Here is a 71808-nt window from a genome sequence, read left to right on the forward strand (position 1 = left end):
ATGTTAAAAAATCTACATATGTAATAACACATCAAAAGTTTATCAACACTAAACACATCAAGTATATACGTACATCATGATATCTATTGTGCTAATTAACCCAAAATTATACAACTCAAAAGTACTCTTCTTACCGCCCCCCAACACCCCCCCCCCCCCCTCCCAAAAAAAAAAGAAGTACTCTTGAAACCATATCAGGCTACTCGTCTCCCATATCAGTATCTTCTTTGTCTTTTTTTTTTTTAATAGGTAGAAGGTGAGCCCATCAGTCCGCAGCTCAATAAGTAAACGTACAACAATTTGAAATAGTGTGTGATGTGAACCATTTTTTCTAATAAAGTTTTTTGTTTTTTTTTTTTTAATTGGGAAGACCAAATAACTTTCTAATTTCACAAAATGGCATTCTAAAGGAAAATAGATGGTGTTTTGTTATTGTTATGACTTATGATAGGGGGTGAACTGGCCACCCTACTTATGATAGGGGAGTGGCGGCTACTCCTTGTTTCTTTTTCTTTTTAAGCACCTCATGACATGATGACATTTTTTTTAATTGATATTTTTAAATGAGGATAATTAGGGAAGCATAAATGCATGTAATGTACGTGCTAGTCACGTGTGATGTTTTCTATCCAAAACTAACGACCAAATCTGACACAAGAGTAAACTTGAAAATTTTTGGTAATTTGTAAGCTTAAGTTGCATGAATCGTAGTTTAGAGGTTATTGTGTAATCTACCCTAAATATTAGTTACTTTTCAAAAGCAAATACCATATCAAAAGCAATGGTTCTAGGGCTTACAATTTCAATCAAAATCTTATACGTGCAATTATTACTGTTTAAGGTAGTAGTTAAGTGATCTCAAGAAAAATCTCTAAAGTTGTATGGTATATGCTAGGTTATGGGCTACTTGATTAATATAAATCACAACGGATCTCATTGATGTTTAAATGTGATTGTGTCAAGTTATGATTCAATTGGGTTTAAAAAAATATAATTCTCAAGTTGTAGCTCAATTGTGTTATGTTTTCTTTTAAGGCGGAATATAAAATATACATTTGATTTTAGAAACATAGCATACGAAAATAAGGAGGGTCTCTTGATTAAGAGAGGAAAGTGAGAAGATAGTAGAAATTAGTGGAATAGAAAGTTTTAGAGGGACAAAAAAAAAAAAAAAAAAAAAAAAAGTGAAAAGAAGAAAAATAAGAGTAGAAAATCATTAGGAAAAAAAAAAAAAAAACTGATTTCCCACATCGATGTATGGGCCCACGTTTAGCATTTAGGCACTACGCATGCACGCATGGATGCGATTGAGCCCACGAGTGCCAAGGGGACAAGGCCACATGATTTCATGTGCAGCCTACAATAAAAAGCACACCACTATCCCACGTATACAACTCAACTCCATTTTCTATAAAATAAATCAATTGAATGCTCGCTCATTTTTGCTCTTACCCTCCCAGAAATAGAAATCACAAGGGAGTGTATAAAAATGTTCAATTTTTTTTTTTTTTTTTTTTTTTTTTTTACCTGTATAGGTAAATTTTCAATTTTCTTAAAAAGAACAAACATTTGAGATAACCCATATGGGCCGAGGTAATTTTGGGTCCAAAATCTAATACTAACTTTTAGTTCCATGTTATGAAGTGTGCATTTGAGAGTGTGAAAGTGTGACTGTGTGTAATATTTTTCTTTGCATTGATGCGGCAACTTGAGATAATGACGGTGAAGCTGAGTGGTGGGTCAATTGTGTTAGGCTATGCGGATCACGATTTTGTATCCGACCCGATTCGATGTTATAAGCCTTACGTTGATTTTTTTTTTTGGCTTGTTTTGGTGTTTTGACTTAGTTGGGGTCATATTTATAGTCACTTCTGACTAAAATTTCGTACAAATGTAGTAAAATTTTGTTGCAACTCTGTAGACGTAACTCTCAAGGGTGAACTCTCTGTTTTGGTGTAATTGTTGTATTTGCGTTATTCTTAATTCGCATTTCACTAGTTTTGAGAAATAGAAGAAATTGCGTAATAAAACTGGACCAGGCTGCAGCCTGTAGTCGCCTGAGCATATAACAAGCCCAAATAAGGGCCTAAATCTGCAGCCCAGGCAAACGATCTAAACCCTGAATAGTCAATAGTTTGAGAATAGAATTGGGCTCATCTACATGAAATGAAATCTGAATACCATAGCATGGCCCAAAATAGAGGAACCTGAATACCCCAAGCATGGCCCAAGCTCAGTACACCAACTGACAATGATTGCTGATCCAACTGCTCTTGCTTAAACATGAAAAATGAAGGCTTCATTTGCCTAACGGTTTTCTAAATTATTAACAAATAATTCAATACACAATATATATATTTTAAATTCACACCTTTTAAGGATATTTGGAGTAACCAAGTATTAACTTTTCAGGTGGATGAGCAACTTATTATTTAAAAGAATTTTAGGTAAAGTCTACTTGACCTTTTTAAACTATCACTCCAATGACAATTTATTTTTCAAACTATTAATTTTGACAATTTACCTCACAAACTACCAAAACAATGACAATGTATCACAAATATAAAAAAATGACAAAATTACCCTTACTAAAATAAAAACAAAAATACTAAATTTTTTTTTTTTTCAAAATTTTAAGGATATTTTTGTCTTATTAAAAATTTTATAGAGGTAATTTTGTCATTTTACTAGCATTGAGGGGGTACATTGTCATTGTTTTGATAGTTTTGGAGATAAATTGTCGTAATTGATTGTTTATGGGGTATATTGTTATTATGATGATAGTTTAAGAGAGTTAAGTAGACTTTACCCAAAAATTTTAAAAATAGATGGGAAAAGAGTAGTAGCCACCTCTAGCATTGGGACCTGGGGTTGGCTTGTGGTACCACTACCAACAAAGTGGTGGCTCACACCTCGGGTCAAAAGTGTGGTCTATATGCCATTCTCCAATAAAATAGGTGTTTGTGCGAGTTACTCCAATAGTCACCTCCTTGCTAGGGTGGAGGAGCTACCCCTCTTTTTTTTTTTTTTTTTATTTATTTATTATTATTTTTTACTTATTAATAAAATAAAATTTTATTTACATTTGTTTGTATTTTCTCAAAATAAAATAGTAATTTTTTAAAAAAAAACTGCAGCCAAACAATTTTCTTAAGTGAATTCCACAAGAAAAAAATTCTCCAAAGCATTTTTAAAAAATAATGTTAAATAGAACACTTTCATTTTACATTTTACTAGGTTTATGTGTCGGTTTTTATGATAGTTTAATAAAAGAGGATTACTCTATTTTCAAATCAAAACTAAAACATAAATTTGGAAAAGGTTCATCAATATAGAATACTTGTTTAACTTGCTTGAGTAATAGTACCCGCTTCTTTTTGTTATTTATTGATTATTAATTAGGAAAATTGTAATCACTCATTATGGAATACTAAGCGAACAGCACATTCCATTGTCTGTTGCAGAGATGCCAAACTTCATCAACAAGTGGTTGCAAAATCTCAACTCTTTCTTCTCCACTAACACCAAACGGGTTATCTTCCAAGAACCAAGAAGAAAACCAAGAAGCTAGCAAAGAACAGGGACCCCCATGAAGGAGGACTGCAAGTTATGGATTCCTCTGACCACCTTCTTGTTCATAATAACGATGGTGGTCACTGAAAAGCGCATACCCACCACTCTAGAAGGCCCATTTGAGCCTGTGACTCGTCGCTTCGATCCGTCTTTGCGTAGAGGCAGTGACGACTTGCCAATGGATGATCCCAGGCTCAAGAAAAACGTCACCTCAAACTTCCCAGAACAGATAGCTCTTGCCGTTTCTTCGCCAACTTCAATGTGGGTTTCTTGGGTTACTGGTACTTGACTCTGCAATTCTCAGTGTTTTCTTGTTGTTCTTGTTTGGTTTGTTGGAGTTGGTGAATTGGGTTTGGTTGTGTTGGTTTAGGGGATGCTCAGGTTGGTTCGAATGCGACCGAGCTTGATCCTTCGTCGGTTGCGAGCGAGGTGTGGTATGGGAAAGAAAGTGGCAAGTATACGAAAGTAGCGAAAGGGGCGTCCACGGTTTACAGTCAATTGTACCCGTTTGAAGGCCTCCTCAATTACACGTCTGGGATCATTCACCATGTGAGGCTTAAAGGTATAAATTCCATTTTTGCTCTTAAGAGAACTTGTTTTAGTTTATCATACTTAGTTTGACAATGCGGCATAGAATGATTGTCGGTAGCCTTTTACAATAGAAACCAATGTTCATGAGAAATTTTTTAAATATTTGAAGATGACTAAAGAGATTATGATTGGCAGGTGGAACGTACTATCTTCTTTTTTTAGTGTTTGTCTTCTCATGATTGATGTATACTGTATGTCTTCCAATTTAGCATAGTTTCTCCATACAAGTAATAATCTTCACATGTTAGGGAAATGAAGTGAGATTCGTTCAGGGGAAGGAAACTTTTATGTGGCTAGTCAAGTACTTTAGCACCAATATTTATTATCAACCACTAGCCTAGATTATATTTTGCTTCCCCCATTAACGTATTTTGAAACCTGAAGTTATTCCTTCCCATTTTCCAATTTGAGGAGTGCTTTTACCCAATTTATGCCGCCTGTAGTAGTTTGCTACTCTGTACTCCACTGAATTGCAAAAGTTATCTACCCCATAGTCTTCATTGATTACCAATCTGCTAGTTATCTGCTACTCAGATCTTTAATCATGAGAATTCAATCATCTAAAGTTAAAGAGACTTTTCATTTAAAAGCAATTACAAACTAGACTGGTTAGCAATATTATGCTTTAAATTTCCATCGTCAAAGTGTTCTTTGTCAATTCAATATCACATGTTCATGAAACAAGTAGTGGGAAAAGCTAAAACTTAATGTGTGGGTGGTCATCTCATTGAAAAATTAAACGCATGAAAGAGACAAAATGAGAGAAGGAGAATGCACCAGGTTCTATTAAATTAGAAACTTTCTATTTTCTTCCAGGTCTCAAACCTAAAACAAAATATTATTACAAGTGTGGGGATAGCTCTATTCCGGCTATGAGTGAAGAGCATGTCTTTGAAACTTCTCCAATGCGTAGCCCAAACAGTTATCCCCGTCGGATTGCAGTTATTGGAGATTTGGGACTCACGAGCAATTCTACCACAACCATTGATCATTTGATTCAGAATGATCCTTCAATGATTTTAATGGTTGGAGACCTGAGTTATGCCAATCAGTACCGTACAACTGGTGGAAAAGGAGCTGCATGCTTCTCATGTGCATTCCCTGATGCGCCTATCAGAGAAAGTTATCAACCTCGCTGGGATGGGTGGGGAAGGTAACCTTCATGCGATTTTCAAATTATGCCTGTGTTAGGATTTGATCCTTGTTAAAAGTTTATCTTTATTTAGGCTTGGAATTGTTCAGTTTGTATAGGTTTGTTATATTTGTTGTTTATCTTGAATTCTATTTCTCATATGATGTCCTGGACCTATTTTTGCCGGTGGGGTCAGGACACTTATGCAATTGAGAAGCATGTTAGTGTTGGGGGGCACATCTGAAAATTTGTTTGGAGAAGTAATATTTGACAAGAGTTTTCAGCATTTGAGAAGCAATAATGTTATAGCTTTGATGTTTTACATATCAAAATTTTGTCATCTCTTCTTATTGTATGTCTATTCCCATAAGTATTTAGTCCATGAAACCAAAATACTAGTTTCATACCCAAAGTCAACATCAAGCGATATTGATAGAAATAATAGGATCTGTTAAAGTAATGAGCCTAATGGCTAAGTGATTAAATTTACCTCTTCCTACCAGTTTAAGTTTTTGGGATAACTGGTAATTTAATATGGTATCAAAGCCAAAGGTCCTGGGATCGAACCTTGACTCCGTCAATTTACCTCCCATTTAATTAAATATTCAAAATGTTGGGCATCACCTCTTAAAAGAGAGTTTGAGCCCACACGTGAGAGGGAGTGTTAAAGTAATGGTTAAGTGATTAAATTTACCTCTTCTTACCAGCTTAAGCTTTTGGGATAACTGGTAATTTAACAGGATCAAGATCAAGTACAATGCTAGTAACCTTGCAATCTGTTTCTTATCAGTCTTTGGAAATAGCTTGTAGACTGATTTGTTGCATTTGCTTTGATATGACGGCTAGCATAGGTTCATCTACTTCTAACTTTGTCTCTCTTTTTATTACTCATAACTCTATTCTTTTTGCATGCTTCATTGGTTTTTAATGGATGCACTTAATATTGAAGTTACTTTTTGACATTAGAGGTACTTTGGAGAAAAAGATGAATGTTGTCCACAAGTGTCACTTGAATTAATTGTAATATAGTATGGATTATTTTTAACACACTTTTTGAAATTAGTTCAGGTACATGGAGACATTAACCTCAAGACTTCCTATGATGGTCATCGAAGGCAACCATGAGATTGAGCCTCAAGTTGCTGGGATCACGTTCAAATCTTATTTGACAAGATTTGCAGTTCCCTCAGCAGAAAGTGGCTCTAAGAGTAATTTATACTACTCGTTTGATGCTGGAGGAGTACATTTTATCATGTTGGGAGCATATGTTGACTATAACAGTACTGGTAACTGATACAGCAACTTATATTGATATACTCGGCCTAAATACCCCATGTTTTAAAAGATTTTTTTAAGATTCTGTTGCAATTCCAGGAGTTTTCATTCAATCTTTGTTCCAGGTGCTCAATTTTCTTGGCTAAAGAAAGATCTTCTTAGAGTAGACCGCACTGTGACCCCTTGGCTCGTGGCAGCATGGCATCCACCTTGGTATAACAGCTATTCTTCACACTATCAGGAATTTGAATGCATGAGGCAGGAAATGGAATCAATTCTGTATCAATATGGTGTTGATATTGTTTTTTCTGGTCATGTAAGTTGAAATATATTCTATCTTGATCCGATTGATTAGGGAACATGTGATTTTAGTGATCAAGGAGGTTATTATTTAACTGATATAATGATTGTGGCACTGAAAATTTGTTATTTTGTGGCCTTGAAGATACAGCTTAATTCAGTTGGGTTTTGTTTTATATAGTGATCTATTAACCAACTGCCTGGGCACCTTTTCTGACCAATTATACATACGTGGATTGATAAGTGGACTTCAACCGAAGTTAAAATTTAGTATTTCATAGATAATGTCCTCTTTCATTTGACCTTGACTTACATGTTTTCCTTGCAAAAGAACACTATATATCATGCGTGTTGACAATAAAACACTTTGAAAGACTGATACCTGCTGCATGTGTCATATTTTTTAATTACTCTTGGGTAGATATGAATTTTTCTCTCCAATCTCTCTCGTGGAGTCAAAGGACCAGATAACATTGAAACATTGATGTTCTTACTCAGCAATTTTTTTAATGGAGTTACTTCCCATGTCTTTTTGGGCCCAATAATAATTGCTCACTGTAATTCAGTTTGTTTTGAAAACAAGTTGGGGATATAGCATGGTTGGAAATAATCCATAGATACAAATCTGATGAGCTAGATATAATCTTACATTTTAAACAAAGATTTCTTCTTTGAATGCAGCGTGATAAATTCTCTGCTTTGCAGGTGCATGCCTATGAGCGCATGAACAGAGTATATAACTACACATTAGATCCATGTGGGCCTGTGTACATAACAGTTGGAGATGGTGGAAATATTGAGAAAGTTGATGTTGATTTCGCAGATGACCCTGGAAAGTGTCCTTCAGCTGGAGACAACACACCGGAATTTGGAGGGCTATGTCATTTGAATTTTTCTTCTGGTCCTGCTAAAGGCCAGTTTTGTTGGAACAAACAACCAGAGTGGAGCGCATATAGAGAAAGCAGCTTTGGGCATGGAATACTAGAGGTATGGTCTTAGTCTGTGAAATCATGCACTCCTTTGGAATTTCTATCCTAGCATGCATATAGATTACTTACCCAGAACTTATATTTGTATTTTTAATGCAGGTTGTGAATTCTACATATGCGTTATGGACTTGGCACAGGAATCAGGACATATATAAGGAGGAAAGTCATGGCGATCAAATATACATCGTGCGGCAGCCTGAATTGTGTTCTACAGTTTCAAAAGTGAGTTCTTAATCACCAACCTTTAACCTTTTGAAGTATCTCCTTCTCTTTTCATAGAGGCAAATGTATATAACTTGTTTACAAACATATTTATAAGTCACTGGAAAACAGAAGTTATTTACCAACCAAAAAAGACATGAAGGATAATGCTTTGTGGATAATGGCATTGTGGTCAACAAATGTATAGAGGTGGCCTCATGCTCTGTCTCACACTCTGCAGCCCTCTCTTCTGCACTCTCCACCTTCCCTCCTTCCTTCTTTATCACTCTCTGCCGCATGTTGCCACCACCACTCTCAATTGGTAATCTCTCTCTCTCTCTCTCTCTCTCTAGCCCTGGTTATGGTAAAAATGTTCTAAATTTCAAATTTTACTCTTATCAGATGTTCTCTTTCTTCTCACCAGTCATAGGGGTTCTTTGTCTCTTTGTCACTCTCAGGCAATCTCTCTGTCCCTTTCTCTGTATGTAATCCCAGCTTGCTTCCTCTTCTTCCTTTTCCTTTTTCTTGAATTTCAGTTTGCTAATTGTTTTATGGTTTTTTTTTTTTTTTCTTCAAGCTTAATGAGGAATTAGGTGCTCTCTCTGCCCCAACTACCAGCTCTGCTTAGTATAATTGTTTGGTTAATTGATGCAGGATCATGATCATCCCGGAATTGCTTGGATTTTATTTATATATTTTTTTAAAATAAAAAAATTTGGGCATTTGTAAATAGAATGTTGGTTTTTATAGTTTTTTGGCAATCTGATTTCTTGGACTTGCTGCGTTGCGTTGTAATGAAATTAGTGAGAGATGCTAATAATATCTGTTGAGATCATCGATTCTGATATAAATATAAAATTTGAAGGATAAGAATTTAATTCTGTTTTGTTATACCTAATTTAATTCTGTCAGACTTCACGTATTAATACCAATCTTAAATTCAGTTAATTGAATTTCATCTCTACTTTCCTTTCATAGGACTTGCAATTTTAAATAATTCAACGCTGAACCTCTTTTAGTGGGGAACTTCCTGTATTAACAAAAATGATAAGTTCTGATTTGACTTTCATGATTCCATCTTTAGCCTCCTCTTCTTGGGAAGCTAATAAAGTCAATACTTCCTTTGTGCTCATTATGCGGCATGTTAGGTCGCAACTAGATTTTTTCTGGCCGTATTCTTATTGCCCTTCGTTCCATTGTCGGTGAGAAGGACCCTCTTCTCTCCGTTTCGATTAGTCTTTAATTAGCTTTGTCTTTATTTTCTTGTAGCTTCTTTCTTTCTGTTAGGATTCTACAAATACTTATATTAAAAGAAATGATAGGTTGGTTTTTAGCTATAGTAAGATGATTCACTATCCACTTTAAATGGGTAAGACAATTATTGAGTTTTATTTTTTATTTTTTATTTTATTTTTTTTCTAAAAAGCTTATGTTGCAAGTAGGTTTGACAATATTTAGCATGAACCACGAATCCGACACAAACATAATATAAAATTAAGGGCTGAGATTTAATGTAATAAGATTTGAGTTAAATTAGATTGACCCGAAAAAACACAATAAATAAACCAATAAAATGTGACTCAACCGTGTCACCCGCATGGGATTCTTATTTAACATAGAAGCCAAGTCAAGCCAAGCTAGCAAAAAAAGTCGGTTAAAAAGCTTCTAAAAATCAGGGGCGTAAAAGCTTAGTCAAAAGGTAAAAAAAGAAAAGAAAAGGGAAATGCTACGTGAACTCTTCTAGTGTTTTTTTGGTGTCCTCTTAATTGTGATGTGACTTTTAAAATCACAAATAGATTAAAAGTTAATAATGATAATCTCAAATTCAACGATAATTTTAAAAGTCATATCACAGTTGGGAGAATACCAAGAGAACATTAAAAGAACACATAGTATTTCTCTAAAAAAAAAAAAGAATGCATAGTATTTCTCTAAAAAAAAAAAAAAAAAAAAAAAATTGTGATAGGAATTCAAGCCACGTCAATGTAACTTTGGTGTTGAATTAAGGTCACGAAGAAGCCAACCAAAAGAAAAGAAAAGAAAAGAAGAGAAAAGAAAAGAAGCTGTTAAAGAAGATGATGCTTTTTAATGATGAAACGTGGGAATGAAAATATCAAAAAACAGATAAAGGCACATGCAAGATTCTGACGATCACGTACAACTCCACCAGCCGCCACATGATGAATCCAGCTGTATCAATCTGGCCTCTAACCTTAAGTGTGTGACAAATTAATCCCTGGATGCCATTTGACCAACTTCAAACTTGGCATTAACTAATTTTAACAAACAATCTCCATCTTCTTTCTTTTGCTCTTTTTTATTTTTTTTATTTTTTTTTAAAAAGGGTACAATTGGTTGAAAGTATTATATATTCCGGAATAATATTTCTTCTCTTTTTAAAAAATCACTTCAAAATCTATAAACGAGGAGGGGTAACTACAATAAAGGGGAAATGAATACTTTAAAAGGCAGAGTTGTTAGGGACTACAAGGCTAATCAGTAGGTTGGTCTAAGCAGATGGAGTCCAAGCTGGTAACCCAAACCACTCGTTGGTCTATCAGAACATTTCCAGCACCAATATCAACTTTAGTTACTCAAAAAGCTTTATTTTTTTATTTTATTTACTCATTTTTTAACATAAACTCTAACATTTTAACTATTCAACTCTTTACTTTTTTTAAATATTATTTTTCTACGTTTTTTTTTTTAACCCAACCGTTTTCTCCGCCTTTCTCATGGCTCTCTCTTCTCTGCCTCTTCGAGTAATGCTAAACACCACACTAGTGTGAGTAAACAACACTGGCATTGGGTGGTGTGGCACTTAGGAATTAGGATTTTAAAAAATGTATTGTTTTTAAACTTTGTTTATTTATTTTTTAAAATCCTGGGTAACACACCACTCGTATGAGTACTGTTTACTAATATCGGTGTAGTATGTAGCACTACTTGAAATTGAAATATATATTTTCTATAAATTTTTTTTTAATTTTTTTGTGCATTGTATTTTTTTTTTTTACTAGTTTAGAAAAAAGCAAAAAATTATAAAGCTTTTTTTTTTTTTTTTTTTTTTTTGGTGTGGGAAACTTGAGGGTTGAATAGTCAGCACAGCATCCCACGTGTCCCATCAGTCACATTCATTCGAAATATCCGATTCTCCTTCATTCCACAACGTTCGCTACTCGCTCCAGTTGCCCTCCCCCAAGCCAAGAGACAACATTATAGACTTTATAGTCATTTCGCTTATTTCCCATTTCCCACCACCGCTCCTTTGGAACTCAGTCAGCACACACCCGCACCCTCCTCCCTCTTCTCTCTCGCTTTCTCCGCACGAAAAACCAGACAACGCGAAATGCAGTACAATAACCTGGGGCGGTCGGGCCTGAAGGTGAGCCAGCTGTCCTATGGGGCGTGGGTGAGCTTCGGGAACCAGCTGGACGTGAAGGAGGCCAAGTCGTTGTTGCAGTGCTGCCGAGATCACGGCGTCAACTTCTTCGACAACGCCGAGGTCTACGCCAATGGCCGGGCAGAGGAGATCATGGGCCAGGCCATTCGGGAGCTGGGATGGAAGCGCTCCGACATTGTCATCTCCACCAAGATCTTCTGGGGCGGGCCGGGTCCCAACGACAAGGGCCTCTCCAGGAAGCACATCGTGGAGGGCACCAAGGCCTCGCTCAAGCGCCTTGACACGGACTACGTCGATGTCATCTACTGCCACCGCCCGGACTCGTCCACGCCGATCGAGGAGACGGTGAGGGCCATGAACTACGTGATCGACAAGGGCTGGGCCTTCTACTGGGGCACCAGCGAGTGGTCCGCTCAGCAGATCACCGAGGCTTGGGGCGTCGCCGATCGTTTAGACTTGGTCGGCCCCATCGTCGAGCAGCCTGAGTATAATATGCTAACCAGGCAAAAGGTAAAGATTTTTATGTGTTTATGTGAAGTGGATTGGCTTGTGGAATTTGGGGTCCTGGGTAATAGGCGAAATGGTTAGATATCAAAGCCTTTTGTTTTATTTCTACTTTTATTTGGTGAATTTTTGAGCTTTTAGTATGAGATATGTGAACTGAACCCAGATGGGATGTTTTTGTCTGACCCGGTGTCTTGTGTTTTATGGATTCTTTTTGGAGTCGGTTCGTTTGACTTTTAATAGCTCTGGAGCCACAAATTTTAGCAGGAGATGAGCAGTTTTATTCTTTCAATTTAGTTTATCTGAATCATGTGCCCGTTAGGAGTTGTGCAGCGCATCATGTAGTGGCTGCTTAGGGACCCAAATCTGTTTAGGCGGTGAAGAAAATAAAGTCCTATTGCAATGAACTGAGAGTTTCTTAGTTAGGACACACCTCGGCCTTACAGGGGGATTTCAAATTCAACCCTTTATCTTGACGTTCCTATCATTATTTATGGTCCATTCTCAGACGAGAAGAGGATGGCCTGCATTCAAATGCTAAGATCTTTACCGTCTATTCCTTTGTATTTTATTTTTCCATATCTGGCCTTAAATCACTCCATCCGTCTCTCTCAATTATCACATCTCAATTCTTCGCATCCTTACTGATGTAGCACTAAAGCCTAGGATACCCAGTTTGACATGGGAGAACAGCACACAGATGTTTCTAGGTTTATTTGATTGCAAACTTTTAGGCAAAAAATGGGGCTTTGAAGCTCTAAAGCATGTGAAAAGATTGAATTCCCAAAACTTGTGGGTGCAGGATTTTTTCTGGCAGCAGGAATTTAAGGGGAAATTAAGGTTGTTTTGTTATGGAAAAGGCTTTAAAGATATTTGGGACAATTAGGGTAAGGAAATGGTTTCGGTTTGAAAGCAAAGCAAAAGGGGAAACTCATTGCTGTTATGGAGTACAAATAGTAATCCGAGCTCTCTTGGGGAAATGGTATGACATTTTGTCATGGAAAGGGAGGCCCTGTGGAGATCATTGGTGGAAGTGAAATATGACAACATGTGAAGAGGGTGGTGTTCCAAAGAGGTTTTTTGGTCCTTCGGGGTTTGGGTATGGAAAAACATTAGGAGGGGGTGGGAGGCTTCTCTAGATTTGTCAGATACAAGGTGAGATATGGGTCCAATATCAGGTTTTGGCATGATATGTAGAGTGGGGACTAGATTTTGAAGGCAGTTTTTTTGAAGTTGTTTAGTATTGCTCACTGTAAGGAGGCTTCAGTGGCGGATTATGTGTAGTTTTCTGAATATTTCTTTTACCAAGCCAGTGCATAAGTAGGAGGTGGAGTCAGTCACTTTGTTCTCTAGTCTTTTGTACTTTCAAGGGTTGAGACGAGGATAAAATTTGTTGGACCCATTCCAAAAGGTAGACTTTGGAGGTCAGATATTTTTATCATGTGCTTTGGCCCCCCTGCTGGCACTCCATTTACTTGGAAGAGCATGTGGAGAAATATGGCTCCTTTGAAAGTGGCATTATTTGTGTGGACAGTGGCGTTAAGGAAGATTACGTCATAATGATGGATTAGTACTGCATGTGCAAGAAGAGTGATGAAACCATCAATCTTCTTCTGCTCTATTGTGAAATGACGAGAGTTTGAGGGTATTGATTTACCGTCTTTTTGGATTAGAATGGATAATGCCCCAAATAGTTGTGGAGTTGTTGACTAACTGGAGAGGGTAGTTGGAAGTTGCTGCAATTTAGAAGCCTGTAGGTTGGCTCCTTGTTTTGGACAGAGCCTAATGCTTGGAACTTCCAAGATTGTGAGAGATCAATGTTTGAGTTAAAAGCCCTTATGTTCAAATCTCTTTATGGTTGGGTGACGACTTACAACAATTCTTGTTTTTCTAGTTTCTTAGAACTTAAAGATTCATAGTCTTTTACTTCTCTTTAATTGGGGGTCTCTTTTGTATACTTCCTATATAGTTGTGCCCTTTTGCTCTTCTAATAAGATGAATTACTTATATAAAAAAAAATGTAATCTGAGAATGATATTTTGGTATTGTATGGCTACTATTTGATGGATTTTAGGGTTTTTGTTTCATGATCTTAGGATTTGAAGGTGAAACAGAAAATTGCTGGAAATCCTATAAATATAAAACTAAAAATTGCTGGAACTCAGAGAAAAAGAAGAAGATAATCTAGGGGACTTTGTTGGCATCACACCTCGGAGAAGGATTGCATCATATAGCCTAACCCTAGTAAACCTTGGACTCTAAAAAGACTTGGACTTCTAATAAGACATGGCCTTTTGACTCTTAAGTCCAAACTAGATAAATAATAGAACCAAAAGAAAACCCCAAAAAGCATAATAAAACTCAAAATATTACTTAATAGACCAAAAGTAAAATCCATGTCCAAAAATATAAAATCATAAACATATCTTTACTCTTAAAACTAAACAAAACTAAATTAAAATAAAACCTGCTTCTTGCTGCCTGCATCACTTAGTCAAACACAATCAATGAGTCATTTGTTGATAGTGTCTTCTTGTTTGTTTTGAACATGTATAATCAATGATAGAGCAAATAATTTTTACTTGGGGGGCCTGAATATTGTTTCAATGGAAAGGAAGGAGGAGATTTAAAAGGTGACTTGGAATTTTTAGGGAAAAGAGAAAGCATAGGAGAGAGAGGGAGGAGTTGAGGGGAGGATGGAGGAGAGTCACACATCTTGAGTTTTAGAAAAAGATATCTTTTGGTTTTTAGAAACTTTTTAAGGGTTAAATTTTTGGATTTTAGAAAAAGCTCAAATATTTCTTCATATTTTTTAAGAGAAAACATTGGCTGTTTGGTAGAGTTTTGTTGTGGATTTTTTGTTTGAATAGTAATAAAAAGTGATTGATGTGAAATAAAGTAAAAATGAGTTTTGAATTTTTTGTGAGAGAAAAGTGAAGAAAGTTGTTTGGTAATAGTTTTGAAAGGAGTTTGACCTTCTTTTTTTTTGGGAGAAATGAAAATAAGGGGGAGTTGTTTGCCAATAACAGAATCTTGGATTGTGGGGCAGGGGGAACTAATATATTTTTTCTCAAAGGGTGGTGAGTTTTTTTTTACCTTTTACCTCCTTTTTTTTTTTTTTTTAAGAAGCTTGACGGGATTATTTAAATTTTTAGGGAGGACATAAGGGGGTTCTTAAATTTTTGTCCCAAATGAGCTGTATTGCTTTTTCTTTAGAGCACTCACATCCGGCTCGACAAATATTTAGCTAAAAAACATATTTTTCTATTTTAGCCATCCACTTTTTCAAAGCACCTATTTCTGGCTCAACATTTTAGCCATCCACTTTTACTTTTACATTTAAAATGTTCTTTCTTTATCTACTTTCTCTATTCCCAAGGAAGAGAGAGAACAAGATTTTTTTTTTAATTAATTTAACTAAGGGTTTGTTGAGTTACGGTGCATAGCAAATCTTTAGCCATTTTGTTGAGTTGGATGTGGACCATTTTTTGCTACAACGCTAGTCATAATAGCTTTTTAGCTATTTTGTTGAGCCCAATGTGAGTGCTTGCTGTTGTAGGTCATGAGTAATGGAACAGTTGTAGTGATGCGTTTTCCAACACACACACATATATATACCTGCCTGTGTGTGGGTGTGTGTGAACATATACTTTTGATATGTAAATTTTGGCTTTGTGCATGATATCGCTATGAATGAATGCAGGTTGAGTCTGAGTACCTTCCTCTGTACAGCAACCATGGCCTGGGTCTTACCACATGGAGCCCACTTGCATCTGGAGTGCTTACTGGAAAATACAACAAGAAAGTTATACCTGCTGATAGTCGGTTTGCATTGGAAAATTACAAAGTAAGCCTTTTTTTGGATTGTATTGCTCTGTTCTCTGTATTGAGCTAATATTCTATGTGCTCATCAACATTTATTGTTGACTTATATAAACTATCTCTGTTGCCATTGTACATTTATGTTATTTTCTACTCACATAAGCGAATGTTGATTTGACTTCGTGAATAAGTTTCTGGCTATTTCTTGTTGGCTAAACTTCTGCCAAGAATATGTCATCATCTATAAATTAAAGGCTAATACTCCTGCATGAAAGTTTTGTACGCTTAGCAAATGTAATAAATTGGGGGTATTGTTCCGTCATCATTGGTGCTCCCCCCTTCATACAATCTGTATCCATTTAGCATATGTGATCATTAATTCTTCGGTTAGTACTTATATGATGTTTATGATGTTTATTTGAGAACATGATTGATTCTGCCATCAAAATGTAAAATATGGAGTTTACATGACTTAACTTTTTTTTTTTTTTTGGGGGGGGGGGGGTGGGGGGGGACTGGATTAGTTCATTTAACTGTGTGAAGTAACTCATTTTAGCTCCTATACTATACAACACCTACAAGTTCAGTAAGAACCTCTTTTTTTTTTTTTTTTTTGGACAAAAAAATTAAAGAGGGTAGAATCTTAAACCGTTATTTCTGCCTTGTAGAATCTTGCTAATCGGTCGTTGGTTGATGACGTGCTTAAAAAAGTTGAAGGACTGAAGCCAATCGCAGATGAACTTGGTGTGCCATTATCTCAACTTGCAATTGCATGGTGTGCTGCAAATCCTAATGTTTCTTCTGTTATTACTGGAGCAACGAAGGAATCTCAGGTTAGTTCTAAAAATATAATATCCTCGTAACATATTTGCTGTTGCTTGACATGCTGCATTTGTTTTGATATGGTTTGTGTTTGCTTATAATTCAACTTTATTAAAGGAGACTGATAATACATAATTTTTTTTTTTATTTGTAACATGGAATCTAACCATTGTGCTTCTTTGTGTCCAAGCTGCATTCATGCCTGACACATGTTGCCACAGCTCCTCTGTTGGGGCATGTCTTTGCATCATATTTCCCTGTGAATGCATTTTAAAAATGGTTTTGTGATTTTAATTCTTCCACTAAGGAGAGGGGTGGTTCGCAATTACCTCTGTCTTGTTGGAGTGATAGTGCGGCCACCTTTATCTAGTTGGGGTGGTTGTGTGGCGGCCTTTCTCGTCCACCCTTCTCCATTAGGGTTGGTTGTGCTACCACCTCTTTCTATTTTTTTTTTTTTTAAGAAATAATAAGTCAGCCTCCAAACCTAAAAAGATAAGCATATGTTTTCTCAAAATACACCTATAAAAAGGTGTTATAAGTGTTTTGAAAAAAATCTGTGTTTTAAGAAGTAAATCCTTTGTTAATTGTTTTTAAAAAAGTGTGTTTTCTTTTTGAAAACAGAAAACAGTTTTTGAAGAGTTAAACAAACACAGCCATTAATTACTCTCATAATGTATGCCATCTTGTTCTCTCTTTTCATAGCCAATCAAAGAACTCTTTTCCTCTATGTAGATTCAAGAGAACATGAAAGCTGTTGATCTCATCCCTCTACTGACTCCTGCTGTGATGGAAAAGATTGAGGCTGTTGTTCAAAGCAAGCCAAAGCGCCCAGATTCATATAGGTGAAACAATGTATTTAGCTGTCACTGCCTGGTGCTTAGTCATTTCTTGTTTCTCTGAACTACTACTTATGGGATTTCATACGTACCTGCTACTTTTTCTTTCATTATCATTTTTTTCTCCCCTTTTGGGTTTCTTGTTTTTGGGACATGGGGAGAGATTTGTGGATGAAGGTCAATTCTAGTGAAACAAACAAATCTGTTTGATTTGCTTACTTTAAATATGATTTTGTTGAGTATTTGCGTTGGCTTAGATCTCATTCAAGGTTAATTCCCAACAAGGCTATAAAAAATAATCAAGGGAAATATTGATAGAGGAATGGGCCAGAAGGGTGAGGCTGGTTTCATCAATTCTTGAATTTGACTCTAGCCTCTTGAAGCTCTATGGCACTAGGTATTGAATTTGTCTTTTTCAGTCTTTTTATTTTATTGTTCAATACGAGAAGTGATTTCTATTAAACTCCCCATTTGGTGGGGAGTGGAGGTTTAATTAAAGAAGGAAATTGATCATTTCTCTACCCTATAAATTTATGCAACTTCTATCATTTTATGTAGCCTAAGATTGAGGGTAAAGTGAATTATGAATTTTGGTATGTTCTTTACAATTTCTATATTATTGATTTATTATTAAAATAATAATTTAAGATTTAACTATTAAAACATGAAGAAGATGAATTTAAATAGACCAATTTAGACATCCATGTCAAAAACTTCAACACACACCAAAGAAAAAGGAAAAAAGAAAAAGAAGAAACATGTTCCTAGCATGTTTGTGTTCATATATATGGTTCCAAATGATAGAACGCCACAAAAAAAAATGTTAAAAAAAAAAAATTCTAGCAACCCTCTAATTATGAACAAATTGCAAAGAACATTAGTACAAACCCATAAGCAACCTCTAATAAGGTGGTTCCAAAGACAATAACCATTTGAATACAACAAAGATGACTCTAGCTCAGTAGAAAGATTTCCTGAGGAGCCATTTAAGTCATTGAATTTACTAAAACATTATTTCAAAATTATGTAATATGAACTAATTATGGGATCAAAATAACAGGTCCTTGCTACTTTTTGGAAACAATGTAAGAAAGAATAGAAAATATGGTCTGTGTTAAAGCAAGCAGGAGCAAAAAGGCAGCTGCAAGAACCGAAATCAATGCCCAAGGGCTGTTGAAGTAGTTGTGCCTCAATTTTACCTTCCACACATTCAGACGTCTGCGGCAATGCTTGTTCATATCACTGAAAATTTGAGCATAATAGATGTTGGATACCACAACACAGTCCCCAAGCTTGTTAAACAAGGTGGAGACAGATTCATCATCACCCAACAAAGTTTCAATAATTCCACGTCGACGAAGTAATTCAGCATCCTTTGGAGAGTTGATGAGATAATCCATGAAGTTCATATATTCTGTGAAGTATTGGGGATTATTATTTTGACTATATTGCTCATATACAATCAAATTTCGGAAGATAGATTCTGTTTGATCATCTATTTGCAAAAGTGGAATTTCCAGTACCCCATTGTTGAACTTTATGTCAAACAAGTTGACTCCCTCTACCTTCTTGAATTTGACTCCAGCCTCTTCAAGCTCTGTGGCACTAGGTATCGATTTCCACTCTACAACATTCCCACCTGTACCGATTTCTACATATGGTGGAGTGACAGATTTATGTAGCAAAGCAAGTAGATGGCTACTGTTTCGGAGCAATTCATGACTTGATTTAGGGATCCGGCCATCAAATGAAAATAATGAGTTTTGGAATAAAAACATGGTTAGATCAATAAGATTGTCTTGCTGGTTAGGAACCTGTGTCAACTCGATCAATTTAGTGAGAACAAATAATGGAAGTTGGTTTTCGAATAGCAGTACATCACGCACTAAGCTATAGGGTATCCAATCCAATTGGAAGATTGGGTCACATTCATCTCTTAGCTCCTCCTTTTCCCACTTGCGAAACAGCTCAATGATGAAACACCCATCAAGTAGCATCATTTCTACAAACTCATCCCTGGTTAGGTTAATGGGTTTTGCATAGCATCTACGAGCTCTTCCTTCCAATTCTCCCATGGCATTAATGTATCTTTCCACACTACTTTCGTTTCTCCTTTGAAGAAGTTGTTGTAAATACAGCAATTTGTGATCTTCCATCTGCTTCAAGTCATCCTTACCGTGGTGGTAAGGACCGATGGCAAGCAGTTCAGGTTTGTATGCTTTCTCATTTACGTTGCGTAATTGGGTACGCACTCTAAATATACAACACTCTGAATCATTTGGAGTCAAGCCAGCAAGCTTTTCATCAATACGAATGGAGACAAGATCTAGTACTCCATCAACAGCCCTTATGTTCTAAACAAATTGTATTTAAGTCAGATCTGTTCCAAGTACTTTGCACAAAACCAATCACTAACTTTAATGAACTTCAAGCTCACAATTACATATCCATCTACTAATTAATAAAGTCAATGTGTTCCAAGCCCAATTTCACCTATCAGTCTGTTTGGTTTTTTCTTTCCTTATTTCCCTCTCTTGCTTACACAACTAGCTAGACTGCTGAAGATTTCGATCTCATTAATTGGCATTTACATTCACTTAGTTTCCATTTTCAAAGCATTATCTTAGAGCTAGCCACTATTATTTTAATTTATAGCTAATTTTTTTTTTTTTTTTTTTTCGGAGAAATAATTTCTAGCTAATTAGTAATAGGGTTGTAGCAACATATTTATTTCACTTTCACTTTCATGCATATGGTGATGGGACAGGAAGATACATGATCCTATTTTCTTCAAACTTCTTACTTCAATTACATAATTACGTAAGACGACAAGCTGTTTCTATAGTTTAGCAAGGTTGAAAAAAAAAAATAAAAAAAAAGTAAAATGCTAGAAGTGGATGGTGGGTGGTAGGATGCAGCACCAATATGAATATAAATCAAAATTTTCAGTGGAAATGGAGAGTAAAACTCAATATAAAAAGTACTTTAAAGGATATTAAATGTAAGGGAAAAATTCACTTTACCCCCTTGAAGTTTTAGGAGTTTTTCAATTTGAATCCAAAAGTTTAAAAATTAGCAATGTAATCCCCTAATGTTTCAAAAATTTTCAATTTAAACCTTCCGTCACTAATTTCCGGCAAATTGAACGGAAATCTATGAAATTACGTAATTACCCTCAGTTTTTTTTTTTTTTTTTTTTTTTTTTTTTTTTTTTTTTTCGTCCAATTTAACGGAAATTAGTAACGGAAGGTTTAAATTGAAAATTTTTGAAACATTAGAGGGGTACATTGCCAATTTTTAAATTTTAGAGTTCAAATTGAAAAACTCATGAAATTTCAGGGGGTAAAGTGAATTTTCCCCTAAATGTAATAAACAGGAGTTGAGAGTAACATATTGAACAGTTATATTAAACTTTGAGTTAAGATAAAATGAGGCACTACAAAAAATTCAAGTTTGAGGGACATTTTTATTGTAACATCTTAAGCCCAAAAAATGCGCGTCCCTATTGAATTAGGGACGCTCAAAAGGGGATATTTTGAAAATGTCACAACAAAAGTGACTAGAATAAAAATTAGGGACGTTTTTCACTTAGTGTGTCCCCTTTTAAAATAAGGGGACGTGCTACCGTGAAAAACGTACCTAATCTTTAAAAAAATTAAAAATAAATGAATAAATTTTCTCAAAAGATATTTATAATAAAATACATAAAACAAAAAAAATCAAATTAAACCCCTTCTCCCATAATTACTCCAGCGATTTCATATCCAATCTAACCATCGAATATGCATAACAATATATATATATATATATATATATATATATATAAACCTACCATAAATCACGTCTCCAAAAGAATCATCATATTAAACAGCATAATCACTATCAATACAAATACATATGTACATGCATAAATCAACATTGAACCCTAAACCGCCTGTTTGGTTCCCGAGAAAGCATAAATGTAACAAGATTTTCATATTTTAGCCAAACAGAAACCTCCGCTTCAAAACTTAGCCAATCAAATAGCTTAACTATGCAGCTAATTCAACAGCAAATCAAAGAGCAACGTTTTTGTAACATCAAATCTGATAAAATCTCAAAAACTTACAGTGCTGCCAAGTGTTTCCGGCGAGATCTTCAGCCTTCCTAGTGGTTTCTCCGACCATCTTTCCTCACCTCCCCTGCACATTCTGTACAGTATCCACCGTATCTGCCCCAAAAAAATCAATGATCACTAACTTTAATGAATTTCAAGCTCACAATTACATATCCATCTACTAATTAATAAAGTCAATGTGTTGAAGCCTAATTTCACCTACCAGTATTTCGATCTTATTGGAATTTACATTCACTTAGGTTCCATTTTCAAAGCATATATTATCTTAGAGCCACTATTATTTTATTTTATAGCTAATTAGTAATAGGGTTGTAGCCTGTAGCAACATATTTATTTCACTTTTACTTTCACTTTCATGGTGATGGGATAAGAAGATACATGATCCTATTTCCTTCAAACTTCTTACTTCAATTACATAAACATAAAGCGACAAGCTGTTTCTATTGTTTAGCAAGAGGTTGAAAAGGAAAATATAAAATAAATAAAATGCTAGGATGCAGCACCAATATGAATAGAAATCATGATTTTCAGTGGAAATGGAGGGTGAAACTCAATATGAGAACTTACAAATCTTTAAAGGATCTTAAATGTAATAAACAAGAATTGAGAGTAACATATTGAACAGATTAATATGGCCAGTAGATTAAAAAGTAAAAGAATCATATTAGTGAAGATTTAAAAGTCAGTTCCATCTACATTTTGTTTGCGTTTGGAATTATGATTTCGCAAGAATAATCTGCGTTAAAAAGAAATAGCAAAATGTAAAGCGTCCTTGCAATTTAAAAAATGCATAAACTAAAATTGGAAAAAAAAAAAAAAAATCCACGATTTTTATAAGCAGGCTAGGAGTTGCTTATTTGAAAATGCGTGAATTTAAAGCAAAATCACGATTTTACATAACAATTATTTGACGTAATAATTACCAAATTTTCTAGCAGGAATGAAAAAATTTCCAAAACTACCCACCTAAAATATGTTAAAAAATATCTTCTTTATTATATGTTTATTTTAAATCTTTGTCTCAAGAAAAAAAAACAAAACAAAACAAAAAGCATATAGAAACAAGTAATATGGCAAGATACCATTGCTTATGTAGAAAACTCAAAGTTAATGTCAAATTATAAGTCATATTTTTGTTTGCAAAGGTGTTAAAATAGTGGCTTATAGACAATATTAGTTATTTTACTATTATAAATAAATGTCCTTATTGATAATTTGTCCATGAAACCACAATTATATGCTAATGTTATCTATACATTCAATTGATAAAAAAAAAAATAATAATAAAATAAAAAAATAAAAAAATTTAACATGTTTTACCAAACGCATGTGGGATTTTAAAAGTAGCGATTTTAAAAACGAAATTTAAAATATATATATATATATATATATATATATATATATATATAAATCGCATTTAGAAAAACTGAAATCCCAAACACACCATTTAAATTATGCTCCTTTTGTTTTGGATGTAATTAGCATGTCAATGCAACCGATCAATATGCACACTAGATTAAAAGAATGGAAAACTCTACTTTAACTCTCCTAAATTTTCAGCATTTTTATCATCATATTCAAAAACTCTCAATTTAGTGAATACAACTTAAAAAAGTTTGCAATATCACCATCCGTTAGGATTTAAAAGAAGCCAAAATACCCAAACTGCAAAATACCCAAAATGCCCTTGTTTAATTTTTTTTTTAATTAAAAAAAAAAACATTTTGGCTGGCTACCTTGGGTTCCATGTTTTTTTTGTTTTTTTCTAGAATATTTAATTATTTAAATAACTTTTAAATAGAAGGGTATAAGGGACGTTTCACTTGTAACCTGTATGATTTAACCTCAATATGGGTGACATTACAAACTCTTTAAAGTTGAACACATTATATTGAGAGTTTTTAAAGTTTAGGGGATGATTACAAATGCAAAAAGTTCAGAGGGATTATTGAAGTTTTTCCTTAAAAAAAAATCATATTAGTGAAAATTCTACACATACTTCCTCGAGGAAGTCAAGTCCGTCTACATTTTAAATTTAAGTTCAGTTTGTTTCAACATAAAATCCTTTTTGCGAAAATACTTTTCATATTTTCCAATGTTTAGTTGAATAAAAAATAGGAGAAAATATACTTTAGCCTCCCAAACTATCACTAATTTTACAATTATGCTTCCAAATTTTAAAAATTGACATCGAGGCCTCACATACTACCATTGCGTGTCAAATTAGATATTTTCGCATTTTTCTCCCAAAAATAACCTTGAAGTTATTAATAAATAAAATTAAAAAATATGTATAATAATAACCATTTGAAAATAAAAATAAAAATTAAGGGGGCTAATATGAAAAGGGCTACCCTTTTTTGGTGTTTTTTTTTTTTTTTTTTTTTTTTTAATTTTCAAATTTTCGAATATTTTTTTAATAAATTTAAGGGTATTTTTTGAGGAGAAGAATGCAAAAGTGTCTAATTTGACACATGATGATAATATGGAAGGCTCTAATGTCACTTTTTAAAGTTTGGAGGTGTAAGTATAAAATAAGTGATAGTTTATGGGGCTAAAGTGTATTTTCTCCTAAATCATTTTTGTCAAATGAAAATAATTTTAGATTATGATTTTTTTTTTGTTAGGATTTTATTTGATTATTACTTTATTTACGTTCCTTACTATGATTAGATTTACTTTAATTATTCTCTTTCCTTATTAGGATTAGATTTAGTATAGCTACTAGGATTATGTTTACTTTCTGTACAAGTATTTATCTTCTATATATATATATGCTACTTTGTAATCTAAAACATAGACTCAATTGAATAAATATCAAATCAGAAAATTTAATCAAAATGCTAAAGCATAGAATACAAGAGGCATGAAGAGTGAAGACAATATATATATATATATATATATATATATATATATATATATAGTGGCTCTTATAAAAGGAGCTAGCTTTGCTATGAGCATGTCTGAGAGCACGTACGTTTTTGCTTACGCGGTTTTAATTACTCAACAACCAAATATGTCACACACCCTTTTTCCTATTTGTGAACACGTTTAATCAGTAGTTGAATTTATATTCCACAAATTCAATCAATGATAAATTCATTAGATTTATAAAAATAGATAGTTAAAAGATTATGAAAAAATTATGTATAACATGTCTCTAAGAAAAATAGGTATTTTAAGAGCATTCACAATAAGTTCTTCACAATTTTTTTTAAAATTTAAATCTAAAAGTCTACTTTAATTAATTTGACTAACCACTTTTCAAAACCACTAATATTAAACTCTCTAAATATTTCTCTACTTTAACTATTTATTTTATTTTATTGATGGAACTAACTTTTGGACTATTTGCAAAAATAAATGACTTTTACTTTTGGATTCTCATTGAGCTCTTCAAAATTTCTTTAAATTTAACTCTAGCCATTAAACATCAACTATCAATTGAGTGGTAGTTTAAAACTTTGAAAGGCATATATACCTACTAAAAAAAAAAAATAGCTAGCCACCCTCTAAATCTAATTATGAACAAATTGCAATATCAGATTCAATGAGAGAGCTAGATGGAGAGAGTTTCATTTGAAAATCGAAAATAAGGCAACAGTTCCAATATTGATGCCCTGAACATTATTAATTACAAACCCATAAACGACCTCAAATTAAGGTGATTTTCATGACAATAGCTATTCGAATTCAACAGAGATCATGACTAGCTCAGGAGAAAGATTTGCTGAGGAGCCATTTAAGTAATTGAATTACTAAAACATTATTCCAAATTATGTTATTAATGGAACCAACTCAAATCCTCACATGGCAACCAAAGCAACGTCCATATTCTCCACAAGGCAAGTGCGTGACCTGCAAGATCACAATCCTCACAAGGAATCTCAAGCAACGGCTACATCCCAAATAAGGCAAATGAAATCCTACAATCAGCCCAACGGCTAGTGCTCAACAAGAAAGGAAAACCAAGAATTTGTCATTCATTTTGTAAAATACTTTCCTTTGTAAATCTCTCAAACAACGTGTATAAATTTAGCATGCATCAATGAAAAATACAAGGCAAGCAATCACACAGAAATATCAAACTCTTTATGGTATCAGAGCTTTGAACGAGCGACTCACGTCGTCTTTTTTTTTCTTCTCTGAAGCATTTTTTCAAACACCTGCTGCTCTTCTCAAATGGCCTCTGCCTCCACTGAAACCACCTCCACCGAAACCACCCCAACCACTACTCCCATCAATACCCAACAAGCCCTTCCCGTAGCTCCTCTCTCCAATTTTGCCCAATCCATCACCAAGCTCAACAAAACCAATTACATGACCTGGCGTGGCCTTGTGGAGCCATTCCTCCGAGGTCATGATCTCTATGGGTTCATCGACGGCACCAATACCCCCAGCCCGCCCATCTCCACCTCCCCTGACGGCACTTCCACCATCTCCACGAACCCAGACACCCTTCGATGCCTCCGTCAAGATCAATTGGTTCTCAGCATGTTAATGTCCTCCATCTCCGATGAATTGCTGCCTCAGGTCCTTGGCTGCAAAACTGCCCAGGAGCTATGGAAGACACTTGATAAATCCTTCACTTCAGAATCTCAAGCCCGTATATTAACCCTCCGTCTTCAACTCACCACTGCCAAGAAAGGAAATCTGAGTATCTCAGATTATTATCATCAAATCAAGCACACCACTGCCACTCTTGCTGCTGCCGGACACAAAATCAGTGATGAAGAATTCACCTCCTATCTCCTCGGCGGTTTGGGTTCCGAATACGACCCATTTGTAACCTCCGTAACCACTCGTGTGGAGCCCCTCTCCATTGACACGCTGTTTGGGCATCTCATTGCCCACGAATCTCGGCTTGCAAAACATCATCACGAAGACTCCTCTTTTCCGACAGCCAACGTCGCAGCTCGGAGCCCCAACTTCCACCGCAGCCGTGACAATCATCGAGCTTTCCAGCGCTCCTCCGGCCAAGGGCAACGATCACGGGGGCGCCCTCATCAATTTCACGCTTCTGCATCCAGGAGTCAGGGAGGACCTTTAGGTCCTTCTCCCTTTCAATATAGCCCACATCAACAAATAGGCTCCTCACGGTCCAGCCCACATATGGGCTCCTCAAGGTCCAAACCCACATGTCAAGTTTGTGGCAAATTGGGCCATTCAGCCCTCATCTGCTACAACAGATTTAATCAAGCTTACCAAGCCCCTGGCCCAAATTTGACAGCTTATAATGCAATGGCTACATCATCTCGGGATCTCAATTGGTATCCCGACACTGGAGCTTCTCACCACATCACCTCCGATTCAAATCAATTGAATATTCAATCGGAAGAGTACGATGGCCCCGATCAAATTCAAGTGGGCAATGGTACCCGCTTAGCCATCAAAAACATTGGCACTTCTCTATTCTCTCAACCTAATTTTATTTTACGTAATGTTTTGCATGTTCCAAAAATTACAAAAAATTTATTATCTGTGCAAAAATTTACTTTAGATAATAATGCTTTCATGGAATTTCACCCTTCTTGTTTTTTTGTTAAGGATCGCATCTCCGGGAAGATTTTACACAAAGGCCCGAGTAAAAATGGACTTTATCAATGGTCCCCTTCTACATCAGCCGCACCACCTAGTGTTTTTTCTAGTGAACGTGCTTCTCATCACGATTGGCACGCGCGTCTCGGTCATCCTGCGGATCGAATACTTCGTCAAGTTGTGTCTCAATTTCACTTACCCGTCACGTCTAATAAGAAGCTACCACTTTGCCCCGCCTGTCGTCGTGGCAAAAGTCACCAGCTTCCTTTTTCCATATCAGATCACCCATCACATGTTCCTCTAGAATGAATTTTTTCTGATGTTTGGGGACCTTCCCCTGTTTTATCAAATAATGGTGCTCGTTATTATGTTATTTTTGTTGATCACTTTAGCAAATTTTCTTGGTTATATCCCATCCAATGCAAATCTGATGTTTTCACCATATTTCCTAAGTTTCAGGCATATGTCGAAAGGCTTTTTGATCGTAAAATTAAATCCATTCAAACCGATGGCGGTGGCGAATTTCAAAAACTCCGACATCTTTTTACATCACATGGCATCCATCATCGTTTAGCATGCCCTCACACTCACGAACAAAATGGGTCTGTAGAACGCAAGCACAGGCACATAGTCGAAATGGGCCTCACTCTACTAGCCCATTCTTCCACTCCTTTAACCTATTGGGCTGAAGCTTTCCAAACAGCGTCCTATCTCATTAATAGATTGCCCACTCCAGTCCTCAATCACCTCTCCCCCTTTCAAACACTTTTCAACCTTCGCCCAAACTACACATTTTTACGGGTTTTCGGATGCGCGTGTTGGCCACACCTGCGCCCCTATAACCGACACAAATTGGATTATCGATCTGCTGAATGCGTCTTTCTCGGCTATAGTCCCTCCCATCGTGGCTACAAATGTCTTCATCTTCCTTCCGGTCGCATCTATATTTCCCGACATGTCATTTTCAATGAATCTTCTTTCCCCTTTTCTCGCCCCTCCCCTTCCACTTCGAACCCACCCTCTCAACACACTCTCCTCTATTCTCTCCCTCCTTCCCCTAACCCACCCTCCCACACTCCTCAACACCCCCATAACCCACGGAGTCACCCCCCAACTCCACCACCACCTCCCACTTTCGCTGAGGTCACCTCCACCCCTTCATTAGCACCTACTACTACTAACACTAGTTCTCCTTCTTGTCCACAGGTTGCACCTGCAGAAACTGCTCCGCCAGCTCCTCCTCCCCGACAACATGGCATGCAAACTCGCTCCAGGAACAACATTTTCAAGCCAAAGAACCTTCCAGAGGGACTCATCCGGTATCCTCTCCCCAAAGCACTCATTGCCACCACCTGCTCGGATGATGTCGAACCGACCAGCTACTCCTCTGCTGCTCCACATCCTGCCTGGCGAGCTGCCATGAATACTGAATTTGATGCATTACTCACCAATGGCACTTGGACCTTGGTCTCTCCACCCCCCAATACCAACATCGTTGGATGCAAATGGGTTTTTCGTCTGAAACGCAAAGCTGACGGCACCATTGATCGCTACAAAGCCCGACTCGTCGCCAAGGGATTTCACCAACAACCTGGCATTGACTATGGCGAGACCTACAGTCCGGTGGTTAAGCCCACCACCATTCGCTTAGTTCTTTCTCTGGCAATTTCATCCGGATGGTCTATTCGCCAGATTGATGTACAAAATGCCTTCCTTCACGGATGGCTTTCCGAAGATGTCTATATGGATCAACCTCCTGGTTTTATTCATCCCAACTACCCCAATCATGTTTGCAAGCTACACAAGGCACTGTATGGTTTAAAGCAAGCTCCCCGCGCTTGGTTTTCTCGTCTCAGTGATCGACTTCTTGAGCTTGGTTTTGTCGGATCTCGCTCCGACTCCTCCCTATTCACTCGGTGTACACCTCAACATACCACATACATCCTCATCTACGTCGATGACATACTTATCACCAGTTCCACTCCTCACGAGACCACCTCCCTTCTGCAATCCCTCCGAGTTGACTTTGCAATTAAAGACCTTGGCTCCCTTCACTTCTTTCTTGGCATGGAAGCCATTACTACACCTGATGGTCTCATTCTCTCTCAACAACGCTATATCTTGGATCTCCTTCGCAAAAGCAACATGACTGATGCTAAACCCGTCAAGTCACCCATGTCTACTGCACATACCCTATCTCTACTCTCTGGGGATCCACTCAATGACCCATCCTCTTACCGCAGCCTTGTTGGCGGCCTCCAATATCTCTCCTTTACCCGCCCTGACATTTCCTTTGCAGTCAACAAAGTTTCTCAATTCATGCACCGCCCCACCTCTATCCACCTCCAAGCCGTCAAGCGCATCCTTCGCTACCTCAAATTCACCATCACCTATGGACTACTCCTTCGTCGGTCCCCTTCTCGCACCCTACAAGCTTTCTCTGACGCTGACTGGGCCGGCTGCCCCGATGACCGAAAATCCACCGGTGGCTTTTGTGTATTCCTTGGCCCTAACCTCATCTCATGGTCCTCTCGAAAACATCGCACTGTTGCCCGCTCAAGCACTGAATCTGAATATCGCACCCTCGCCATTACCGCTGCCGAACTCATTTGGCTCCAATCCTTGCTTCGTGACCTTGGCATTTTTCTTCCCCATCCCCCTACACTTTGGTGCGACAACATTGGCGCCACCTACTTATCTGCCAACCCCGCTTTCCATGCACGCACAAAACACATTGAAATCGACTTCCACTTTGTCCGCGATAAAGTCGCCTCCAACACCCTTGTCGTGCGTTTCATCTCTAGCAAAGACAACCTCGCTGACATCTTCACTAAACCCACCGCTTTCTCTCCTTTCTCTCTCATGCGAACCAAGCTCAACGTCGTGTGCCACGTGTCTCGCTTGCGGGGGCGTAATGGAACCAACTCAAATCCTCACATGGCAACCAAAGCAACGTCCATATTCTCCACAAGGCAAGTGCGTGACCTGCAAGATCACAATCCTCACAAGGAATCTCAAGCAACGGCTACATCCCAAATAAGGCAAATGAAATCCTACAATCAGCCCAACGGCTAGTGCTCAACAAGAAAGGAAAACCAAGAATTTGTCATTCATTTTGTAAAATACTTTCCTTTGTAAATCTCTCAAACAACGTGTATAAATTTAGCATGCATCAATGAAAAATACAAGGCAAGCAATCACACAGAAATATCAAACTCTTTAGTTATATGAAGTAACTAAGGGAACAAGATAACTAAGGGAACAAGATAATCAAACTACTTGTTATTTTTTGGTAACAATGGAAGGAAGAACGGTAAATATGGTCTGTGTTAAAGCAAGCAGGAGCAAAAAGGCAGCTGCAAAAAACGAAATCAATGCCCAAGGACTATTGAAGTAGTTGTGCCTCAATTTTGCTATCCACACATTCCGACGTCTGTGGCAATGCTTGTTCACATCTCTGAAAATTTCAGCATAACTAAATATAAGTTTGATAAAAAGACATTGTCACGAAGCTTGTTAAACATGGTGGAGACAGCTTCATCATCAGTACTCAACCAATTTTCAATAATTCCTCGTCGACGAAGCAATTCAACATCCTTTGGAGAGTTGATGAGATTATCCATGAAGTTCATATATTCTGTGAAGTATTTGGGATTATTATTTGGACTGTATTGCATGCTCATAAGCAACCAGAGTTCGGAACATAGATTCTGTTTCATTTACTATTTGCAAAAGTGGAATTTCCATTACCCCATTGTTGAACTTTATGCCTAAGAAGCCACCTGTCTCAAGTTTCTTGAATTTGACTCCAGCCTCTTGAAGCTCTGTGGCACTAGGTATCGAATTCCACTTTTTCGGACCTACAACATTCTTACCTGTACCGATTTCTACATATGGTCGAGTGAAAGATATATATAGCAAAGCAAGTAGATATTGGCCAATGTTTTGGAGCGATTCATGACTTGAATCACAGATACGGCGTCCACCTAGTATTGAGGGCTCGATGATTGAGAAAATTTCCAAAACCACTTCCCAAAATGTACAAGCTTTTTCCATAAGGTTGACCTGCTGGGTAGGAGCCTGAGTCATCTCGAACAACTTAGTGAGAACAAAGAATGGAAGTTGGTTTTCGAATAGCAGTAGATCACGCAATAATTTATTCCACATCCAACACAATCGGAAGATTGGGTCACATTCATCTCTTAGATCCATCTTTACGAACCTGCAAAATAGCTCAATGATGAAACACCCATCTAGAAGCAACATTTCTACGAACTCATCAGTGGTAAGGCTAATGGGTTCTGCATAGTATCTTCGAGCTCTTCCTTCCAATTCCTTCATGGCCTTAATGTATCTTTCCACACTGCTTTCATTTCTCCTTTGAAGAAGTTGTTGTAAATAGCCCAATTTGTGCTCTTCCATCTGCCTCAAGCCACCCTTGCCGCGGTGGTAAGGACCGATGGCAAGTAGTTGAGGTTCGTATGCCTTGTCATTTACGTTGCGTAACTCGGTATGCACTCTAAATATACAACACTCCGGAGCATTTGGCCGAGTCAACCCAACAAGCTTTTCATCAATACGATGGAGAAATATCAACTGCATCAACAGGCCTCATGTTCTAAACAAATTGTACAAATCTGATCTGTTCCAAATACATTGCACAAAACCTATATCACTGATGTTAATGAACTTCATGTAAGAAATTCTATTTAAAGTATGTCTGTAGCGCCCCAGAATTTTCAAAGTTATTTAAATAGATTATTTCGATAATGATGTTATTTTAATATCCATTGTAGCAAAGAATTTTAATTCTTAGGAAATTTATGGTGTTACAGAGAGTGGTAATTAGAGAATGGTAATTAGTGAAATAATAGGATAGTAAATGGTAGGAAGAATTGTATGGGTAGGTAGAATAGTAAAGGTAGAATAGTCAATGGTAGGTATAAGGTGGGTAGAATTTTAAATAAGAAGGTAAAATAGTCAATGGTAAGTATAATGAGGGTAGAATTTTAAATAAAAAGGTAAAATAGTCAATGGTAGGTATAAGGAGGGTAGAATTGTAAATAAGAATGCAGAATAGTCAATTGTAGGTATACTAAGTCGGAAGGTGGAATAGTAAAATGATGGTATAATTGTAAATTGAAGGTAGAATAGTATTTGGTTTTCTCCTATAAATAGAGCACTTTCCCTTCACAATTTCATTACTCCTCTCCCATCTCTTGCACATATTATTCCTTCTTCCGCTTTTTACTCGGTCTTTCTTCTTTCTAAGAGTGTTTACTCAGAACGGAGAAAGAAAGGGCGAGACAAAGCGCTACAAGAAAGAAAGAACACAAGAGATAGCGGACTTTAGAAATTAGTTTCAAAAGATATACTAGTGGTGTTAGTCAGATTTGAGTAATTAGATTCCTTCAAACCACTTTTAGCTTCAGTCTAGAGATAAGTAAATTCATTAGCCCTTCTAAAATTACTTCATGTCATGCTATTTATTCATTCTTGTATCAAACTGTAAATGATTATTTTATTTACCTGTCATGGAGATATGTTGCATACATGAAAGATTTCTAAAAGAATTTTTAGAAAGTTTCTATTTCTTTAAACGCTTTCTAAGTACAACAATTTTATATTTGGAAAAGTTTTCATTTTTCAGAGAAGAAAGTTGAGAAATAATGATGATTATAAGAAAGAGGAATGATGATAAACCCTCCTGCATGTTGTCCTAAAATGCATCAAAAGAAGTATAAAGAAAAGTACAAGAGATGAGATAAATGTTTATGAAATGAGGGCACATGTATGGAGAAGAGTATTTTTGGCCACAAGATAAGTAAGGATGAGAATAGTTCAGTACCGATATTCGGATGGAGGTGAAACCACTGAAGGAGGGCTACGCCAGAAGGTGGTATTCCATCAACATGACCGTTGAGTGCACCAAGAAAAGAGTTAATTGACAGTCGGACATGGCTAAGGCCACAGTTTAGTGCCATGGTCACAAGCACCCGCAACCCTTGTACACAGAGGTAACAGTGTATATGGGCCCTAATATGAGAAAATGATGATATGATTTCAAAAAATGATATACTATGATGATTTATAACAATGATATAATATGATGATTTACAATGATAATTTATAATGATGCATTATGATGATGATTTATTACTAGATGTAATAGTATGTATATGCTATGGGAGATGCAACTGTACATACGTGTATTATTATGGCTGGATGTATATTTATTTGCGAAAACGATTTTCAAAACTGAGAACAAGGAGTAAAACTATTTATGGTGTGGATTTTACTTGCTGGGCCCCTTTGGGCTCATTTAGTTTCATTTCTCGTTTTTAGGTAGAAAGGACACTGGAATAGGAGGCCGGAATGAGGACCGGAATAATTATTAATTTTCAAAGTCTTTTCATATCAGTTATTATAATAATATGATATTCTGCAACTAAAGTTTAATGTTTTCTAATTTCACTTGTAATAAAATCTCTTGAAGAATGTTTTATACATTTATTGTATCATTTAAAATCAAGTACTCTGATAGACTTTATAGATCTTTGCAAATACTTTTGTTGTAAAAGAAGAAAAGTGGCAAACTCAGTCTTAACGGAGAGGGCCTTGACCATATTGCCCTTGTCCCTGTACGAGAACTCTTAGACCAAAATCTCAGTGAGATCCGGTTCAAGGCCCCCACCCACCGGCCCTAAAGCCATCGGTGAGCACCGGTTTTCTTTCCTCTAAGGTGGCAAAGGCGTCGGCCGCATGAAGTTGAGCGGCAACTGCTGCCACTGCCAGCGGCATTTCGCCGCATAAAGATAGCTTGTTCTGACTAGCATACGGGCTGCCTATACACTGGAATGAACGGTGATTTTGGTAGTGTGGGTGAAGGGAAAAGATCCTGGAGATGTGGGTTGAACGGCGCTACATTTCCTGTCGATCTGCGTCGTATGGGGACTATTGTGCGGTGGCCTTGCATGGCTGGCGCATGAAGCAAGCGGCAGCCCATCACGGCCACCTGTGAAAGAACAACAACAGCGGCGGCGGCTTGTTGGCTGGATGAGACAACCCATTCTGGTGGTTGCCGATCTCAGATGGCTGATAAGCGTCGAATGTTGCATATTCAAGCCTCTTAATTTGCATATGTTAATTCTTTAGTGTTGTTATTTGTTTGATTTTGTTTTGTTTTTATGTTTTTAGGTGTTTAATAAAGATACAAAAAAATCATTGATTTTGGGCTCAAAATGCAGTTACTGTAGCGAAATCACTGTATCAGTACTGTAGTGATCACCGTAGCAAGCACTGTAGCGGAGTTACTGTAGCAAGTTACTGTAGCTACAGTACGCTCGAGCGCACACGCGCGGGAGAGGCAAAAATCAGTCCGAAATTGATAAGGAAAGTTTTTCTAGGTCTCCCAATGCGACTAGGAGACTGAATTACGATTTTTCTGGGATTCCTAGGGCTTTTAAGACTCTCCTAAGCCCTATAAATAGGCCTCTAAGCATTGAGAAAAAACACACCGCTTTCTAGAGTAAAAATTCAGTAAATTGTCTTTGGAGCTTAGAAGATCATGAGCGGCTAAACCCCTTCGTGGGGTGTTAATGTAACCCTATCCAAGCACAATGGTTTGATTGTATTTAATTTCTAGATTTTTAATTTATGCATGTTGATTGTATAACTATGAGGATTGCTACAATTGATTTATGTTCTTCATATTAAATGCAATTGTTCTTAAATTTCAATATCAATATTTGTGAAATTCTTCTCTTGTCTTAAAAAGTATTTTACTTTTGTTGATCTCAAATCATTCTTGTTTTCTGTGATTATGAGAATGATGGTTATACAATGAGTTTAATTGACATATGATTAATAGGATTTGATAGGCCATGCCTAGAGAAGACGGATTGTACTACACCCTAGTTTAGTGTAATTTAGGTAGACAATCCGTGCCAACCGAAGATGGGTTACACTTATTCATTGATTGTATGTATCCTCTTAAAGAATTTGATAATTTATACCTAGGGAAGACGGGTCGTATCGCATCTTAGTGGTTAGGTGGACGATCCGTGCCAACCGAAGATAGATTATGCTTATTCTTTAATAATGTAATTTCTTGTTTATTTATAATATGCATAGGATGAATTTCTATGATTAATTATGATTAACCATTGCTGTGCGGATAAATGTGAAGTCAATACCCTACACTTTCTTTTATTTTAAATTTCTTTTATTTTCATGTACTTTAAGTTTTAAAGAAAATCAAATCAATTCTCTTTTTAATTAAGTTAATCTTGATCTTTCAAATTTGATAATAAAACTCCTGTAGTCCTTGAGGTTCAACACCCTCAATATAGCCCTATCCTACAGGATTCGTACTATTGCGAGTGGTTATTTTTATAATTGATATTTTTTGTCACAAAAATACCACATCAATGGCCATTATGGGCGGCGGCCCCGCGTGGTCGGCGCATGCGGAAGAGCGGCGACGACAACAGCATATGGGGAAGAAATTCCGAGTTTGGGACTTAAGGATGCTGGGTAGGGTTTCTAACCCATAAGGAGCCGGGTCAAGTATTTTGGAGGCACTGGGTATGGGTTCATTTTAACCCAAGCCCAATTCAGTTAAAAAAAAACAACTGACCCAATAAGGAAGCCCAACCCAATAACCCATTCAATTTTTTTTAAAAAAAATAAAATAAAGGGAAGGTAATTTGGGCTCATATGCGTTTAGAACTTGGATTATTAAAGGTATAAATGGCTTAAGATTACTTTTAAGACCATTAGGCTATGCAATTTATTATGTTTCAATGTAACATTTTTATTTATCTTATGATTTAAATTGTTCAGTATTAAATTATTATTTCTTTAATACATGAACTTAAGGATATATTTATTCTTTTAATTGTTTAAATATAAATTGCTTGATGCCTGGAACTGAGAATAATTAACTAGGCCACATATGTTGATAAATGTTTATGGAACTATCCAAAATTGCAATCGGAAAGCTCTGGCAGGTAAGTCTTGAGACTTAAGTATGCCGTTGTGCGCTCCCTCACTTACTTGGGACACTGTCCAGTTGTACTTTGGAAAAATACTGTTTACCCACTGACATGTTGGTTTTATCTTTTATTCTTGGGAATCTTAGTTTTGGCATCTATACAGTTATTGGATTTTAATGAAGTCGTGATTATCATAATAATTTTGGGAGAACCACAGCATTCCAATTTTATAATGATAATTCATCAAGATCATATATGTGAACTTCATAAAGAAAATTAACATCCTGTTGTAATTAATTCATAAATTTAATTACTAATCCCCACAGGGACGTTATTATTTTTATGACTTAACTAGAATAAGATAATAAATTTAACTTTAAAAATAAAAATTTCTCTTAGGCCCACAGGTACGGAGAATTTTATTTATTAATGCTAAATTTATTAGTCCTATTAAAGAGTAAATTTCATGCGTGATGCAACCTTTGCCCACAGGTAGGTTGAAATTTACTATTAAATTAACATTGGTTAATTTAAATAAATTAGATATTAATGAAGTCGTAATTGTCATAATAATTTTGGGAGAGCTACAGCATCCCGATTTTATAATGATAATTGCATCAAGATTATATATATGAACTTCATAAAGAAAATTAACATCATGTTGTAATTAATTCATAAATTTAATTTGCCAATCCCCACGGGGACGTTTTTATTTTTATGACTTAATTAGAATAAGATAGTAAATTTAACATTGGAAATAAAATTTCTCTTAGGCCCACATGTACGGAAAATTTTATTTATTAATGCTAAATTTATTAGTCTTATTAATAAAGAGTAAATTTCATGCGTGATGCACATTTGTCCACATGTAGGTTGAAATTTACTATTAAATTAACATTGGTTAATTTAAATAATGTTATTTCATAGCATTAAAATATATTATTTTTCTTGGTTATTGGATGTATTCCTACTGATTTAATTATTAGTATTTTATGTTCCAATAATTCCTAGTGGTAATTTTTCCTGACTGAAAAGAAAATATGTTTTTCACTTTGGGGTATTTGGAGACTGAATTGACGTTTCATATGGACGAAATCAAGTACGTCACATGAGATTATTAAACATGAACGATTGTAGTGATTTAAATCGCTTAAGTTTTAACGTTCATGAAATCTCATATCAATGAAAGTATTAGGGTTTTATTCCTTAATATTGTAGGGCCAAAGAAAAGTCATTGAGGAACATTTAGTGAGTTCCAATAAGGTTTTGGCTTGCACCCTAATAGAAAAGCTTTAAAGTAAAATCTTTTATAGTTTCAAAATGTGCATGAGCACATTATGGAAATGAAGGACATAACAGCTAATTATAAAGTCCCTAAAGGTTGAGTTTTTGAGTCATTTTTACTCTCTCATCTAAATATCGTATTTTTTCAAATATCTTGTGGCACCCATAAGGATAACTGATCAATAAAGAAACTTCTAATCATGTGTGTTCAAGAAGATGAGAGATTAAGACATGAGAATCCAGAAGTTACTCATGTTACAGAAAAGGCTTTGATAGGCAATCATGTCCAATACTTGATGAATGAGAACAAGGTGTCAACAAAGTGTTATGGCAATTAAGATACTTGTTTCTCTTACATTAAGGAAAATTATGGGCATATAAAGAATGATTGCATAAAGTATCATAAATGACTTGAAATAAAGGTAATCTCATACATCTACTGTGTCATAAATCTCTTTTATTGGCTCTCCTAAATACTGTGTGGATTGAATTTAGTTTAGCGGTCCACGTTGTCAACATAATGCAGAGTTTTCTAAATAATATTTGTTGGGATCTATAGATTAATTTTAAAAATTCAGTTATGTCATTTTGACCTTAATAATATTTTTATATATTCCACAATTCTTTTAGAAATTTAATTTCTATTTTAGTTTGTTAAAATCAAGTTTCAACATTATTAAAATTTTTGCGTGGAATATTAAATTAATGGTCTATTTAAAATTGATCTAGATCCTAATTTTTTTTTTGAAAAATTAATCCATGCATTTAAATGTTGACATAAAACAGAGTCTTATGAATGAGAAAATCCTCTATGTTATGGCATTGGAGATTGGAATATATCTCTATAAAGAACAAAAGGTCGATAAATGATAGAGTTTTTATGACTCTTGAAATTTACTATCTTTGGTATTTATGTGGACTGCATTAAGGAAAAGCAGACTAACTATACCACTAAAGGTGCCAACAATATGATTTTTGAAATTCTTGAGATCATGTACAAGTGTAACCTTTTCCATACTTCTTGCCTAAATGGTTAGAGATATCTTATATCTTTCGATAATAACCACATAAGGTTTATGTATCTCTATCTTCTAAATCATAAGGTTTGGGCATTAAATGCTTTCAGTACCTATAAGGTAAAAGTAGAGAAACAAAACAAAAGAAAGTCAAGATCGTAAGATCTGATAGAGGCAGATAGTATTATGATAGGTACATGAAAATGGGACATGAAAGGTAATACTAATATTATATTCTCCTAATGGAGCGAAGCCTTGAAAACTGCTGTGTATATTTAACTGGGTTCTATTCAGGGTTGTCCATAAGACACATAAATTAAGGAATGAATGGAACCAAGTTCAAATTGTTTACACATATGGGGTTGTCCTACTATAGTGAGGATTTATAATCCACACCTAAGGTGACTAGATTCAAGGACAACTAGTGAAATTTTATAGGTTATACAGTAAACTTCAAGGGGTTTAGACTTTACTGTTCTTCATTTAGTCCTAGAATTGTTGAGTCTAGATATTCAAAATTTCTAGAGGACACTGAACTTAGTGAGAGTGCTTATCTTCAAGGGATTGAATTAGATGAAGCACAAGAGTTGACTGAAGCCCCTTCATATGAAGGGTGTTTGATTGTGTTTAAGAAAAATCAAATTGATTATCTTCAAGCACAATCGGTTTCAGAACAGCTAACTCATGAGGAACAAGTTCATAATGAACATACTCAGACTTTGCCAAATGCAAAGGAAGTAGGATTAAATAGATCCTCTAGAATAAAGCAACCAACAATCCCTAGTGATTATGTTGTATATTTCCAAGAGTCTGATTTTTATGTCAGACCTAAAGACAATCCAAAATTTGTTTTCACATCCTTTTGGGTGGAGATAACTTCACATTGTGTTTCAATGCCACGAAAGAGGAGATGAAATCTTTGGCTAAAATTCAAGTCTGCAATCTTGTTGACTTACCAAAGGGAGTTGTAGCCATAGGCTGCAAATAGGTTTATAAAACCTAAAAGGATGCTTCCGGGTAATGTTGAACGATATAAAGTTAGACTTGTAGCCAATGATCTTACTCAAAAGGAAGGCATTGATTATCATGGTATGAGTAGCTCATTTTGGTTTAGAGCTATATCAAAAGGATGCGAAAAAACAATTTTTCTGAATAAGGATCTGAAGGAGGAGGTGTACATAAGACAACTTAAGAGATTTTATTAATAGCAGTCAGAAAGCTTGCAAATTAAGGATATCTATTAATGGACTAAGATATGCCTCTCACTAGTGGTATATAATACAAGATTGTTACCTCACATGGGTTTATTGAGAACCTTGTTAATCATTGAATATACCTTAAGGTTAGTGGGAGTAAAGTTACATTTCTTTTAGTCCTGTATATAGATAATATTTTGCTTGCAAGCATTAATTTAGGTTTGCTACATAAAGTTCCCCTCACTAAAGTTTTGGGAGAGATTCAGAATGAAGAACTATGAATCTTCAGTAGCACCTATTATTAGAGGGGATAATGTCTCAAAATGTATTGGAACAAAGGCAGATGAAAAATATTCCATATGTATTCACAAGTCTACATTAGACTTGACATTGAAATAGCAATTAGACTATTAGGTCAATATAGTATTGTGGAATATGCAATGAATCAAGAACTACAGTTTAACCTAACGATACACTTACCATTTGGTGGTATTTATTCAGGCATGATTTTTGCTAAATGTGTAGATAGTAAAGAATCAACTTTAGTATATATGTACTGAAGATGTAGTAAGCAGACTACAATTGCTACATCTACCATGAAAGCAAAAGTCATTACATGCTGTGAATTAATTACACAGGCATTATGGTTGAAACATTTTTGTTAAAGGTCTCAAGATTGTCGATTTTATAGTTAGACCCATAAAGATCTTCTGAGTTAATTCTACTACAGTTATCTTTTCTAAGAATAAACTGAGTAGAAGCAGAAGTATGTATATCGATATAAAGTATCACTATGAAAGAGAACATTAAGTGACAATAAGTGTCTATTGAGCATATAAGTATTGACTTAATGATTGCGGATCCCATGACTAAAGGTTTACCGGTAAAGAAAGTATATAGTCATGTGGAATATATGAGATTCATTAATTCATTTGTGCTTAGTTTCTCTTTAATTGGTCTATAGACATAAAGGTTATGTTATAAAGATTTTTGTGCGCATATATATTATTCTTATCCGTGGGGATAAAATTAAAGTTGGACCCGAATGATTTATAGAAAGTTCATTCATAAAGTACATTATCCATAAAGTACTCATTTAGGGAGGTATTGCACATCGTGATACATGAAAGGGACGGCTTATCATATAAAAGCTTTACCGTCATGGTTCGTGTGTAGTATTCCTTGAGTGAGTGAGAGGATTCCATGAGTGGTTGGAATAAATAAAGTATTGGTTATATCATAGAACTGAACGTCATAAGGAATTTATGTGTCATAAGGGCCAAGTGGGAGAATGTAAGAAATTCTATTTAAAGTATGTCCCTTATGTTATATATATTATTGTAATTATAAAATATACATAATTACGGTGTTCAGTGGTTTATTCCAATTAAAGCTTATTCTATGAAATCAAATATTTTGAATTAAATTATCGATTTAATTATTGTGGAACAAGTATTTGATTTTATTATTGATTTTATTTTGTGGAATCAATTAGCTATATTAATTATTCATTTGATTTTTATTCCTTGATGGGAGGAATAATTAAGATAATAGCTCTAATTGAGAGTCCCTAACCTACCTATAAATAAGGCATGTGTATTCCATCAATTGACACTCACTAGTAGGCATAGATCAGAAGAACCTCTCAATCTTTTTAGTTTTCCAGATTTTATTTTATTTCTGTGAAGCTGTTATTCAATTGGCTTGAGCAAAGCATAACTAGAGGTATTTATATAATTATTTATTTCGCTGCTAATTTTATTATCAATTAGCATTTAATTATATATAAAATTCTTACACTTCAAGCTGACAATTACATATCCATATACTAATAAAATCAAGGTGTTCAAGGCTTCAAGCCCAATTTCACCTACCGGTCGATCTGTTTAGTTTTTCTTTCCTTCTTTCCCTTTTTCTTGGTTGTACAACTTGGCTGCTGAAGACTCTGCTCATCGTCAACATTTACATTCGCTTAGTTCCATTTTCCAACCATATTAGAGATACAATACAATAACTTTAGTGATCACTAGCTAATTAGTAATGGGGTTATAGCAACCTATTGAATAGCTAATTGAGGTCAATATCGGCAATATTGCAGTTCATACAAGGATAAAATTGATTCGAATTATAGATCTACGATACAATCAAACCCGAACCAACAAAATATTGAGCATTAACGCTGCATATTAAGGCCAATGCACCAATTGTGGTACAATAGAGTAGTAATTTAATTACTAGTTATTTTAGATGCTTGCCAAATCTGAATGCCGTCATCTTCGTTATTATTGTCAGTAGAAATATATGATGGGAAAGTAGTATGAAAAAGAAAAGAGATGGATGAAGCGTTAATGCAACATCTTGTAGATGTGCGTTTTTTTTTTTTTTTGAAGGAAAATCATTCTTATCTCATTAATAGAGGAATCAAGAGCATTAAAACTCTTACAATTACAGAACATAACGTTCTGAAAGATACTAGCCGAAGCTAAAAGATCAAAGTCGTAACTAAAAGATTACACATCAAAGACGCCAAACATCCGCTAACCTATAACTAATATTCAGTTGGAATAACAGATTTGCGCTAGGCAGACACAAACTAATGCATAGTTAGCTCTTATTCCTCGACCCTGGGATCAAAAGGACCCCATGCCGACACATATCCTCCTGAACCCAAAAGCCAGGATATCGTTCACATCCACAACCCTAGGGGTCTGGACCAAAATAACAAGCGAGGAGATTAAGAAAGAGAACATGACCTTATTACAAGCAGCAAGAAAAACAAAAAATACAGGGAAAATCAAAGCAATACAACTAAAAATTTAAAAATAGGAGCACACTAGGCGGATGACAGCAGCCCAAAGAAAAGCCGATCGCGTGCTTGTCGGAAACCGATGCGTAGATGGCATTGGAAGCACATTGCGGTGGGGACGCGTGAAAAGACCCAGCAAAAGACAGTAAACGGCAAAGCTGGCGCGGAGGAGATCGGCAGCGCACTCAAAGAAATTGGGGAGAAGTTTGAGTGAATCCCCCATGAGCGGCACCCACAAAGTGTGCCCAAACAAACACCTAGCAAGAAAAAATAAACAAGCAAACAAATAACAACAACAAGAAAAAGAAAGCAAAATCCAAAAACAAACACAAAAAAGAAAAGAAACACAAATCGGGGAAGAGAGGGGGAGGGGAAGGAAATGGGGAAGGGAGGGGGGAACATATCAAGGAAAGAGAGGAGGGGGGAGGGGGAGAAACCCCTCCCCCTCAGCTGTGCGGCACTTCCTTAAGCTCTGCTAGGGTTTTGGAATTTTTCTATGTGTTTAATGTTATGTAGATGTACGTATTGAAGTATATGTAAATTCAAAAAAAAAAAAAAAAAAAAGTATATGTAAATTGTATTACAACCATCTCTATTTATAGAAAGGTTAAGAATGATAAACAAGTAAACCTAAATAAAATAAGAAAGATAATAAAGCTTGAAAGGAAACATAATTAAGAGAATAATATAAAATATTCTACCAATTATAATTACCAACGTTGTTACTTCTATTTTGGACATTGAAAAATCCGGAAAAGTAATCGTCTATAGTATTTTAGCATATTAGTAGAAAAAAAAAAGAAAAAAGAAAAGGTAATGGAACTTGTTTAAAGACCGACTGTAGATGGCCTCTACTGATTGTCTCTCTGCCTTTAGTACAGTTAGAGGATAGTTTTATCTTTTAAGAGAGATCTCTCTTAACAACATGAAGAGTACTGCTAGTAGCTCAGGAAACTTTGACTTCTAATTAGATCTTCTTCCAAATAGAGAGGATCCTTTTTCTGGGCCTTGTCAGAAAGTAGGGCTATTTGAGCGGATTGGGATCCCCGGCAATGGGGCAAAATTGTCAGCCCAAAATTTTGTCAATCTAAACTGTTTAATTTCATTCAGCCGTCTAAAACTCACCACGTATCCCACTCAAAATAACATAATAAAATATTATTTACATTTAAAAAATAATGTAAAATAAAATAATAAATTAAAAAATTAAAAAATGTGGGGTGGCTAGCCACCTTAACTTAGCCATGGGGGTGGCTGAAATTTATGGGTTTGGCTCTAGGAGGTGGCTAAACCACCCCTGGGGCCATGGGGGTGGCTTCGGCCACCCCCAACCAGCCCATGGGAATGGTAGAAGCCACCCCCATGGCTGAGCTGGGGTGGCCAGCCATCCCACATTTTTTAATTTTTTAATTTATTATTTTATTTTACATTTTTTTTTAAATGTAAATAATATTTTATTGTTTATTTTGAGTGGGACACGTACGAGTTTTAGACAGCTGGATGAAATTAAACAGTCCAAATTGACAAAATTTTGGGCTAGCAATTTTGTCCCCATTGCCGGAGATCCCAGTCTTATTTGAGCAATGCCCCCTAGTTTTCGCCTGTGAAATATCCCTATGCCATATATGTATAACGTTTGCCCAAGGCAAGGTAATCCCACTTTTTCATTTTTTTAATATTTTATTACTTTTTACATCACATTAATCACTAATGACATTAGATTTAAGACATAATGTTCTCTAATCCTTATCTTTTTCACTCTTATTGTTTTATTGGTCAATATGAGAAGTGATTTCTATTAAACTCCTCCTTTGGTGGAAGTAGAGGTATATATATATATATAATTAAAGAAGGAAATTAATCATTTCTATATCCTATAAATTTATGCAGCTTCCATCATTTTATGTAAACTAAGTCTGAGGGTAAAGTGAATTATGAATTTTGGTATATATGTTCTTTACAATTTCTATATTATTGATTTACAGTTAAAATAATAATTTACGATTTAACGATTAAAAAAAAAAAATGATGAATTTAATGAATTTATATAGACCAATTATTTACACATCCTTTTTAAAAACTTCAACACACATAAAAAAATAAAATAAAAAGAAAAAAAGAAAAAACCGTGTTCCTAGCATGTCAGTGTTCATATATATGATTCCAAATGATAGATGCAAAAAAATAAATAAATAAAAAATGTAGCCACCCTCTAATTATGAACAAATTGCACTATCAATTCATGAATGAGAGAGTTTGATTTGGAAATCGAAAATAAGCCAAGAGTTTGATTGAAGTGTAAAACATTAATTAGTACAAACCCAGAAGCAACCTCTAATAAGGTGGTTCCCAAGACAATAACCATTCGAACACAACAAAGATGACTCTAGGTCAGCAGAAAGATTCCCTAGGAGCCATTTAAGTCATTGAATTACTAAAACATTATTCCTAAATTATGTTATATGAACTAATTAAGGAAACAAAATTATCAGCTACTTGTTACTTTTGGGAACAATATAAGAAAGAATGGTAAATATGGTCTGTGTTAAAGCAAGTAGGAGCACAAAGGCAGCTGCAAAAAACGAAATCAATGCCCAAGGACTGTTGAAGTAGTTGTGCCTCAATTTTGCTATCCACACATTCCGACGTCTGCGGCAATGCTTGTTCACATCTCTGAAAATTTGAGCATAATAGAAGTTGGATACCATAATGACATTATCACCAAGCTTGTTAAACATGGTGGAGACAGCTTCATCATTACCCAACCAATTTTCAATAATTCCTCGTCGACGAAGTAATTCAACATCCTTTGGAGAGTTGATGAGATTATCCATGAAGTTCATATATTCTGTGAAGTAATTGGGAATATTATTTCGACTGTATTGCTCATATGCAATCAAATTTCGGAACATGGATTCTGTTCTATCTTCTATTTTCAAAAGTGGAATTTCCATTACCCCATTGTTGAACTTTATGTCAAACAAGTTTACTCCCTCTAGCTTCTTGAATTTGACTCCAGCCTCTTGAAGCTCTGTGGCACTAGGCATCGAATTCCACTCTACAACATTCCCACTTGTACTGATTTGTACATATGGTGGAGTGACAGAATTATATGCCAAAGCAAGTAGATGCGAAATGTTTTGGGCATCTACTTGATTCCCAACGTTATGTGCCAAACCATGTAGATCATACCGATTGTTTTGGAGCGATCCATTTCTTGATTCTGAGCTAGGTCGTACACATAGGAATATTATGATTTTGGAAGCGAGCAGGAAATAATAAATAATGTCGGGAACCTGAGTCATCTCCATCAATTTAGTGAGAACAAATAGTGGAAGTTGGTTTTCGAATAGCAGTACATCACGCAGTAATAAATCGGCCATCCAATCCAATCGGAAGATTGGGTCACATTCATCTCTTAGAGCCTTCTTTGCTGACTTTTGAAACAGCTCAATGAGGAAACACCCATCAAGTAGCATCATTTCTACAAACTCATCTGTGGATAGGCTAATGGGTTCTGCATAGCATCTTCGAGCTCTTCCTTCCATTTCTCTCATGGCCTTGATGTATCTTTCCACACTTCTTTCGTTTCTCCTTTGAAGAAGTTGTTGTAAATACAGCAATTTGTGATCTTCCATCTGCTTCAAATCATCCTTGCCGCGGTGGTAAGGACCGATGGCAAGCAGTTCAGGTTCGTATGCTTTCTCATTTACCTTGCGTAATCGGCTATGCACTTTAAATATACAACACTCCAAATCACTTGGAGTCAACTCAGCAAGCTTTCCATCAATTCGATGGGAGAGAAGATCAACTCCATCAGCAACGCTCATGTTCTAAACAAATTGTACAAGTCACAAATCTGTTCCAAATACTTTGCACAAAACCAATCACTAACTTTAATGAATTTCAAGCTGACAATTACATATCCATCTACTAATTAATAAAATCAATGTGTTGAAGCCCAATTTCACCTAACAGTATGTTTAGTTTTTTCTTGCCTTTCTTTCCCTTCTCTTGCTTACACAACTAGCTAGGCTGCTGAATATTTCGATCTCATTGGCATTTACATTCACTTAGGTTCAATTTTCAAAGCATTATCTTAGAGCGACTATTATTTTACTTTATAGCTAATTAGTAATAGGGTTGTAGCAACTTATTTGTTTCACTTTCACTTTCCTGGTGATGGGATAGGAAGATACATATCCTATTTCCTTGAAACTTCTTACTTCAATTACATTAACATAAAACGACAAGTTGTTTCTATTGTTTGGCAAGGTTGAAAAATAAAATATAAAATAAATAAAATGCTATAAGTGGATGGCGGGTGTTAGGATGCAGCACCAATATGAATATAAATCATGATTTCCATTGGAAATGGAGGGTGAAACTCAATATGAGAACCTTTTTTTTTTTTGAACCTCAATATGAGGACTTAAGACTCTTTAAAGGATCCAAAATGTAATAAACAAGAGTTGAGAGTAACATATTGAACAGATAAATATGGTCAGTAGATTAAAGAGTAAAATAATCATATTAGTGATTCTCTTACATTTTAAGTTAGACTCCATTTGTTTCGATATGACAAGTCAATGCCCAACATATATATCAATATGCACACTAGCTAGATTAAAAGATGGAAAAATTTCACTTAACCTCCAAAAACTTTCGGCCCTTTTGCAGTTTTTAAAACACTTCACTTAATGTATTGAACTTTAAAAAGTTTGCAATGTCAGTACCCTTGCGTTAGGTTTTTTTATTTTTTTAAATTTATTTAAATCCTAATAGAGCTAGCTAAAATACCCAAAATGCCCCTGTTTAAAAATTAATATTTTTTTAAAACAAAAAAAAAAAAAAACAAAAAACAAAAACAAAAAACAAATTGCTACTTGGCTACTGTGGGTTCCATTCTTTTTTTCCTAGAATTTTAAATTATTTAAATAATTTTTAAATAAATGGTATAAGGGACATTTCACCTATAATTTCCCTTATACTTCACATAATTTAACCCCAAACCCTAACAGTATGGGTAACATGATCGACTTTTTAAAGTTTAACATACTAAATTAGAGTTTTTAAAGTTTAGAGAATGATTAAAAAAGGCTGAAAGTTCAGATGATGAATTAAGTAAAGTTTTCCCTTAAAAGAATCATATTAGTGAAGATTCTACACATACTTCCTTCAGGAAGTCAAGTCCGTTTCCATTTTAAATTTAGGCTCAGTTTGTTTCAACATAAAATCTTTTTTTGAAAAATCTTTTTCCATATTTCCAATGTTTAGCATGAATAAGAAATAGGAAAAAAAAGTATACTTTAACCTCCCAAACTATCACTCATTTTGTACTCATGCCTCCAAACTTTAAAAAGTAACATCAAGGCTCCACATACTGTAATTGCATGTCAAGCTAAACACTTTACAAGGAACTTATTGCAAATAATTTTGAGTATTATGTGAGTTTTTTGTGTTATGGAATATTTGTTAATATATTTTTTAAAGACAAACCAAATAAGTGGAGGAAAAAAAAAATAATAATAATCAAAGGAAGTGAAGTTTTTATAGATACACATGATCCAAACACTTTTATTTTTGGTATTCCTTTTATGCATACATATAGATAAGGAGGTCTATGTAAAATCTGTTCTCTTTTTTCTTAAGATCATCATCAAGTGATGGAATAACTTCTTATAGAACCACAAATCAAATTTAACCTAGTGACTGTTGCCGGACATGTTAGGTACCATTCTGACAAATTCAAATTACACAACATGATCATAAGTACAAAAAAGAAATCGTCTACAATATTTTAGCATGTTAGAGAAGGAAAACAAGTCGAAAGAAAAAAGAAAGAAAGAAGGAAGTGTAATGGAACTTACTTTGTGTAAAGACTTGACTGTAGATGGCCTCTGCAGATTGTCTCTTGGCCTTTAATCAAAACGATAAAGCATAGAATTAATACAAGACGGATGACGACTATAGTCGTGGCTCTTATAAGGAACTAGCTTTGCTATCTGCTTCGGCAATATGTCTGAGAACACCAACGGGAATATATATATATATATTCCAAAGCCAATAATATGTGTAAGCACTATTCCCTAAAAAAATTGTTAAATGGTGCATTAAAAATAATAATATTACCTCCTCAATAATTAAAAGTTAACTATTTCTCTTCCAGTTGTTTTTTGCCTCGACTCATTTAGACATTTAGTGCCCAAAACTTATTTTTAATTATTTGAGGGTTGGTAGTTGTGTACAGCAACAAATGTCTGGATGTGGACAATGTTGGACATGAAGAGTCAGGGGATCGAGTACTTATTGCATGTGAAGTGTTAGTTATATCTGCTTTATTATTTTAAAATGATTAATTAATTTAATTTTTTTAAAAAAAATTACTTATAAAACATAGTTTTACATAATAAGTAAATAATGTGTAATTTATTAGCACCCATGAACGCTTTTCCTTAAGTCACTGCAAATAAAACAGTTTAACTAGGACTTCCGCGATATCAGTTTAACTAGGGCTTCTGCGATATATGAAATATGGGATCTAATCTAATCTAAATCTAATATCTAATCTAATTTAATTTAATCTAATATTTAATATATAAATAATAGGGGAGTTTTAGACAGGAGAGTCTAAGAGTTTGACACGTGTCATTCTATTTATCTGATAAATCATTATATTAAATGAAATTGTGTGTTTGAATTTATTTTAAGTTTTAAGTAGAATAGGCTAATATCATAACATGTGTCATTTCATTTAAAATCAAAACACATGTGTTTTTTTTTTCAAACTACCCTCTTTCTCAATCTCAACTGCCATCAAACAATTTAATAGATCCTGAACTTACGGCTGCACAGGAAAAATACAATCAATATTCAATTTGGTCGGCGAAGTTGTCCCACCAACACCATCAATATATATTTAATTCTGTCATGAAAGGTTCAAATAACATATATATAGTTATTTGTGTGCAAGTATGAACATAGTTATAATATTGGGTCAAATCATGGATTTATGTATTATCTTTGATTTTGTTTAGATATGTTTTCTTGACTTTCCACTGAAATTTTATATGTAGTTGCTTAATATTAGAGTAATAGAATATTGAAGTTCGTTTAAATTAAGGAGCTGTTGCATGCGTGAGGATTTGCATCAGTTATAGAATATCTCAAATAAACATTAATTTTCATTACTAATGTTAAAATGCTTATGTGTGCTCTCCCAATCTTAATTTATTTATTTATTTTTTTATGTGCATTGAATTGTTGACTTGTTGAAAGCAATGGACTATAAAATTAATAGAAGATATCTTTGACTATAAAATTAATATTATATATTGAATTTGATCCATGAAAGAAATGGCCGGAAAATAGAAGTTCCATCCCCTGATGCAACCTAACCCAGAGCATGATAAGCCTCTGCCACCCACTCATGGCATTGAATTCACGTACATTCACCGAATCACCTGCTTGGAATTTTATATATATGTAGTTGCTTGCTGTATTCATTATTCTGTTGAATATTGCTCCTATTTGATATGAAACTCTGCCTTGTCCAGCAGCCTGTTGTTCGATGGTGGCCCTCGCTATGACAATCAATTTAGTTTAGTTGCGTAGAACGGATTCCTTGCAACTAGAACAATAATATATCAATAAGAAAAATAATCTAAAAGTATTCTAACATTGGATTGGAGGGCTTTTTTTTTTTTTTTTTTTTTTCTCTATTTAAATTGATTTTGTTTCAATTCAGTATTGATCGGAAATGGAGAACTTTATCTCCCAGGAAACCTATCTTAAGATTTGTAAGCATTTGCAAGCAATTTTTATCATCAATCAACTCGATCCATTACTAAAAAATCAAACATGGCAATCTCTTTGGACGTCCAATTCATAAATGTTGGCAAACAAAGTCCAAAATAGTCACTAAGCCCATTATACATGATTTTTGTTGGAAAAAAGAAGCTCATCTGTACGTATTATTTATTAATTTAGAGTAAATGCTCTAGTCTTGCGCATCTCTAATGGCTCCACACCTTTAGAAAGACCTCGCCTAATACAGAAAAAAAGAGTGTTATACATATTTTTAAGTTTTCACTCTCTGAAGTGACAATAAAAAATCACTATTACATAAAATAACAAATAAAAGTATATATAGTATCGAATGGTAATTTTCACTGTAATGTCAGGGAAAAAATACATTTTTGATAAAAAAAAAAAAAAAGGAAAAAAAAATGGGGAATGCCGCTCAGCTCAATGACTCATGTCATTTTTTTGAAAAGCATATGCAGCAATGAGCAATTATCAACAATGCAGAGAAGATTAAGGTAAACTCACCTTTGCACACAGATGACATACTTTCTTCCAATTAACTTCATTGTAAGGTTGAGTTTAGAGTTTCTCCCTCAATTGAAGAATGAGAGGTGTGATTGGGCCTACAAACCTTTTCAAGACATGGGCATGTACACCATGCGGCAGAAGCACCACATTTTAGCTGCATTTTGGGGGAATAGGCAATTGATAAGCAGTGTGTAGCAAATTTAATTATCAAAGAGAAGAAAAAGCTCTCTATAACAGAAGTGCTAACCATTTTTCAGTTAAACACTATACTTAGTTTACAACATTAAAACAAATAATTTCAAAAAAAAAAAAAAAAAAATTCCGTTATTCAATAAGGATCTAAAGTACACGGACATTTTTAGGAAATACAATGAAGTAGTAAGCAAATATATGTACAAACCTGGATGCATGGGAAGACATGAAGGAAGGATCCAAAATTCCGGAGGCATTGGGTTAATTGGTTCCAATCCACTTGGTGTGGATTGGAACAAACATATTACCTGCATTCTTTCGGGTTAAAAAGAATACAACTAGCAGTTGCATCAAAGATGAAAACCAAAACAAGTCAAAGGTAGGGATGTTGTCATTCATCCAATGGTACTGTTCATAGCCTAGTCAATCTAAGATGTTTCTGTGTTAAATATCATTAGCAAAAGTTTGTTATGTTGTTGATGATTTATCTCGGTATCACAAAAAGTTCCCTGATGTATACTTTTACTTGAATATCAATGATGACACTTATTAAAAAAAAATGATAATAATTATGAGTCTCACCAATTGGGGGGAAGGAAAAATAATGGGCCAGCATTTTCAGGAAGCCAATGGCCATCACTGGCCTGCAAGGTAGAAAAGAAATGGACGGCCCTTCTCAGGGCAGCTGTGGCCTTTTCATATGTGATTTCCTCTCCATCCTCGACCTTTACCGGGGGAATTATTTGTTTGAAGCTCTTCTCCTTAAGAAACTACCATCATTTTGACAAAGAAACGATCATATTGGAGTAAATAATTTCTGAATTATTAGATATTGTTGATGCACGTTTTTCTCTCAACAGTTTTCAATTGGTGTGATCTTCACGTTTTTCGAGGTGTCTGTGATTAATCTTTGGGCTCCTACAAAATATTAAGAGCATCAAAGGGGTCTACAGGGGGAAGGCCCCCGTAGACCCTCCGATGCTTAAGTTAGTAGTCGTATATGGGGTCAAAATGTAGCCAGAGCTAGCATTGTATATATAAAAGTTGATCTTACCGATGTCTTTAGTTCCCTTTTATAGGGTTTTTCTGTGTAACTGCTTCCTTTATCTTCTCCTTTCAGATGATTGAAGAATCATTTAAAATAGTGGAGAGATAATGTGAGGTAGTTGAGATAAGGTAGGACTTTATGAGATAATTAAGGGTTGTTGAGAGATAATGGGACCCATGGTGGATTTATCCCTAACAGTTACCTCTGATTCTTATGGCTGACTTGTCCAGCTAGTCGGGCATCGAGAATCTTAGATGTACTTGCGACCGAAGCCCTGAAGCTCCTGAAGTTGGCCATTTTGAGGTTAAAGATTTTGTAAAAATCTTTGAAACATTGACTATTCATAAATAGTTTTTGAACTCTTAATGAAAAGAATCTCTATCAAACTGTTAGCTATTGCTTTGCCATGAAAGATTGTTAGAAAATAACATAAGTTTAATATTTATGGAAACACCCCTAGCAATCTTAAAAATTATTTTTAAATTACCTGTGATTACTTGGCAGAGTGCTTTTGGCCGAGTGCTTGACCCTAGAGATTGTCTCAGGATCTCCTATTGGAGTTTTTGTTTTGAGCTATTTGCTTTGGTCGGACTGTTGAACATTCCTTGATGAAGGATTTTATGTTCAAAACGGTTTTCTCTCACAAACATTCCGCTGAGGGTTTCATGTCCGAAGGGTTTAGTTGAGAAGATCCTTGGTTACTTCCTCTAACTCCCTTCGGAAAACCTGTCCGAGGGTTTAGTTGAGAGGATCCTTGGTTCCTTTAACTCCCTTCGGAATACCTGTTCGAGGGTTTAGTTACGAAGATGAGTTATAGTCTCTTCGACTGTGTTTCCTCTAACTACCTTTGGAGACTTGTCTGAGAGGTTAGTTAAAACGATGAGTTATAGTCTCTTCAACTGTGTTTCCTCCAACTACCTTCGGAAGACCTGTCCGAGAGGTTAGTTAAGAGGTGAGTTATATTCTCTTCGATTGTTTCCTCTAACTGCCTTCGGAAACCTGTTCGAGAGGTTAGTTGAGAGGTGAGTTATAGTCTTTTCGATTGTTTCCTCTAACTGCCTTCGGAAACCTGTCCGAGAGGTTAGTTAAGAGGTGAGTTATAGTCTCTTCGACTGTGTTTCCTCTAACTACCTTCGGAAACCTGTCCGAGGGGTTAGTTTCACTTCTCCTACAGCATGTCAAGGTGTAGCTTGAGGCTTTCATCATTGCACTTGAGTCGAAACGCTTCTCGATCGAACCCTGGCTGGGATGATTGCCTCATTTGTGCTCACCAAGCCGTTTCTTCAAATTTCGGAGAAGATCTTCAAACTAGATACCCCCCATTCTTGGATATGTGACTCTCAGGATCCTTTTGTTCGGATTTCTATGAAATCTTGAGATCACATGAACTTTAGGCAAGATCCGGCGATAGTGAGCGAGGGCGAGGCAATCATGGACTCAGCAGGGAGTGGCGAAGCTCAACACAACTTGGCCTTGGTGCAGCAAAGCGATGCTCGACCATGGTGAGGTGGAGCGATGCGCTTGATTTGCTTACTTTAAATATGATTTTGTTGAGTATTTGCGTTAGGTTAGATCTCATTTAAGGTTAATTCCCAACAAGGCTATAAAAAATAATGAAGGGAAATATTGATAGAGGAATGGGCCAGAAGGGCGAGGCTAGTTTCATCAATTCTTGAATTTGACTCTTGCCTCTTGAAGCTCTGTGGCACTAGGTATTGAATTTGTCTTTTTCACTCTTTTTATTTTATTGGTCAATACGAGAAGTGATTTCTATTAAACTCCTCATTTGGTGGGGAGTGGAGGTTTAATTAAAGAAGGAAATTGATCATTTCTCTACCCTATAAATTTATGCAGCTTCTATCATTTTATGTAGCCTAAGATTGAGGGTAAAGTGAATTATGAATTTTGGTATGTTCTTTACAATTTCTATATTATTGATTTATTGTTAAAATAATAATTTAAGATTTAACTATTAAAACATGAAGAAGATGAATTTAATGAATTTATATAGACCAATGTACACATGCATCCTTGTTAAAAACTTCAACACACACCAAAGAAAAAAGGAAAAAAGAAGAAACATGTTCCTACCTAGCATGTTTGTGTTCATATATATGGTTCCAAATGATAGAAAGCCACAAAAAAATGAAAAAAAAAATAATTAAAAAAAAAAAAAATTATAGCAACCCTCTAATTATGAACAAATTGCAATTATCAGATTCATGAATGAGAGAGTTTCATTTGGAAATCGAAAATAAGCCAACAATTCCATTGATGCGTAGAACATTAGTACAAACCCACAAGCAACCTCTAATAAGGTGGTTCCAAAGGCAATAACCATTTGAATACAACAAATATGACTCTAGCTCAGCAGAAAGATTTCCTGAGGAGCCATTTAAGTCATTGAATTTACTAAAACATTATTTCAAAATTATGTAATATGAACTAATTAAGGGATCAAAATAATAGGTACTTGTTACCTTTTGGGAACAATATAAGAAACAACGGAAAATATGGTCTGTGTTAAAGCAAGTAGGAGCAAAAAGGCAGCGGCAAGAAATGAAATCAATGCCCAAGGACTGTTGAAATAGTTGTGCCTCAAATTTGCCATCCACACATTCTGACATCTTCTGCAATGCTTGTTGACATCTCTGAAAATTTGAGCATAACACAAGTTGGATACCATGACATTGTCACCAAGCTTGTTAAACATGGTGGAGACAGCTTCATCATCGCCCAACAAATTTTCAATAATTTCTCGTAGACGAAGTAATTCGACATCCTTTGGAGAGTTGATGAGATTATCCATTAAGTTCATATATTCTGTGAAGTATTTAGGATTACTAACTCGACTGTATTGCTCATATGCAATCAGATTTCGGAAGAAAGACTCTGATCGATCATCTATTTTCAAAGGTGGAATTTCCATTACCCCATTGTTGAACTTTATGTCAAACAAGCTACCCCATCTCTCTAGCTTCTTGAATTTGACTCCAGCCTCTTGAAGCTCTGTGGCACTAGGTATCGACTTCCACTCTTCCTCATCTACATCCTTCCCACCTGTACCGATTTGTACATATGGTGGAGTGACAGATTTATGTGCCAAAGGAAGTAGATGCCCAATGTTTTTGAGCGATTCATCACTTGATTCAGAGCTACAGTGCTCACATCGTAATATTAAGAGTCTGGAAGTGATTATGAAATTAGAAATAAGTTTGTCATGCTGGTTGGGAACCTGAGTCATCTCTCAATTTAGTGACAACAAATAATGGAAGTTGGTTTTCGAATAGCAGTAGATCACGACATAATTTATCGGCCATCCAACCCAATCAGAAAATTGGGTCACATTCATCTCTTAGCTCCTTCTCTGCTAACTTGCGAAGCAACTCAATGATGAAAAACCCATCAAGAAGCAACATTTCCACAAACTCATCTGTATTTAGGCTAATGGGTTCTGCATAAAATTCACGAGCTCTTCCTTCCAATTCTCTCATGGCATTAATGTATGCTTCCACATTGCTTTCGTTTCTCCTTCGGAGAAGTAGTTGTAAATACCGCAATTTGTGCTCTTCCATCTGCTTCAAGTCATCCTTGCCGCGATGGTAAGGACCGATGGCAAGCAGTCTATGTTTGTATGCTTTCTCTTTTACCTTGCGTAACTGGCTGTGCACTTTAAATATACAACACTCCGGAGCATTTGGAGTCAACCCAACAAGCTTTTCATCAATACGAATGGAGACAAAATCAAGTACTCCATCAACATCGCTCATGTTCTAAACAAATTGTACAAGTCAGATTTGTTCCAAATACTTTGCACAAAACCAATCACTAACTTTAATGCATTTCAAGCTCACAATTACATATCCATCTACTAACTAATAAAATCAAGGTGTTGAAACCCAATTTCACCTACCAGTCTGTTTAGTTTTTTCTTTCCTTCTTTCCCTTCTCTAGTGTTAGTATTTTTGTTGGCTAAATTAGGTGACCAAAATGTACATGTCTCTGCATTGAAGTGCCAAAAGTCATCTTCATGCAAAGCAGTCCGAACGGGAAGATTTCCATAGAGGTTTGTTTGCAAGGCCGTCCGGACACTGTTTTCCCTAGAGACTCGTCTTCAAGCCGTCCGGACGCACTACGCCAGAGAACTAAGGTTTATTGTGTTTAACTTAGTCCGTCCGTACGTGCGTATCCGAACGCCCCGTGTAATTTAAGTCCTTTATGATTAAATTTTGTGGGTCCTAGGCTAGTCTAAAGATGAATATATATATATATAGGGAACTATTGCAAAGGGACGAATTTCTAGCCTAAAGTTCGTGAGAGGCTGAGCTAAGAGAGATTTTATGCATGTGAGCTAGAAATCGTTTCTCTTAGAGTGATTGTTAGATTGAAGTAGTTCTTTGATAAACTACGGTTGAGAAGTCTATCGGCATGGTTCGATAAAGGAGAATCACGTGAAAAAGATTGTGAACTAGGAGACGAGTTGAAGGCTTAGCGATCTTACAGAGCCAAAGACTTGCAAATGGTTGTAAGTGTCCCCGTGTCTATAATCTCTTGAATATTTTCTTATAGTGATTTCCTAGGTTTGGCTGCCCCGGAGAGATTTTACTTTTAAAATGATTTTTTAAAATGTTTCATCTTTGTCACAAAAATATTTGTGTTTGCTTCATTTACTGCTTTACATATTTTGGTGATTGATTGTTTGTTGCTTCATATTTTTAATTTCGCATAATTTGTGATAAACACTTATTCACCCCCTCTAGTTGTGTTTTGACTCGGTTATATTATTTTCTTCTTGCTTACACAACTAGCTAGGCTGATGAAGATTTTGATCTCATTGGCATTTACATTCACTAATTAGGTTCCCTTTTCAAAGCATTATCTTAGAGCGACTATTATTTTATTTTATAGCTAATTAGTAACAGGGTTGTAGCAACATATTTATTTCACTTTCACTTTCATGGTGATGGGATAGGAAGATACATGATCCTATTTCCTTCAAACTTCTTGCTTCAATTACATAAACATAAAACGGCAAGCTGTTTCTATTGTTTAGGCAAAAAAAAAAAAAAAAAAGCTATAAGTGGATGGCGGATGGTAGGATGCAGCACCAATATGAATATAAATCCTGATTTTCAGTAGAAATGGAGAGTGAAACTCAATATGAGAAGTACTTTAAAGGATGTTAAATGTAATAAACAGGAGTTGAGAGTAACATATTGAACAGTTATATTAAACTTTGAGTTAAGATAAAATGCAGGCACTACAAAAAATTCAAGTTTTAGGGACATTTTTATTGTAACATTTTAGCAAAAAAAATGTCCCTATTGAATTAGCTCAAAAGGAAATATTTTGAAAATGTCCCGACAAAAGTGACTAGAATAAAAATTATGAACGTTTTTCACTTAGTGCATCCCCTTTTAAAAGGAGACGTGCTACAGTGAAAAATGTCCTTAATCTTTAAAAAATTAAAAATAAATGAATAAATCTCCCCAAAAAAATATTTATAATAAAATATATAAAACAAAAAAAAATCAAATTAATTTTCTTTTTTTTTTTCAAAAAAAAAAAAAAAAAAAAAAAAAACACACACACACACAAACTATAGCTAAAAATTAAACCCCTTCTCCCATAATTATTCCAGCGATTTCATATCCAATCTAACCATCGAATTTGCAAAACAATAAACACCAAAATTTTTATATATATATAAACACTAGCATAAATCACGTCTCCAATAGAATCATCAAACAGCATAATCACTATCAATACAAATACATGTGTACATGCATAAATCAACATTGAACCCTAAACCGCCTGTTTGGTTCCCGAGAAAGCATAAATGTAACAAGCTTTACATATTTTAGCCAAACAGAAACCTCCGCTTCAAAACTTAGCCAATCAAATAACTTAACTATGCAGCTAATTCAGCAGAAAATCAAAGAGCAACGTTTTTGTAACATCAAATCTGATAAAATCTAAAAAACTTACAGTGCTGCCAAGTGTTTCCGGCGAGATCTTCGGCCTTCCTAGTGGTTTCTCCGACCGTCTTTCCTCACCTCCTCCCCAGCACATTCTGTACATGCAGTATCCACCGTATCTGCCCCAAAAAAATCAATGATCACTAACTTTAATGAATTTCAAGCTGACAATTACATATATCCATCTACTAATTAATAAAGTCAATGTGTTGAAGCCCAATTTCACCTACCAGTCTCTTAAGTTTTTTCTTTCCTTATTTCCCTTCTCTTGCTTACACAACTAGCTAGGCTGCTGGAGATTTTGATCTCATTGGAATTTACATTCACTTAGGTTCCATTTTCAAAGCATTATCTTAGAGCCACTATTATTTTATTTTATAGCTAATTAGTAATAGGGTTGTAGCCTGTAGCAACATATTTATTTCACTTTCACTTTCATGGTGATGGGATAAGAGGATACATGATCCTATTTCCTTCAAACTTCTTACTTCAATTACATAAACATAAAACGACAAACTGTTTCTATTGTTTAGCAAGAGGTTGAAAAGGAAAATATAAAATAAATAAAATGCTAGGATGCAGCACCAATATGAATAGAAATCATAATTTTCAGTGGAAATGGAGGGTGAAACTCAATATGAGAACTTACAAATCTTTAAAGGATCTTAAATGTAATAAACAGGAATTGAGAGTAACATAATGAACAGATTAATATGGCCAGTAGATTAAAAAGTAAACGAATCATATTAGTGAAGATTTAAAAGTCAGTTCCGTCTACATTTTGTTTGCGTTTAGAATTGCGATTTCGCAAGAATAATCTGCGTTAAAAAGAAATAGCAAAACGTAAAGCGTTAGGCATTGCAATTTAAAAAACGCATAATCTAAAATTGAAAAAAAAAAATTCACGATTTTTATAAGCAGGCTAAGAGTTGCTTATTTGAAAATGCGTGAATTTAAAGCAAAATCACGATTTTACATAACAATTATTTGACGTAATAATTACCAAATTTTCTAGCAGGAATGAAAAAATTTCCAAAACTACCCACCTAAAATATGTTAAAAAATATCTTCTTTATTATATGTCTATTTTAAATCTTTGTCTCAAGAAAAAAAAAAACAAAAAACAAAAATAAAACAAAAAGCATATAGAAACAAGTAATATGGCAAGATACCATTGCTTATGTAGAAAACTTGAAGTTAATGTCAAATTATAAGTCATATTTTTGTTTGCAAAGGTGTTAAAATAGAGGCTTATAGACAATATTAGTTATTTTACTATTATAAATAAATGTCCTGATTGGTAATTTGCCCATGAAACCACAATTATATGCTAATGTTATCTATATATTCAATTGATAGGGGAAAAAAAAAAAAAAAAACTTTTTAACATATTTTATCAAACGCATGTGCGATTTTAAAATTAGCAATTTCAAAAAAAAAATTAAAAAAAAAAATTAAAAATCGCACTTATTAAAACTGAAATCCCAAACACACCATTTAAATTACGCTCCTTTTGTTTTGGATGTAATTAACATGTCAATGCAACCGATCAATATGCACACTAGATTAAAAGAATGGAAAACTTTACTTAACTCTCCTAAACTTTCAACATTTTTATTATTATATTAAAAAACTCTCAATTTAGTGAATACAACTTAAAAAAGTTTGCAATATCACCCTCCGTTAGGATTTAAAAGAAGCCAAAATACCCAAAATGCCCTTGTTTAATTTTTTTTTTTTTTTAAAAAAAAAAACATTTTACTTGGCTACCTTGGGTTCCATGTTTTTTTTTTTTTCTAGAATATTTAATTATTTAAGTAACTTTTAAATAGAAGGATATAAGGGACGTTTCACTTGTAACCTGTATGATTTAACCTCAATATGGGTGACATTACAAAATTTTTAAAGTTGAACACATTACATTGAGAGTTTTTAAAGTTTAGGGGATTATTACAAATGCAAAAAGTTCAGAGGAATTAGTGAAGTTTTTTCTTAAAAAAAAAATCATATTAGTGAAAATTCTACACATACTTCCTCGAGAAAGTCAAGTTCGTCTACATTTTAAATTTAAGTTCAGTTTGTTTCAGCATAAAATCCTTTTTCGAAAATATTTTTCATATTTTCCAATGTTTAGTTGAATAAAAAATAGGGGAAAATATACTTTAGCCTCACAAACTATCACTCATTTTATAATTATGCTTCCAAACTTTAAAAAGTGACATCGATGCCTCACATACTACCATTTCGTGTCAAATTAGACATTTTTGCATTTTTCTCCCAAAAATAACCTTGAAGTTATTAATAAATAAAATTAAAAAATATATATATAATAATAACCATTTTAAAAAAAAAAAATTTAAGGGGGCTAATATGAAAGGGGCTACCCCTTTCTGGTGTTTTTAGTTTTTTATTTTATTTTAGTTTTTAGTTCTTTTTTTTTTTTTTTTTGAATGATTTTTTTTAATAAATTTAAGGGTATTTTTTAGGAGAAGAATGCAAAAGTGTCTAATTTGACACGCGGTGATAATATGGGAGGCTCTAATGTTACTTTTTAAAGTTTGGAGGTGTAAGTACAAAATAAGTGATAGTTTATGGGGGCTAAAGTGTATTTTTCCCTAAAACATTTTTGTCAAATGAAAATAATTTTAGATTATGATTTAATTTTTATTTTATTAGGATTTTATTTGATTATTGCTTTATTTACTTTCCTTACTATGATTAGATTTACTTTAATTATTCTCTTTCCTTATTAGGATTAAGTTTAGTATTGCTACTAGGATTATGTTTACTTTCTGTACAAGTATTTATCTTGGGTTAAATTCACTTTACCCCTTTAAAGTTTCAGGGTTTTTCAATTCGAACCCAAATGTTTAAAAATTGACAATGTACCCCCTAATGTTTCAAAAAATTTTAATTCAGACCATCTGTTACTAATTTCCGTCTAATTGAATGAAAATCAACCCACGTGCATTTCGCGTGGGATCTTGATGCCCTCTATTCGAATTTTGCCCTCATTAAACTTATGGAATTACGCAATTATGCTCAATTTCATAGGTTTTAATTAAAGTAATTACGTAATTTCATAGGTTTTAATGAGGGCAAAATTGAAATAGAAGGCATCAAAATCCCACGTGAGACGCACGTAGGATGATTTCCGTCCAATTAGACAGAAATTAGTAACGGAGGGTTTGAATTGAAATTTTTTGAAATATTATGGAGGTATATTGCCAATTTTAAACATTGCGGTTCGAATTGAAAAACTCTTGAAACTTCAAGGAGTAAAGTGAATTTTCCATATATATATATATATATATATATATATATATATATTACTTTGTAATCTAAAACGTAGACTCAATTGAATTAATATCAAATCAGAAAATTTAATCAAAACGCTAAAGCATAGAATACAAGAGGCATGAAGAGTGAAGACAATGTATAGTGGCTCTTATAAAAGGAGCTCTTTGCTATGAGCATGTCTGAGAACACGTACGTTTTTGCTTACGCGGTTTTAATTACTCAACAACCAAACATGTCACACACCCTTTTTCCTATTTGTGAACACGTTTAATCAGTAGTTGAATTTATATTCCACAAATTCAATCAAAGATAAATTCATCAGATTTATAAAAATAGATAGTTAAAAGATTATGAAAAAATTATGTATAACATGTCTCTAAGAAAAATAGGTATTTTAAGAGCATTCACAATAAGTTCTTCACAATTTTTTTTAAATTTAAATCTAAAAGTCTACTTTAATTAATTTGACTACTTTAATTAATTTGACTAACCACTTTTCAAAACCACTAATATTAAACTCTCTAAATATTTCTCTACTTTAACTATATATTTTATTTTATTGATGGAACTAACTTTTGGACTATTTGCAAAAATAAATGACTTTTACTTTTGGATTCTCATTGAGCTCTTCAAAATTTCTTTAAATTAAACTCTAGCCACTAAACATCAACTATCAATTGAGTGCTAGCTTAAAACCTTGAAAGGCATACCTACTAAAAAAAAAAATCTAGCCACCCTCTAAATCTAATTATGAACAAATTGCAATGTCAGATTCAATGAGAGAGCTAGATAGAGAGTTTCATTTGAAAATCGAAAATAAGGCAACAGTACCATTGATGCCCTGAACATTATTAATTACAAACCCATAAACGACCTCAAATTAAGGTGATTTTCATGACTATAGCTATTCGAATTCAACAGAGATCATGACTAGCTCAGGAGAAGGATTTGCTGAGGAGCCATTTAAGTAATTGAATTACTAAAACATTATTCCAAAATTATGTTATATGAAGTAACTAAGGGAACAAGATAATCAACTACTTGTTATTTTTTGGGAACAATGTAAGGAAGAACGGTAAATATGGTCTGTGTTAAAGCAAGCGGAATGTTTTAGTAATTCAATTACTTAGGGAACAAGATAATCAACTACTTGTTATTTTTTGGGAACAATGTAAGAAAGAACGGTAAATATGGTCTGTGTTAAAGCAAGCAGGAGCAAAAAGGCAGCTGCAAAAAAAGAAGTCATTGCCCAAGGACTGTTGAAGTAGTTGTGCCTCAATTTTGCTATCCACACTGTTAGTTCTTGTGTTGGCTTAATTCAGTTCCAAAATGCAGATGCTACTGTTCACGACTCAAACACTGATATAGAATGCTCAGAATCCAATCTTCACCGTTCATAATGTAGATTCATGTGTTATGACGTCCCTGCCAAATTTCAGCTCAATCGGACCATAAACGCCTATCGATCGGAGCTATTGATCAAGACTGGACAGGCCGGGTCCAGACCGCAATTCCCCGGGTCCGGACCTCATTTCCAGAAACTAAAATCTTGCTCCGCGAAGCCGTGTCCGGACCGCCCATTAACATGTCCGGACACCCCGTAAGTTTTAGGCCCAAAAACATGATTTTAAGTGGGTTAGGTCTAGGGTTTTGTCGGGAGTATATATACATCATTATAGAAGAGAGAAGCACGAATTTTCACCCCCAGGGAGTTCGTCGGAGGCTGTGCTAAGAGAGATCATATGTGGTGAGCGTTAAATTGAATCTCTTAGAGTTTTAGTTATTCCTTTGATAAATCTACGGTTGAGAAGTCTATCGAAAGGGTCCGGTAAAAGAGAATCACGTTAAAGAAGATTGTGAGCAAGGAGACGAGTTGTAGGCTTGTCGATCTTACAGAGCCAAGGTCTTGCAAAGGGTTGTAAGTGTTCCTAGTGTCTGTAATCTCTGGATAATCTTTTGATAGGGATTTCCTGGGTTTAGCTGCCCCGGAGAGGTTTTACTTTTAGATCGGTTTCTAAAAGGTTTCCTCTTCGTCACCAAAATATCTGTGTCTGCCTAATTTTTCAGTTGGTATCAGAGCGGGTTCACTCTGTTTGGATTAAATTCTTGAGTGAGATCTGTTGACTCCTGTTTGCTATGAATACTTCTCAAGGGGAATATGATCTCATAAACTCCTTCAACAATTTGTTGGAAAAATTCACTCTTTTGAGACATCAATACACAAATTGTTTGGGGGATTTTCAAGATCTTAAACATGTGAATGAATCTATTGTTAATGAATTGTCTGAATTACATGTCCTAATTGATTCTTTGAAATCTGATAAAGAATCTTTGGCGAATGATTTGTCTAAATCACATATCTTGATTGATTCTTTGAAATCTGAGATTTCTGTGCTTGTTGAAAAGTCTTTATCACTTGAGAATGAATTGAATGTTTCTAAGGAACTCTCACGAAATTTCTCTAGTGATAATTTGAAAAGTTTTCTTTGTACTGAAGAATTTGTTCTTGACAAGCCTAGTATGATTGTTGATAATGTTGGTGCATCTACTTCACATGTTTCTAATGAGTCCTTGAATGTTGAGCCTGTGAATGTTAAAGAAACCAAGGCTAATTTTTCTAAGACTCCTTCAGTTAAACAAACTCAAGGTAAGTTTTTTCCTACATGCCATCATTGTGGGATTGTTGGTCACATTAGACCAAACTGTTGGAAATTCAAAGCTGCTCCAAAGAAAGAAAATCATGCAGCTGCTCCGACTCTCCATGGTAAGAAAGGTAAGAAAATTTATGTTAAGCATCATGCATCTTACCCTAAGCTTAGAGTCATGCATCCTCATAGAAAATTACCTTCTAAAAGGTTTGTGCCCACTTGTCATCATTATGGAAAGGTTGATCATATTCGACCAAAGTGTTTTGATTTGAAATCCCATAAGCATAAAAGTGAAAATTCCTATTCTAGGAAAGAAAGTGAGGGTTTGGTCATAATGATGAGAGAAGTGCTTTCTAAGCTAGATAAGTTTGAGCAAAGTCATAAGTTTAGGCCTAAGATTTCTCAAGTGTGGGTTAGAAAGGATGATACCATTCACCCATTGAGGGGGAGTGGTAGTGATCTCACCTAAAGTTAGGTGAGTCAATAACATGCCTAGGATTGATTGTTTTGCTTATTTTGTAATATCCTAGAGCATGTTGTTTTTTTTGCATTGCATTTTTTTTGTTTTTGCGTTATTGTTTATGCACTGCATTGTTTTTGTTGTTACACTTTCTGTATGAAGAATATATACATGATTGTTTTGAGATTCATGTTTTGAGGCATATTCATAAAGGATTTTTCAAAAAATTCATATATCATGATCTTTGAAAAGCTTATAGATGAGATGTTGTGTGCGGACCACCAAGATTTTTGTCTACTTGCTAATCAAATGTTCAGGAATGTGTAATGTCTTGTGAAGACCTAGAAGTAGTTATTAAACCAAATCATTATTTTTTAGTGAGAGCTATAAGATGTGATGAAAGTTTAATACTAAAGGACATTCATGTCTTGCCTGTTGTAATCTCAATTCAAGCATGTTGTTTTGTTTTGCATTGCATTTTTCTTTGTTTTGCATTTGTTTTTCTTTTGTGTGCATTTCTTTTATGAAAAATTTCAAAAAGACAAAAATATGTTACTTTGATTGTTTCCTTTTCTTTCTTTTGTCTTATGCACCTAGATAGTCCATTAATTTCTCATGTTGCTTTTTATGGATTTAATTCCTTACGTCTTGGAATATCCTTAATATGCATGAGATGAAAATTTGTGTCAATGGACTTGTTTTTGTGGTTACCTAAAGCCTGAGCTTATGTGGTACTTTTTGCTTATGCTTTATTTCTTGTGCACAGTTAAGCTTAAATTGAGGTTTTGTTTCACTTTATTTGTGAGGTCTGTTAGGTAACCATATGAGGTTTTTGACTAGTCATATTTTTCAAATTGACCATATGCTAGTTGAACCTAGGGCTTAAAAATTCCTGCTTTCTCTTTTATGATAAGCACCAAAAGTTTAAGGACACTTTCTCAAAGAGAAAAATAAACAAAATAGTGAAACAAATAAAATCAAAAGATCATATTCCAAAAGGAATTTATTTCACTGTGTCAAACTTGTGCAAAATATTTTACAAAGAGAATTGTATAGGATGAGAGTGGCTAGGCCCTAGTATGATAAGGTTTGACTTTTGATTTGATATATTTGTCAAAACCTCATGGTGGTGAAACTTTCTCCTCATTTTGTAAATTGAAAATTTTTCTCTTTGGATGGCTTACCCACACACCACACAAGCATAGGTTGAATGGAACATTTTCTTGGCTTGGGTTAAGCAATATGAGTTTCTAGCCATTTCTAGTCTCATGTATATTTTGCATATTTGGAGCATGTTTGGATATTCATTGTGCAATACATGAGTCATTGATGTGTTATCATGTGTGTTCATTTAACTTTTAAGGGGGAGAAACATGCTTTGCATTTCCAGTTTCCTGTTGTTAATTGAGTCATACATTGAGGGGGAGTTTTGCTGATGTTTCTTTATAATCACGCATTCTACGTCATTTTTTTATCATGAGTTTTATTTATGTCTTCTTGTTCCACATATGCCTTGATGTATTTTGTGAAGTGTTTCAGTAAACATGAAGACCTTTTGTCATTCTGTGACAAAAAGGGGGAGTAAATATGGGGAGATGATGGGATTGGCTCGACATTTTGGTTTTGTCACTGAATTGGCAAAGGGGGAGTTTGTTAGTTCTTGTGTTGGCTTAATTCAGTTCCAAAATGCAGATGATACTGTTCACGACTCAAACACTGATATAGAATGCTCAGAATCCAATCTTCACCGTTCATAATGTAGATTCATGTGTTATGAACGTCCCTGCAAAATTTCAGCTCAATCGGACCACAAACGCCCATCGATCGGAGCTGTTGATCAAGACTGGACAGGCCGGGTCCAGACCGCAATTCCCCGGGTCCGGACCTCATTTTCAGAAACTAAAATCTTGCTCCGCGAAGCCGTGTCCGGACCGCCCATTAACATGTCCGGACACCCCGTAAGTTTTAGGCCCAAAAACATGATTTTAAGTGGGTTAGGTCTAGGGTTTTGTCGGGGGTATATATACATCATTATAGAAGAGAGAAGCACGAATTTTCACCCCCAGAGAGTTCGTCGGAGGCTGTGCTAAGAGAGATCATATGTGGTGAGCGTTAAATTGAATCTCTTAGAGTTTTAGTTATTCCTTTGATAAATCTACGGTTGAGAAGTCTATCGGAAGGGTCCGGTAAAGGAGAATCACGTTGAAGAAGATTGTGAGCAAGGAGACGAGTTGTAGGCTTGTCGATCTTACAGAGCCAAGGTCTTGCAAAGGGTTGTAAGTGTTCCTAGTGTCTGTAATCTCTGGATAATCTTTTGATAGTGATTTCCTGGGTTTGGCTGCCCTGGAGAGGTTTTACTTTTAGATCGGTTTCTAAAAGGTTTCCTCTTCGTCACCAAAATATCTGTGTCTGCCTAATTTTTCACACACATTCCGACGTCTGTGGCAATGCTTGTTCACATCTCTGAAAATTTCAGCATAACTAAAGTTTGATAAAAAGATATTGTCACGAAGCTTGTTAAACATGGTGGAGACAGCTTCATCATCACCCAACCAATTTTCAATAATTCCTCGTCGATGAAGCAATTCAACATCCTTTGGAGAGTTGATGAGATTATCCATGAAGTTCATATATTCTGTGAAGTATTTGGGATTATTATTTGGACTGTATTGCTCATACGCAACCAGATTTCGGAACATAGATTCTGTTTCATCTACTATTTGCAAAAGTGGAATTTCCATTACCCCATTGTTGAACTTTATGTCTAAGTAGCCAACTGTCTCAAGTTTCTTGAATTTGACTCCAGCCTCTTGAAGCTCTGTGGCACTAGGTATCGAATTCCACTTTTTCGGACCTACAACATTCCTACCTGTACCGATTTCTACATATGGTCGAGTGAAAGATATATGTAGTAAAGCAAGTAGATGGCCAATGTTTTGGAGCGATTCATGACTTGAATCACAGATACGGCGTCCACCTAGTATTGAGGGCTCGATGATTGAGAAAATTTCCAAAACCACTTCCCAAAATGTACAATCTTTTTCCATAAGGTTGACCTGCTTGTTAGGAGCCTGAGTCATCTCGAACAACTTAGTGAGAACAAAGAATGGAAGTTGGTTTTCGAATAGCAGTAGATCACGCAATAATTTATTCCACATCCAACACAATCGGAAGATTGGGTCACATTCATCTCTTAGATCCATCTTTACGAACCTGCGAAACAGCTCAATGATGAAACACCCATCAAGAAGCAACATTTCTACGAACTCATCAGTGGTAAGGCTAATGGGTTCTGCATAGTATCTTCGAGCTCTTCCTTCCAATTCCCTCATGGCCTTAGTGTATCTTTCCACATTGCTTTCATTTCTCCTTTGAAGAAGTTGTTGTAAATAGCCCAATTTGTGCTCTTCCATCTGCCTCAAGCCACCCTTGCCGCGGTGGTAAGGACCGATGGCAAGTAGCTGAGGTTCGTATGCCTTGTCATTGACGTTGCGTAACTTGGTATGCACTCTAAATATACAACACTCTGGAGCATTTGGCCGAGTCAACCCAACAAGCTTTTCATCAATACGAATAGAGACAATATCAACTGCATCAACAGGCCTCATGTTCTAAACAAATTGTACAAGTCTGATATGTTCCAAATACATTGCACAAAACCTATATCACTGATGTTAATGAACTTCAAGCTGACAATTACATATCCATCTACAAATAAAATCAAGGTGTTCAAGGCTTCAAGCACAATTTCACTTACCAGTCTGTTTAATTTTTCTTTCCTTCTTTCCCTTTTTCTTGCTTGTACAACTTGGCTGCTGAAGACTCTGCTCATCGTCAACATTTACACTCGCTTAGTTCCATTTTCCAACCATATTAGAGATACAATACAATAACTTTATTGATCAATAGCTAATTAGTAATAGGGTTATAGCCACCTATTGAATAGCTAAGTGAGGTCAATATCGGCAATATTGCAGTTCATACAAGGATAAAATTGATTCGAATTATAGATCTACGATACAATCAAACCCGAACCAACAAAATATTGAGCATTAATGCTGCATATTAAGGCCAATGCACCAATTGTGGTACAATAGAGTAGTAATTTACTAGTTATTTTAGATGCTTGCCAAATCTGAATGCCGTCATCGTCGTTATTATTGTCAGTAGAAATATATGATGGGAAAGTAGTATGAAAAAGAAAAGAGATGGGTGAAGGGTTATTGCTACATCTTGCAGATGTACGTATTGAAGTATATGTAAATTGTATTACAACCATCTCTATTTATAGAAAGGTTAAGAATGATAAACAAGTAAACCTAAATGAAATAAGAAAGATAATAAAGCTTGAAAGGAAACTTAATTAAGAGAATAATATAAAATATTCTACCAATTATAATTACCAACGCTGTTACTTCTATTTTGGACATTGAAAAACCCGGAAAAGAAATCGTCTATGGTATTTTAGCATATTAGGGAAAAAAAAAAAAGGTAATGGAACTTACTTGTTTAAAGACCGACTGTAGATGGCCTCTGTAGATTGTCTCTTCGCCTTTAGTACAGTTAGAGGATAGTTTTATCTATTAAGAGAGATCTCTCTTAACAACATGAAGACTGCTAGTAGCTCAGGAAACTTTGACTTCTAATTAGATGCACCGTGCATGCAGCTCCTTCTGGGAAAAGGATCTTCCCAGTCCAAATGGAGAGGATCCTTTTTCTGGGCCTTGTCAGAAAGTAGGGCTATTTGAGCGGATTGGGATCCCGGCAATGGGGCAAAATTGCCAACCCAAAATTTTGTCAATTTGGATCGTTTAATTTCATCCCGCCGTCTAAAATTCGCCACGTATCTCACTCAAAATAAAATAATAAAATATTATTTACATTTAAAAAAAATAAATAAATAAAATAATTAATTAATTAATTAAAAAATGTAGCCACCCTTGCTCAGCCATGGGGGTGGCCGAAATTTATGGGTTTGGCTTTAGGGGGTGGCCGAACCACCCTTGGAGCCATGGAGCCACCTCCAACCGGCCCTTGGGGATGGTAGAAGCCACTCCCATGGTTGAGCTGGGGTGGCTAATCACCTCACATTTTTTAATTTATTATTTTATTATTTTATTTTGAGCGGGACACGTGCGAGTTTTAGACGGCTGGATGAAATTAAACGGTCCAGATTGACAAAATTTTGGGCTAGTAATTTTGTCCCATTGCCGGGGATCCCAATCCTATTTGACCAATTATTTACACATCTTTGTTAAAAACTTCAACACACATAAAAAAATAAAATAAAAATAAAAAACATGTTCCTAGCATGTCAGTGTTCATATATACGATTCCAAATGATAGACGCAAAAAAATAAATAAATAAAAAATGTAGCCACCCTCTAATTATGAACAAATTGCAATATCAATTCATGAATGAGAGAGAGTTTGATTTGGAAATCGAAAATAAGCGAAGAGTTCGATTGATGTGTAAAACAGTATTTAGTACAAACCCAGAAGCAACCTCTAATTAGGTGGTTCCCAAGACAATAACCATTCGAATACAACAAAGATGACTCTAGCTCAGCAGAAAGATTCCCTAGGAGCCATTTAAGTCATGAATTACTAAAACATTATTCCTAAATTATGTTATATGAACTAATTAAGGAAACAAAATTATCAGCTACTTGTTACTTTTGGGAACAATGTAAGAAAGAACGGTAAATATGGTCTGTGTTAAAGCAAGTAGGAGCAAAAAGGCAGCTGCAACAAACGAAATCAATGCCCAAGGACTGTTGAAGTAGTTGTGCCTCAATTTTGCTATCCACACATTCCGACGTCTGCGGCAATTAATGCTTATTCACATCTATGACAATTTGAGCATAACACAAGTTGAAGCGAAAGACGACAAAGTCACCAAGCTTGTTAAACATGGTGGAGACAGCTTCATCATTACCCAACCAATTGTCAATAATTCCTCGTCGACGAAGTAATTCAACATCCTTTGGAGAGTCGATGAGATAATCCATGAATTTTATATATTCTGTGAAGTATTTGGGAATATCATTTTGACTGTATTGCTCATATGCAATCAAATTTCGGATCATGTATTCTGTTTTATCTTCTATTCTCAAAAGTGGGATTTTCATTACCCCATTGTTGAACTTTATGTCAAACAAGTTTACTCCCTCTAGCTTCTTGAATTTGACTCCAGCCTCTTGAAGCTCCGTGGCACTAGGTATCGAATTCCACTGTTCAACATTCCCACTTGTACTGCTTTGTACAGGTCGAGTGACAAAATTATATGCCAAAGCAAGTAGATGCGAAATGTTTTGGTCACCTACTTGATTCCCAACGTTATGTGCCGAAGCACGAAAAACATGCTGATTGTTTTGGAGCAATACAAGAAATTCTGACCTAGGTCGTACACATACTAATATCAAGCGTTCGGAAGCGCGCTGGAAATTATAAATAAAGTCGGCAACCTGAGTCATCTCCATCAATTTAGTGAGAAGAAATAGTGGAAGTTGGTTTTCGAATAGCAGTACATCACACAGTACTTTATCGGCCATCCAATCAAATTGGAAGATTGGGTCACATTCATCTCCTAGCTCCTCATTTTCCCACTTGCGAAACAGCTCAATGATGAAACACCCATCAAGTAGCATCATTTCTACAAACTCATCCCTGGTTAGGCTAATGGGTTCTGCATAGCATCTTCGAGCTCTTCCTTCCATTTCTCTCATTGCCTTAATGTATCTTTCCACACTTCTTTCATTTCTCCTTTGAAGAAGTTGTTGTAAATACAACAATTTGTTATCTTCCATCTGCTTCAAATCATCCTTGCCGCGGTGGTAAGGACCGATGGCAACCAGTTCAGGTTCGTATGCTTTCTCATTTACCTTGCGTAACCGGCTATTCACTTTAAATATACAACACTCCGTATCCCTTGGAGTCAACCCAGCAAGCTTTCCATCAATACGATGGGCGAGAAGATCAACTCCATCAGCAGCGCTTATGTTCTAAACAAATTGTACAAGTCACAAATCTGTTCCAAATACTTTGCACAAAACCAATCACTAACTTTAATGAATTTCAAGCTGACAATTACATATCCATCTACTAATTAATAAAATCAATGTGTTGAAGCCCAATTTCACCTAACAGTCTGTTTAGTTTTTTCTTTCCTTTCTTTCCCTTCTCTTGCTTACACAACTAGCTAGGCTGCTGAATATTTCGATCCCATTGGCATTTACATTCACTTAGGTTCCATTTTCAAAGCATTATCTTAGAGCCACTATTATTTTATTTTATAGCTAATTAGTAATAGGGTTGTAGGCTGTTAGCCTGTAGCAACATATTTATTTCACTTTCACTTTCCTGGGGTGATGGGATAGGAATATACATGATCCTATTTCCTTCAAACTTCTTATTTCAATTACAACAAGCTGTTTCTATTGTTTAG

The 71808-nt window shown here is 35.1% G+C and overlaps 5 protein-coding genes and 3 pseudogenes across 7 annotated transcripts; 2 read left to right on the forward strand and 6 right to left on the reverse strand.

Moving 5' to 3' along the window:
• The first annotated feature begins 3467 nt into the window (after positions 1-3467).
• Positions 3468-8593, forward strand: PAP23 (purple acid phosphatase 23). 3 transcript variants are annotated; one of them, XR_009439846.2, is made up of 9 exons: positions 3468-3854; positions 3944-4135; positions 4981-5317; positions 6365-6582; positions 6697-6887; positions 7577-7858; positions 7960-8082; positions 8180-8383; positions 8464-8482. XR_009439846.2 is itself a non-coding variant. In XM_088515277.1 (9 exons), the coding sequence occupies exons 1-9, from the start codon at positions 3590-3592 to the stop codon at positions 8548-8550; spliced, it is 1776 nt and encodes a 591-aa protein (XP_088371403.1). In that variant the 5' UTR covers positions 3468-3589; the 3' UTR covers positions 8551-8593. The 3 variants fall into 3 exon arrangements, 1 of the variants encoding a protein (XP_088371403.1); XR_009439847.2 differs by having other exon boundaries at positions 8194-8383; XM_088515277.1 differs by having other exon boundaries at positions 8303-8383; positions 8464-8593.
• Positions 8594-11246: 2653 nt separating this feature from the next.
• On the forward strand, positions 11247-17692 carry KAB1 (potassium channel beta subunit 1). Its single transcript, XM_088515278.1, has 4 exons — positions 11247-11974; positions 15672-15815; positions 16459-16623; positions 17345-17692. The coding sequence occupies exons 1-4, from the start codon at positions 11411-11413 to the stop codon at positions 17456-17458; spliced, it is 987 nt and encodes a 328-aa protein (XP_088371404.1). The 5' UTR covers positions 11247-11410; the 3' UTR covers positions 17459-17692.
• An 823-nt stretch (positions 17693-18515) lies between these two features.
• LOC148586559 (UPF0481 protein At3g47200-like) lies at positions 18516-21637 on the reverse strand. The gene is made up of 2 exons (XM_088515689.1): positions 21557-21637; positions 18516-19802 (listed from the first exon to the last, which is right to left on the reverse strand). Exons 1-2 carry the CDS (start codon positions 21635-21637, stop codon positions 18516-18518), a joined length of 1368 nt encoding a protein of 455 aa, XP_088371815.1.
• An 8748-nt stretch (positions 21638-30385) lies between these two features.
• Positions 30386-31718, reverse strand: LOC132178356 (UPF0481 protein At3g47200-like; annotated as a pseudogene).
• A 13175-nt stretch (positions 31719-44893) lies between these two features.
• On the reverse strand, positions 44894-46231 carry LOC132178354 (UPF0481 protein At3g47200-like). The gene is made up of 2 exons (XM_088515690.1): positions 45653-46231; positions 44894-45565 (listed from the first exon to the last, which is right to left on the reverse strand). Exons 1-2 carry the CDS (start codon positions 46229-46231, stop codon positions 44894-44896), a joined length of 1251 nt encoding a protein of 416 aa, XP_088371816.1.
• Positions 46232-54451: 8220 nt separating this feature from the next.
• On the reverse strand, positions 54452-55745 carry LOC148586560 (UPF0481 protein At3g47200-like; annotated as a pseudogene).
• A 6642-nt stretch (positions 55746-62387) lies between these two features.
• On the reverse strand, positions 62388-67969 carry LOC148586561 (UPF0481 protein At3g47200-like). The gene is made up of 2 exons (XM_088515905.1): positions 66787-67969; positions 62388-62546 (listed from the first exon to the last, which is right to left on the reverse strand). Exons 1-2 carry the CDS (start codon positions 67967-67969, stop codon positions 62407-62409), a joined length of 1323 nt encoding a protein of 440 aa, XP_088372031.1. The 3' UTR covers positions 62388-62406.
• A 1912-nt stretch (positions 67970-69881) lies between these two features.
• LOC148586562 (UPF0481 protein At3g47200-like) overlaps positions 69882-71808 on the reverse strand; it is a 3686-nt pseudogene continuing 1759 nt past the window's right edge.

This window comes from Corylus avellana, chromosome 4 (genome assembly GCF_965113065.1).
Source record: "Corylus avellana chromosome 4, dhCorAvel1.hap1.2, whole genome shotgun sequence".
NCBI lineage: Eukaryota > Viridiplantae > Streptophyta > Magnoliopsida > Fagales > Betulaceae > Corylus > Corylus avellana.

What these genes read in the sequence shown, in the direction of transcription:
- LOC148586559 (XM_088515689.1), bottom strand. Translation starts at nt 21,637, where the DNA reads ATGTGCAGGGGAGGTGAGGAAAGATGGTCGGAGAAACCACTAGGAAGG. An exon ending in CGGAAACACTTGGCAGCACT is followed by an intron (nt 19,803 to 21,556) that starts GTAAGTTTTTGA and finishes CAATTTGTTTAG; the next exon opens with AACATAAGGGCTGTTGATGG.
- LOC148586561 (XM_088515905.1), bottom strand. Translation starts at nt 67,969, where the DNA reads ATGAGGCCTGTTGATGCAGTTGATATTGTCTCTATTCGTATTGATGAA. An exon ending in CCACAGACGTCGGAATGTGT is followed by an intron (nt 62,547 to 66,786) that starts GTGAAAAATTAG and finishes AAGAACTAACAG; the next exon opens with TGTGGATAGCAAAATTGAGG.
- PAP23 (XM_088515277.1), top strand. Translation starts at nt 3,590, where the DNA reads ATGAAGGAGGACTGCAAGTTATGGATTCCTCTGACCACCTTCTTGTTC. An exon ending in GTGGGTTTCTTGGGTTACTG is followed by an intron (nt 3,855 to 3,943) that starts GTACTTGACTCT and finishes GTGTTGGTTTAG; the next exon opens with GGGATGCTCAGGTTGGTTCG. An exon ending in TTGGGCATGGAATACTAGAG is followed by an intron (nt 7,859 to 7,959) that starts GTATGGTCTTAG and finishes TTTTTAATGCAG; the next exon opens with GTTGTGAATTCTACATATGC.
- LOC132178354 (XM_088515690.1), bottom strand. Translation starts at nt 46,231, where the DNA reads ATGAGCGTTGCTGATGGAGTTGATCTTCTCTCCCATCGAATTGATGGA. An exon ending in TGCTCGCTTCCAAAATCATA is followed by an intron (nt 45,566 to 45,652) that starts ATATTCCTATGT and finishes TTGGCACATAAC; the next exon opens with GTTGGGAATCAAGTAGATGC.
- KAB1 (XM_088515278.1), top strand. Translation starts at nt 11,411, where the DNA reads ATGCAGTACAATAACCTGGGGCGGTCGGGCCTGAAGGTGAGCCAGCTG. An exon ending in ATATGCTAACCAGGCAAAAG is followed by an intron (nt 11,975 to 15,671) that starts GTAAAGATTTTT and finishes GAATGAATGCAG; the next exon opens with GTTGAGTCTGAGTACCTTCC. An exon ending in TTGCATTGGAAAATTACAAA is followed by an intron (nt 15,816 to 16,458) that starts GTAAGCCTTTTT and finishes TCTGCCTTGTAG; the next exon opens with AATCTTGCTAATCGGTCGTT.